Here is a 72,089-nt window from a genome sequence, read left to right on the forward strand (position 1 = left end):
AGATAAAAGGTGACAAGAAAGAAACATTCAAAATAGGAAATCTGTTAGTATGTTTAATGCTTTACTTTTCTAAAGAGATCCCCGACATATATCATAAGGATTTTGCCTATGATATTTCTGTTGGAAAATAGATAAAGGAGGCAATCACCAGTATGGGAGCTAATAGTGATGATTTGGTCAAAGGCTACTTCAAGATTTTTCAAACTAGAATGAAACAGAGAGAAAGGATTTCCCAAAGCATCGTAGACAAATATGATAAACAAATATGCTTTGTAGTAAAAAGAGATGAAATCTGGATGGAAGCAGTTAGACACAGAACAATATGGATCACTGAAATGGGATATGAGGTGGACTCTCACATCTTGGAATCACATGCAAAAATACTCCTAGATGCTCCATCAGAACCATCAGAGAAAATATTTGGTAGTGCTGAAACAATTGAAAGTGATGTAGCCATGATGAAGGAAAGAAAGAAGAGAGACATTCATGAAAGATGCTTCTAAAATGATAAAAGAAGTTACAGAAGGGTTGATGAGTCTTGGCAGTATTGCTACTGAAGTAAAAAGTCAGTCAAAGAAGACACCGGTAGCTCATGTTTCCTCGGTTGTTACTTCTTCTAAGACAGAAAGTGATAAAGCAACTGAATTTAAAAGAGTTGAAAGGAAGAAAAGAAAACCTTCACCGGCACCTGCCCCATCTCCAAAGAAGTCAAGGACACAAAGAAAGAAGTAATGGGTTGTAAGAGAGCCTAGTGGTCTGAAGAAGAAGGTAACTCCAAAGAAGAAATCAGAACCCAAGGCACCAGACACTCTTACACCGGAAGAACTAATAAATGAAATCACACAAGAAGGTAACCTTAGAAATGTAAATAAACTCTATCATTCTTTTAAGGAATCAGATAAAAACACTATTGAGGAAAGCATCATATTACACCTATACATCTACAAGAAAGTTCTCATTGAGGTTGTAGATGATCTGCCCAATGATTTGTATTTGAGGTTAGAAGCTACAAGAATGTCAGTTATGGAATTGGATAAGAAATTAAAGGTTGAAGCATTATTGGTGGTTCACCCTATCAATTCTTGGCAGGAAATTGATGAATTGATTGCAGAAGCCAACTGACCAGTTTTTGTAAGTGGTCATCGACAGGTTAGCCTTATGGCAGGCTGAAATAAGGAAATTGCAGATGAAAGAACAGACAAGTGGGACATATTCTTTGTGGAAAGAGAAAAGAAAGAAGAAAAGGATAGACAGAAAATGGATGTCTTTTACAAAGGTATATCAGAAGGATATAGGTAAAGGTAAAATTGGTAGTGTACCTAATATAACGGTCAAGGACAACCTTCCTCCACCGGCACTAGACACCCCACCAATAACTACAGAGGCACCGGTACAAAATGACAGTCAACATGAAGAGAAGGCAGAGGAAATAACAAGAGATGACACCAATCCGAAATCTAAAGTTCTTTTTACCATGAATGTGGACACACAAGACTTCAACATTGTCATGGAAAAAGAGACTGCAGGGGTAAAACAAACTGATGCTGCAAATATAGAAATCTCTGAGCCACCGGTCAACACTGTTGACTCTCAGAATATCGAGATACCAAAACAAGTTGAGAAACATGATACCATCCTAGATGCTACTCAGCCTAACAATGAGAAACTGGTAGAAGCACAAGCAAAAACAAAGCTAAAAACACAAACTGAACCTACAAATGATGACAATCAACAGAAGGTATTGAAACTAGCAAAAACATAACCTGAACAGAGTATAGTTGAACCAATAGTCAACAAGACAGAGAATAAGGATGACAGTAAGATTGAAAGAAAAATTGAAACACAAAGTGAGCAAAAAGCAAAAACAGTGAATAAAGAAGAGGCCAATGATAAGGAAGAAGTGGTTAAGGCAATTAGACAAGTATCTGAAGAAAGAAAGTTATAGCCGAGCCTAGCACTTCCACCATGGATTTCAAACCTACCAATGTGACTGATGTACTTTTGGATTCAATTAAAAGGATCATAGATTGCAACGCCTTAGCATTTAAGGCCATTGATGATACATTACCTATACTGAAAATGATTGCACCGACTTGTAAGATTGATCACATTGATGGATCTTTAGGTAAATTGGACACATTGTCCAAATTCATTGCTTCAAATATACTAACGGTAGATAAGATTAATGAGGAGACTGTTAAGGAAAGGGTGAATAAGGAGAAAAATGAATTCTTTAATAAAACTATCAAGGATTGTACTTAGCACATTGATTCCTTATTACTGGTACTTAATTCTCCACTATTCTGGAATATAAAGAATTATATAAGGAAGCATGCAAGCCTCACAACTTGACATAAGACATCGATGAGGAGATAAAGAAAACAAAAAAGAGATTGATGATATAGCAGACAATATGATAGGTTCTTCAGAACTTACATCGGTTTTTAATCAAGAAATGGTAGTTTTTTAGGAAAAGATTGAGAAACTGGAAAAAGAAAAAGCAAGGATAAGAATGAAGGCATGTGAGTTAAAAAACAAACTTGGTCCTAGATTGGACAACCTTATAACTCAACGAATTGAGTTGTCTAAAGAAAAAATTCAAGGAGAAAGATCACTGGAGCAACAAATGCATTATTTGACTGGTATGATCCAGCAGATTGAAACCATTATCTTTGGCAACACCAAATTCATGCAGAGTCTTAATCTGATTTTCATGGATATATTCAAATTGTACATAACCAAATACAGTCTATGAGGTAGAATTTTGAACTCTTTGATTCTTTTTTGATATCCTTTGTCATTGATATCAAAGGGGGAGTAGTAGTATGGAGAAAAATGTATAGAAGAAAGAATTTGCTCAGGGGGAGCACTCCTATTTTTGGACTTCATTTTTGGATAACAGTTTTTGGATTTTTCTCATGGGTGTTGCCATCAATGCAAAAGGGGGAGATTGTTGGCATTCTACACTCAGATGAGAATAGTTGATGTTGTCATTGATGGAAACCAACTGGTAATATGGTTCACAACATATACTGGCAACAAACATCATCTACTGGCACCGACAGGCACAACAAGATTATTCTCACCGGCACCCCAACCGACATGGAAATTATACTATTTTGTATTGTAATTATATTGTATAGCCGACATGATGTATTGTAAAGACTCGTATATGTATGAGATCTTATAGGTCATTTTGTAAGTATCTAGATGGAATGTAATTAGGTAATGCAAGTGGAATATGAGAGTGAATATCTGTATATGCATTTTTATGCAATAATTTGATGAGCGAATAAGAGCAGAGCCGAGCAAAGAAAGGTTTATGGCAAAGGTATTTGACATAGCTTAAACTGGTACTAAATCAAGCATTGTAGATGCTATTTTGAGCAGTACATTGTCATTGGATTTAATCATCCAATTTTGTAGCCAGTGTGACTCCTTTTTGTGATTGAGCAGTGAGCTCTAGGCTGTTGGCCTTCCTGCATGTGCAGGCCCCTATTGTATCAGTAATATTTATTCATATTGGCCAGTGAGTAAATATTGTGGGTCACAAATCCCACCGAGGTTTTTCCCCTACCGGGTTTCCTTGCTAAAATATCTTGTGTTATGGTGTGCATTAATGTTGTCTCTCTTATTTCTCTTTATTTCTTTATTGCTTGTTTGTCGGTACATTAATTTGGGTTGTAAAGTTGCAAACAAGTTTAAATATTTCATAAACTAGTTAGACACTGATTCACTCCCCCCTCTCAGTGTCTTTGGGACTAATCAAGTATCTAAAAACAACTTCATCAAATTTTCCAATCATTATTTTGTTCACTCTGGTCTTACTTCGGAACTCATTTTTAGCTAAATTAAGGATTCTAGCTATCTCCTCCTTAGATATTATGGAGCATAAATTAACTACATATTCTTTCATTCTTTCAATCTTTCATCTTCTAATCTAGTGTCTGTCTCCTCATATCAAAAACTTTGTACAGACTCTTAGGGATCACATACATTAATTCAATTAAGGCCTTTCTATATATATTTAAGTACTCTATAGTAGCCTCTTCTAATGTTATTTTACCATTACCATCAAAATTTTCATACCAATCGGAAAATGGCTTCAAATTCCCATTCTTCACAGCCTCATTCACAATTTGATCTAATGTCATGGGAAGTTGAACAATAAATTTACCTTGCTTCATCACATCATCAATTTCAGAATGATTTTGATTTCTTATTGGATTTAGCTCATTCAAATGGTTTCTCCTTTGCAACTTTGGTGACCTTAGCTACTTTTGCCTTCACCTCCTTCACAGTTTCATCTGATTCAGTTTCTTCATCATCCATAGTCACAAATCTTAATGATTTCTTGTTCTTCTCACCTCCACCGGATGGATTAACTGATAGTTTGGGATTTTTTGCCGGCTTTTGAGGACCAGAGGAGGGATTCGCACTTTTGGATTGTCTTGGTTTAAGTGTGGATGCTTTCGGTTTGGACTTCTTTTCCACCTTAATAGTTTGTTCCTCAAAGATGATGTTCCTCTCTCTTTCTTTCTGAACTTCCTCCTTTGTAATCCCCATGCTCTCTGCAAGAGCCTCAACTTCTTTTTTGATTTTGTTCTAAATCACCGGTTTCTTAAATTGTTTGATGCAACTTTAATTTGTTTTCTTTGTGTGTTCCAAATCTCTCCTCATTAGGATCCACTGATTTACTCAACAAGTGTTGTGCATAGACATCCAAAATTTTCTCTTCAACTTCATATCCCCTAGGTAGAATCCATGAAGTTCTTGGTTATATTACCTCCATCAAGCACTGATCTATGTCAACCATAAAACAAATTGTGTCCTAATATTTCTCCACTATGGACTTAGGGATCCTTTCCCTCTCATGCATTCCTTTCGTAAATTATTGAAATAGACCCATAAATTTTTATTTCGAACCTTGGAATCATCAAAGTAATATAGATATTATTTGATTTGGACTCCTACAGGTCAGTCAAATGCCCACTGCACTTTCCCAACTCCCGGAACCTCATAAAGTAGAAGAATATGCATAGAATTAGAGTACCATATTTGAATGGATGCTTCTTATTTTCCTTTATCTTCTTCAAATCCTTCATAAGATCACTCTGGAGCAACTCGTAAAGATCATACTTCTTGTTTTCTCTCACCATCTCATAAGCAACATATATTGCAATACTAGAAATAAAATTCTCTCTGCTTGAATAATAGATCTTATGTCCTATTACCATAGAAGAAAATTTGATATCATGCTTCGGGATGTCATTGATTATCATCACTCGTCTTTCAAATTTTGATTTGGTTGCATCTATCACAATATCATTCTTCACAACCTTCAATGTTGGCAACTCTTTGGATGAACATAGACCTATCACAGCCTTAATGACATTCTTCGTGATCTTGTAGGGCTTGTCTAGCCACATAAATTCATCATGCATTCATCTTAATACATACTGGACCTATTATGCTTCTTCAAACATCAAGAATCTTACATACTGCATGAAACCCTTGTCTTCCAACCCTCAAAATTTTGGTTTCAACATTGAACTATTGTCAGTCAATTGATTATTGTATAGATTCAATATGAGTGAGCTTCCCAATTCCTCAACAGGACAATGGGTGTAAACCCTAACATCTTCAATATGTAGGACACCATAGGGCATCGATGAAAATGTGCTCTTAGGATCATCTTCCATAGAAATGAATAGATGAATTTTGAAATTCGGTCGTGCACGCTCAGTGATATAAACAACAAGAGGGGTAGCAATACCAGATGCAACCGTTTTGGAAATTTAAGACTCCAAACTTAAAAAGTTCTACCAATAAATACCTTAACCACCAGATTAGGGTTTCTTGCCAAATCACCTGAGAAATCTTCTTCTACACTTTGGTCATTGACAATTCTTCTCGTAGAGCTCTCCAAACTTCTTCTCTTCAAACACAAAGTGAGAAATGAAGTGGTAAAATCACTTTTTATCCTCTGCATACCATAATTTTAGGTATGATATATGCACTTTGCCCTAATACTTCCAGATACTCTATGTCTTCAAGAATTCTTCTCTGGACCATCAAATCCACTCATAGTCTTCTGCAAATCCTTCAGATGGATTAGTCATCATCAATTTCATATTTTTCAACCTATCAATATCAAGCATAGATCTCAAGCAGGGGGTTTATAGGATTTTCATGAAAGGTTCCCCCAAGACCAAATGCCTAGGTTTAGTTATATCGGATGCAGTTCCTAGCACCGCAATCAGGTGTAGACCCACTTCCTGCATCATCATTTCTCTTTTTACTAAGTAGGTCTTCTTCATCTGATCTTTGATCTCATCAGCCTTTTCTTTTCCTTTTCATCAGCCTTCACATTCTTGTTCTTCTTTTTCGGGCCTCTCCTATTCATATTTATGCTTTTGCAACACATTTCAATGTGACCGGATTTTTTGCAAGAATAGCAAACAACATTTCCTTGCCAGAGTTTGAAGTTCATCTGATTTTCTCTTGATGTACACTTATTATAAATATTTCCAAACATACCACATGCATAGCATCTGACATTTCTCCTATTTTGAAAGTTATTCAGCACACTTTTGCATTCATTTGACTTATGATCATGTTTGTTGGAAATGAAACATTGACCGATAAAAGATGGACCATTATTGTTCATCCTTCTTCTGCATTGACTAGCCATATGACCAAATTTATTGTGGACAAAATAGTTACCATTGAACTTATGAGCATTAGGTTGCCTTACTGAAGGCCTTATTGAATTGTTCTTCTGATATGCTGACTTGGAGCTTTCACCTTTCTCAAATCCAAACCTTGTGTATCATTTAGATACTTCTAACTTGCAAGCATTTCATCTAGTTTGGCTGAACTAATATAAAACTTCTCCTTGTACTCATTAGCAACTTCAAGATCAAATTTAAGTAGAGGGATCTGCTTATTGATTTCTTCCTCTTGTTCATCGTATTCTTGTAGGTCAATCTTTAACTGTCTATTCTCATTCTCAAGGCTGCAACATTCTTCTGATTTGTCTTTCAGCGACTAAGAAAGCTTTTCCTCATTATTTTTCCTTTCTTCAATCTTCTTTGTCAGTTTCATCACTATAGATTTCATCCCATTCTTCTCGACTACATTGGCTCTAGCAAGATTCTCACATTCTTCTGTTTTATCCTTTAGGGCTTGATCATCAATGCCTTGTATTTCTTTCTCCTTGATGTGATCAACAAGTTCCTTTCTCTTTTTCTTGGACCTACTTAGCTGCTCCTGCAATGTCTAAATGAAAATTTTAGCATCCTTCATATTTAATTTGATTTGCTAGACCTCAGCTTGTGCTCAATCAAGATCTTCAAGTGCTAAAATAAGTTGCTATCTATGACTTCTAGAATCCATGGATTCACTTTCCCGGATCCTCCTCAAGCTGTTAGGATTCTTATGAGGAACTAGGCTCTAATACCAATTGTTGGAATCAAGGAACTCTGAGAGAGGGCGGTGAATCAGTGTTATGCAATTCTTGACATTCTTAATCTAATTCTTTAACCACTTAATGCAACTGAACAAAAGAAAGATGCAAACACATAAACCAAATATCCACAACACCATAACACTAGGATTTTTATGTGGAAAGTCGGTTAAGGGAAAACCACGTTGGGATTGAAACCCACAATATTAATATACCTTGTTATAAGTATAATAATATTACATAAGGGGAAAGCACATGCATTCAGGTACACTGCCTAGAGGTCACTGCCCAAATTAAAATAAGGGCTACAACCCTCGAAGTCTAACTACCTTACAAAATGATTACAGATAATAATTGGAATGTCTAAAATGATAAACAACATCTACAAATGTCAAAATATAGTTTCAGTTAAGCACAATACACTTTATCTTACTCTGCACTGCTACACTATTCTGTTATGATATTCTCCTATATACTTGAGCTCAAAACCTTCACTAGTGCACCTGAAACTGCACACAATCGCACATAAACACTTTTTTCATAACCACTGATAATGAAAATCATCATATCAATCGATCTTATATATCTGCAACATCAATTTAGGTCTTCTTCCTATCAGCTTCAAGAACATGGTACAAAAGATGAAACATGTACTCAAGTCGACTCAATCCGAATTAAAAAAACCATACGGATCAAAAAGAATTGTCCACAGACTTCCCATATGTTGGCTTAACATCCTTGAACACAAAACCAATCACCATAATGGCTCCACAAGATCCACACAATGAATATCCACACGTTACTGCTGATAAACACTAGTCTAACAAAAAATCTCTATACCAGATCCTCCAACTTACTCAAGACTTAACACCTGAGGCCACAAACCTAGAATAAGGTAGATTATATATTCACAATGTTTCTCTGAGATCCACAACACTAGATATGTAACACAAATGAATTTCCAACCAAATTACTGTAAATTATCAGATTTCATGTTATATCTCACTGGACCTCACTGGACCTTAATCAATCTTCTGGTATGAATGATTTATGATCCACATATTGAATATCTGACTCTAGTTGCTATAAATGACAACACCTAAACATAATTGTAGTGTCTCTTTCCAACAAGTACCCATGTACAACTACAATGTAAATCATTCTCTTTCAAATGGAAAAAAGGAGAAAAACCCTATGGGAGAAAACTCCTCTTCAAAAGATAACATTTAAGGACTCAAAAGCCTCCAAAATGATGTCCTAAAAGGATGAATAACATCAATAAAGAATAAAGAAGTTGTAGACAAGTGCCAAATATTGATACAATGCTATAATTGAAGATCCTCCTCTAAAAAAGATGACGATTAAGATCATGAAGATAATAATCTACATGCGTGCCCTAAATGACACTACTCAAACAATGATTAGATGGCAACAATCTCAATAACATTTGTCAATCAAAAATACAAATGACACATAAATCTACATGAGTGACCTTAAAATCACTACACAACTAATGAAATTTCCTGAGTGATCTCATCATCACTACTCAACCAATGCAAGGTGAAAATATAGGTGCAACAGTCTAAATATCCGAGATCAATAGAGGATGATTTCCTCCACAAAACATAAAGACAAGAGTGTGTCAAATCACTTCAAGGGAAACCAAGGAAGCATTGACACAAATAAAATATACCCCTATAATGCTAACTAGGGAGAAGAATGATAGTTCACTGAAATCGTGTCACCAACTAATTCAAGGTCTGTCGTGACCAAGATACTACCTACAAATGAACAAAGGGTGCACAATGAACTAAAAACATACATGTCATGAATCCTATTTATTCATCTGTTATCACCGAGCTACACTCACTTTGACAAATTTATGATTGGAAAAGAACAAAGGCTCTACACAAGCCCCATGACACTTTATAATACAGTGTGAGTACAAGAATATGGTACAATTTGTGCAAAATCTCCAAATACATGTGACAGTGCATCTCAATATGCCTACAATAATTTGCTTACAAAATAAAAGTGCACCAATGAATAATGGACGAAACTAACTTTTGACGATACTTCGTTTGCCAAAAATAGACCCCGGATGTTAAAGTTATGGCCATTAGAAGTAAAAATGTGATTATGGACTAAAGGTGAAACAAATAGCCACCCCTCTAAAGCATCCAAGGGTGAGGATTTGGTCTTTCATAGGACCAACAACTCAACAAGTTCTAAAAAATGCCCCCATGAAAAAAAGGGCACCAATGAGTAGAGTAGTGGTAGGGCCCGATGGTGGCTCTATGTGCCACCACTATACTCATAACCACTTTCATAGATAACATTTCCATGAAATTGCCACACTCAATATTTGGTGCCATTGAATATGAAGACATACAAAGTCAAACCAAGATTAAAGTGAGATCAAATCTTAATGCTCTATCATAACACATATTGCAAGCAACAACTAGTAAATGGACTAATTAGACAAATAAAAAAAATTCAAATCTTGTAGAAAATTGATGTTCATCCCTATTGGCAAGGAGAATGACTAACAAATATGAATGCCTGCCAAGACAAATGTGAAGATACTACCAGCCAAAAACACTCGAGGCTAGAAAATACCTCAAGCCACAAGCATTAAATGTAGTCCCAATGATCAAGCACGATCAAATCACATCACATAGAGCAACAAATCACATAATAAATGCACCGACAAAGGATTGAAGTCCAATATATCAACACTACTCAAACAACATGTTGCAAAAAAAAAAAAATGAATGCAAGAATTTGCAATAATGAATCCACCACTATGATGAAGATGTCATTGCAAGAAAATGACGGTATGACTCAAATTGTAAACAATAGACAAGAAAATAAAAAATGACTCAACTCTAATCATTGCAAGGATCTCCACCACGTAGGATGATAAGATCCTCATCAATAGGCCAACCACAAAGACGTGCCTTTTACAAAAAATGCACTAACCTCCAAGGAAAAGGTAAATATGCTTGACCAAGGAAAAATGCAGCCTGATAAGGAGTCTCTCCATCTAGCCATGTTTTACAGATCGATGCTAAAAAACAAGATGTCAAAAATATTTTGATGTGCCAACAAAATGACCGATATGGACCTAATGTAGCCAACTAGTCAAACATAAAATCACATAGAAAATATGGAGGCCAACCAATGAATTTGAGGACCATACAAATTGTTGTTCTAATCCTAATTATATCATTCAATCTCAACAAAGCAATGACTGGAAACAAACATAGATCCCATGTTCTTAAACAAGAGATTGATGCATGCCAAGAATCACCATGATAAAACTAGTCAGTATTCTTCCACTTATAAACTATTAACAGTTGCTCTTGAAAGAAATAACCAATACCTATTAGAAATATGTGATGTGCTACAACAGAGGCTCATGGTTGACAATTGAGGGAAGGGAAATTTGATTACCTAACCAAGACAAGCAACTAATGAATGAAATTGTATGACCATAATTAGACATGCCAAGGCTGATCCAAGGATAAGACACTTCAAAAATTGAATAACACCAATAACCATACCGATCAAGACAAAATGGGACCTTAAAACTTAAAAATGATGAAGATACTTTAAATAGGAAGGAGCTACATAATGGGAGGCTCGATACCATGTAGGTGTCTCCACCCAACCTAGGAGACAATCTATATAACCTCCTCCATAGCTAAGAGGGATTAAACACATGAGATTGTGTTGAAATGAGGTGAGTACAAATGTACAAGGAGACCTGATTAAATAGGAAAAAGAAGGTGATGAGAGTACACAAGGTTTGGAAAAGTGTCTCAATCTAAAAGAGTTAGAGTCCAAATATAAATCTACAATTATCCATCTACCTAATAAATGTTGTTACCTAAGTTAAAACTTGAGTAAATGTAAATAGTCAAAACTGTTTACTCCAACAAATCCATCATAAATCTTAAACTAAATTAACCCTTAACCCTAACACCAAATAAAAAAATTGAACCCTAATATTAAACCAAATTGAAGAATAAATCTAAACCCAAACCTAAATTGCACACTTGCACTTATAAAACCTTAACACAAATTAAACACTAGCTTTAAATTAATTTAATATTAAATTGAAATATAATGCTAAATCTCAAATCCATCATCATCTAGTTTATCTCCTCTAAGGTTTAGAGTATTTGACTTTCCAAATCTACTATCGTGTTCGATGAATTTTTAGAGTCATTGTTAGATTGAATTAAGTAAAATAAAATAAAAAATACAACCATGTTATAAATAAAATTGATAGAATATTTAGTTTTGCATATGATATGATTGAATCGTGAATTAAAATTGATTGATTATCATAATCAAATATATAATATACAATTAAAATAGTGATAAGGAAAGAGCATAGACTATAGTGATTAATGGATTAAGATTGATTAATTATTCATTTGAAAGATGTTTTATTAGATTCTATTGTTAAGTTGTAGGTTTTATTATATTCAAATTCTTGTATGTATATCTATCATATAAATAAGGCTTCAATGCCTCATTAATTTCAATCAATGCAATATGGTCCTTATATTTGTTTTAATTGTTTTTGATAAAGATAAACATTTTTTACATGGACCCGAAACCAAAAGTTTTACAAAAGCCGACCATCAGCCAAACACACATAAACCAACAACAAAATAGGGGAGCACCCCAAAATAGACACGAAAGAAAAAGATATTTGTTTTAACTATTTTAAATAGTAAATCTTGTCATTTGTTTATAATTATGAATGCTATTTAAAAAATAAATTTGAGATCTCTCCCCATCCTCTACATGAATTTTATTTATATTATATAGGTATGCTAGTTTTATAAATAGAACACATATAGTTGATAGATGTGATATTAACCAAATAGTATTTATTTTGTTTTTTACTGAATATATTTGTGTTTTTTATATAACATTTATTGGTTGTCATGTGTCAAAATATAGATCTATTTTGAAAAACGTTTGTTTCTTTTTTATTTATTTTTTACATATGAATTAATCATTGACAATATATAATATTAAAATGTTACTAAACTAAACTTTATAATCAATTAAACCTCCTATAAGAAAATAACTCTTTAAGGGGAAGTAAAGTGCATGGAAGAAGAGGATGGCGTAAGCAGCAATTAAAGCAAGAGTTGTGATGCAACATTGTTGGTGTAAATAATTATTCATCATGGATATTATTACACTATACTTAAGTTTATTTAGGTACATGCATTTAATAGTAGTTTGGGTATGAGACACTTGGGTGTTTTTGTCACATTGGGATAGTATGTATAGAAGAATTTCCACCTTTTATGGTGTTGATCTTGTTGTTACAATCCACCTTCGGTGGGTGATCCACCTCATGTGGAATATTTTATTGTTTCTCCTACCTACCACACCTATTTCCTACCTACCCTTTTTTCTTATTGATCCACATGTCATGTTTGTGTGCTCACATATCCATATAGCCTTGCCCATATAAGCAAGCTCATCTACATTGTTTGTACGGACAATCATTGAACATCTTGTAATGATCCAGTTGATCATATTTTGCATCTTAATAAAATACAGTTTATTCCTATCATCTATTTTGTCTCTCTTATTTGTGTTTTCCATTTCCTCTAGATCTTGGCAAAATCTCACATAGTATCAGAGCCATTAGAGTGCCATTGGTTTGCCAATTGAGAGAAATTTGGGGTTTTACATTTTGGAGCTTTCTATTGTAGGTTATTGTTAAAGTTTTTTGGGTCAAAACTGAGGTCACCATTGGATTGAGGAAGTTTGAGAAAGTCAGAATCGCCTTTTGTTTTGTCCAAATCCGACATCTGAGGCCAAATATAGAGTCATTTGAAGGTGGAGGGTGGTGACTTGTCCCATAACGATTTGCAATTTTGGAGCATTTTTGGTCAAATCCGTCATCGCCATTGCGCTCAGAAGGTCTAAAAACCCCAAAATCAACTGTCAATTTGCCAAAATCGGCCTTTGTTTCCCCGAGTTGAAAAAATTTCCTCTCTTGGCCTGACGTACAAACTTGTAGGTATAGGTCTGAAAATTTTTTGTATTTTTTTCTGTTTATTATTTTTTTTCGGAAAATTAAAAATTAAACTTTTGATTTATTGGGGGGTGTTTTTGTTGTTTTCATTTTGTTTTAAAAAAACAGATGAAAAATTTGGGGGTAACTCGCAGATACTGCCGGTACACCGCAGTGTACCTGCGGTCCTACAGGCACTGCGGGTAACTACAATGTACCTATGGCCCCGCAATGTACCTGCGGGTAACCGCAGTGTACCTACGAGTAACTGCAGGCACTGTGGCCCCGCAGTATACCTATGAGTAATTGCAGGCACTGTGGCCCCGCAGTGTACCTGCAGGTGTCTGCAGGCACTATGGCCCTGCAGCGTACCTACGAGTGATCACAGTACTCTGTGGGCCCCTCCCCATGTATGGGGGGTACAAACTTTTTGGTTTTTTTTAATTTTTTTTTTAAATTTAAAAAAAAAAAAAAAATTTAAATGTCTTTTAATGATAAAAATAAATAAACTTTTAAAGTTTTTTAAATCTTTAATAAATTTTTATTAAAGTTTTTTTTCATTTCCAAATTTAAAAAAAAAATAACTATCACCTTTTTTAATTTTTTCTTTATTTTTTAATAAATTTTTTTAATGGGCTTATAATAAATAGTTTTTATTTAGATTTTTAAAATCTTTTAAAAACACAAATATCATTTAATAAGTCAAATTGGGAACACAATTTTTTCTTCTCACTTCATACCTGTCTTGCAGTGCTTCCAACTGGTAGTCAAGGGGGGGGGGAGTTGATTTGCTCCTTTATATCTCTTGGCCACATCCCAATCAGAGGCGTATTTTTCTGCAGTATTCTACAGGGCTTCTTGGTGGCATCATCTTCATGTTTCCAGATTTGCACTATCATGTTGTATGCTCTTGCATGAGCAATGTTGTACTCGCACTATCATAAAGTGTCACACTTCTTTGTATCTTGTCATTGTTGACATATTTGATGTAATCCTCTTGTACACATAGATTAGGAATATCTTGTGAGACTTGGTGCATGGCTCCAGTTGAGACTTAGATTGTACACATTTGTGCATGGCTCCCATGAGACTTGGATTGTACCAGTATTTCTACCATTTACAAGTATCTAGATGATGCTCAAAGTAGATTGTCTCCATGCTTGATCTTGATTTTGTTGCAGCGAGTGATTCCTCGTCATCGACATTGGTACCTGGTTTTGTCACACTTTGACATTATTGGTGTAGCATTGGCTCTCTTTCTTCCTTATGGGGAGGTGTTTTGGTCAACATCATTGGACCATCCATGCAGGAGAATCGACATTGAGGGAGGGCTTCATGGTCTCTTCTTCTCTCGTATGGTGGGGAAATATTTTTTGTTCTTCTCATTCATCATTGAGAGCATTGTGTGCTTTCATCATCTCTCTTTTGGGGGAGGGGTTTTTCCCATTGGGTTTTTCTCTCTTTCTCTATTTATGGGAGATTGTATTTTCATTTGTACATGGGTACCTAACATGACCTAGTAGCCGAGACCCATCTTGCATTGGTTAGTTGCATTGCAGACTTTAGTGCATTCCCCTAAGTTGCACTTAAGGAGGGGTGTTGGTGTAAATAATTATTTATCATGGATATTATTACACTATACTTAATTTTACTTAAATAGATGCATTTAATAGTAGTTTGGGTATGAGACACTTGGGTGTTTGTGTCACATTGGTATAGTGTGTGTAGGAGAATTTCCCCCTTTTATGGTGTTGATCTTGTTGTTACACTCCACCTTCGGTGGGTGATCCACCTCATGTGGAATATTTTATTGTTTCTCCTACCTACCACACCTATTTCCTACCTACCCTTGTTTCTTATTGAGCCATATGTCATGTTTGTGTGCTCACATATCCATATAGCCTTGCCTATATAAGCGGGCTCATCTACATTGTTTGTACATACAATCATTGAACATCTTGTAATGATCCATTTGATCATATTTTGCATCTTGATAGAATACAATTTATACCTATCATCTATTTTGTCTCTCTTATTTGTGTTTTCTATTGCCTCTAGATCTTGGCAAAATCTCACAAGCATGAGTCCCTACCATTTGTTAAAAACTAACGGCTATTGTTTTTTGCAAGCTCTTGCTTGATATAGGAGAAGACATTTATCTTGAAAACCCAATGTAAAAAAAATATTGAGCAATAATTGACTTTTAATCAATTGTGTAAAATTAATCAAAGCATACTCTTATTTGAAGTCAATAAGTACAATTTCAAGAAGCATGGCAATAGATTGCTCGTTGCTATTTGTTAAAAATTCTTGAGGTCTTATATTGACATAAGACATTATAGACTTACTACATGAAATGAACTTTTAGAATCTTGAATCATTATATACAAATTAAATGCTAGATCAACAAATTACTAGTGCACTTAGAGTTCAAAATGAGTACAAGGAACAAAAATATAAAATAATGATTGTAAAAGTCCATTCGACATGGTAAAGCTCTTCTTATTTATATAATACAAGTTCAAAAACTAAGCATGGTATCGAATATTTTTTTGTGAAAGGTAATTAAAAAGTTATTTAGAAAATAGTATATAATAGACATTGCTTTGAACATTATAGGTATGTGAATGACATTTTAAGGTCTTGAGTAGTTGATTTTGAGATTCTGCATATGGAAACCTTCAAAATTAAAAAAATTAAGATGATTTTGAGAGAAACTAGTGGAAAAAATCAAAGCTTTAAAAAAATCTTGCAAAGTTAACAAAATTAAGATGTGCTTAAGGGAAACTAGTCCAAAAAATAAGATCAGTAGAGAACCTTGAGAAAATAAGCATTGATAAAATGCACATTTGAGTATTCAATGCAATTAAAGGGATTTCTATGTTAAGTGCAACAAAGACTTGGGAGTGAATGCAAAGGCTCATGCATTGCAAAAATTGGTGCAGAAATCAAGACTTTTAATTTGCAATCCTTTTTATTTTACTTAAGATATGGTCACAATTTGATTGTTTGGCCTATGTATAAAAAAAGAGAAGCCCTATAGAATGCAAGTTTTGGAGACTAGTGAAGTGTTGAATCTATATTTGTCCCAGGTACAGCTTATACCTTAAAGCTAGTATTTGCCTGCCCATATTGAAGAATTCACTTGAGGATTTTTTTTTGGGTGTAAATATGCATTTTAACTTGGAACTCTGAGGCTAACCTTATGAACTTGGTTGCAATGTATGTAACAAAAACTGTATATGTAATGATAAAATTAATATCAATATTCAATAAAGTATGTTGCATATTTACTATTGTAGAGGCAAAATTTGTAGTGTTCCATGATATGTTGAGTAATCAGGTATAACAGTGAACAAATAATAGTGCTGGTCCATTACATGAGTCGGGGTCTAGAAGTAAACATAAAGGCAAAAACAACAAATATAGAATTAAGTAAAACTGAAAACATAATTTTGTCTGAACCACCAAATTATCTTATTTGGAAGTGTTGGCATGGAATAATAAATATTTCAATTCAAATAAGAAAGAAGCCTCTTCTTTGTAATGGATCGCAATCATCATGTTGAAGGCTCTCAGGTTCTGCAAAACTGGAATTATTTCTACCTTTGTATTTTTGTTGTGGGAATCTATATCAAGATCAAAAGTTCACAAAAGCAATAGAAATTTTATTATTTAAAATAGATTTCTTATTCAACCTAGATCATAAAATTACTTTGAGTATTTTGACATGAAAGACCCCAACCCCCTAGTTAATCCAAACCCGGATTTAGTTTCTTTTCCACTTGTTAGCATAAAATAATAGAGAGTTTAGTCCCAAACAGCAAGTGACTCTATTTTATATAACTATAAAATTCATGAAGTGCAATTGCTATCCTTAATCAATAGATTCAAGACGAACCAGGAAATGCAACTTTGAATCTATTGATTTACATTACTCATGAACTGCAAAAATGTACAGGCTAAGTTGATCTAACCAAAAATAAACTATGAAACATAAACATATACAAGGATCCATCACATATTAACACATGGCAATTATAGCAATAAACCTGAAACACATTATTATGGAGAACAAAATTTATATTGCAACATTAAATATTTATGCAAAATGTTCTTCAGTTCTGAACCATATTAAATAAATATTATAGAGAGTTGCATCAAGCTATCAACAATTTCAGCATATATTGGAAAATACAAAATTATAATAATTCCAAAATCAGTAACAAGTTACAACAATAGATTTTAGATTTGAAGAAAAAAACTATATAACTATGGGCACATTTCCCCAAACCAATGGAATGAGAATTGTGAAACTTAGTCATTCATTAATATGATTGAAAAAATTTCACTTTATTTCAAAACATATCAAAATTGAACACAAATTTGACAAGTAAACTACATATATCCCAATCCATCAAAGCTCACGCAATACAAAACAACATAATCTTGTTACAAGAAAAAATGTTTCAAATGTTGTTAGAAAGCTTCTCTGGAAAAAGTTAGTACCAATATTTTTGGTAGAGTAGAGTGGCAATTACCAAAAGAATGTAATGGACCTACTTTGCACAATATAGACATTTGCAATCGACAATTTATCACTAAAAAGTTACAAAACATGATATACAAACTACCTTCAAGAAATATGCACTCATTGAGTATATAATTCAATCAAAAGTAGCTCAAGTTGTACATAATAAACCAAAAAATCATAAATTGGTTTTTTGTGTGTGTTTGCATGACTAATTATTATTTCTTTGTCCAGACATGTTTTACTTAAATTTCACTAATGTCTATGCCTTTGGTTTCATTTTGTCAACAAATGAAGTTTAGCAGGTGGGCATAAAGGCTCACTACAAATGTTGTTGAGAAAAAATAAAGGGACTTTTTCTTACCATGTCTACTTCGTCTCTACATTTTTTTGTTTCACATTTTTCCAGTGCAGATCGATTTTTTATGGGAGATGTTATGTTATGTTGTTCATACATGATTAATATTTGTGACCTATATGTATATTGATGTTTGCCATAACAACACTGCACAATTGGACAACATTATTATGACTAAAAGAAAATTGATGACTGGAATTTTGTATGTCTGATTGGATCAAGGAATTTTTTTTAATCTGTGTAGAAGATGCTACAAATATTGACACTGGGATTTATATTTGAAGATTTTTTGAGTCTTTTATGTTTAAGTGGGAAAACTTATATGTTTGAGACTAGTGATATGCTCTCATCAACTTCTATGATAACTTTTTATGTAACAATGTCAAATGTATTTTAGAGCTGTTATAATCCTTGTGTCTAAGCATAGTTTTGGACTTGGAATAGTAATAATACATATCCATTAGTTCATAAAATCTGACAGAAACTGCATATGTAATGATGAAATTAATGTACCTCCTGGGTCTTCATCGCCAAAGCCACCATCACCATCACTCAAGCATAAGGTTCTAGAATCCCCAACATCTGTGCATGCTCCCGCCTTCACCCATGCACTCTCACCTTCATTGTTATGTGATTTCAGATGAAAGTAGGGTATCAGGCAAGGAAGGCAGCCATGGCATCTTTACGGGGATTTGAATAGCGATGCAACCTCTATAACAAACCAAATAATGATTGTAAACCAAGCGAACAACAACTGAGAGCATATTATCGGACATCATCGATGAAACCCCTGGTGTGTATGTTGGGACGAAACCCCCAACATAAGTGTCGATTTAATCATCAGCATTGCACAGAGAAATCAGTGATATTAGCAGCATATCGGTCTCAGAAAATCGCAATCAGAACACCTTGTTATTATTGATTCAAGTTGGCAAAGGGATGAATTTTTGTGGATGCACGGTCGAAGATTATAGGGCTTGTGAGAAAACATTCCAGAGCTATGAAAACCTCCAGTAAACAGCTTCAGGCGCAGTCCAGATTGACACCCCAATTGCAGCGATGTTAAATTTTAGGATGCAATAATTCTGAGTGTTGGTGACCAAAAGAGGTCGATCAGATCTAAGAAAAACCAAATATACCCAGCAAGCACCCGATCCACAGACAACAGAGAAGTTGTAGAGGTTGATCAGATCTAAGCAAAACCAAATATGCCCAGCAAGCACCCGATCCACAGCATTTGCAAACAGCCTTGCCTATCCGGTGATTGATCTACAACTGATTAGTGAAGACGCTATCATTTGGTTTGGAGATCGGCATTTGGGAGGAGGTTTTCAAACTGTTAGTAGCAGATAACTTTGTCATACTCAGACTTGTTTGTGACAGCAGCAAAGGACGACACCTGCCAATCATCTTGAGGTTCATTGTTAGTAAAAGTTTGCTTGCATTGTCATCGCTACAGTTGGGGTAACATCAAATCAGCATAATACAGTGATCGGATAATACAGTGATCGGACATGGCTGATAGAGGACATTTGGGTTCATGGGTGGATGTGGGTTGGGAAGACCCGCCTCATGTTCCGTAGTGGGTCTACACGAAAGGCAGATGGAAGGACATGGAGATACAGGTAAACCAGAGCGGAAATAACAAGGTTTTTCAGCCAGCTTCAAAATACTTTCAAGGCTTCTTTGGGAACAAACGCAGTGTAGCATGGAGGCAGAATAACAATGGAAGGAGATTCACTCAAGGGCGTTTTAATAATGGTGTGAATCATGGGAATTCTAAGAAGCAATTCAAGGGATTTTCGAGGAAATGGTCTTTGGATCTGAGCAATCAGCGCACGCTTGCTAGGGTTGTTGACTTGGCAAATAAGGAGACTGCAGCTAGGGTTTCTGTTTCTTCACAGCAGATGGGAAATAAGGTGAATGTGAACCTCAAGGAAGCTAGTCTGGAAAAGGTAAGTAAGATTCCATCTGTTCCTATTCTGCCCGAGGTTTCTTCATCGCAGGTTTGGGCTCCTATCCCTTGTATCGATCTTTTAGGTTCTTATGTCGATAAGAAAGCGAATTGTTTGCATATGAATGCTATTTCTAGGGAAATTTGGGGTGATCAAATTAGTTTGTTAAAGCTTTATCATAAATTGCAGAAAAGATGGGGGGATATGAATTATTTTCAATTATTGTCTGCGAATGCTTTTATTATTGTCTTTGATTCTCCTTCTTTCAGAGATGAGGTATTAAGAACTTTGCATCATTGGTTTGGAAAACATTTAATTTCAATTGCGGCTTGGAAACCTTTTTTTGTTCCTTCTTGGTCTAGTTCGAAACTTATTCCATTCTGGTTTGGTTTATCTAAAATTCCTTTTGAATTTATGGATCCAGATGTTCTTGTAAAATTGGAAATACTATTGGAAGTTTTTTAACATCTAAAATGGACTTTGTGGAGGGGGAGGTTTTGGTAAAAATTTGTGTTCTTATTAACCCTAACAATGTTTGCCCCCGTACTTGTAATATCAAGTCTCATGATGGTATTTGGCACTAGTCAATTGAGAAATTAGATACGGAGCTTCTTAACTCTCCTTTACTTTTGGATGCTCCTTTACTTATGGATTTTAAGAAAAACCAGCAGGTTGTTGACTCTATCCCTAAATCCTTTAATAAAGATAGTTTGTCGGTGGGACCTTCGATTGAAGGATGTGGAAATGTCTCTTCACATAAATTGGTAGAAACAGATCACATTAATCTTGAAAATAATCCATTGTGTCGTAGTTCTGGGAAACCAAATGATCACACTTTGGGTTCGGTCTCACTTTCGTCTTTACTGAAGACATTTTCTAATAACGGGGGTATAGTGGATGGTAATCCCCCGATGAATGGATTAGATCACCCATTGATGATAGATTGCCCTAAGATGCCAAATAATCACACAAAGGGTAAGGATGACAATTTGTCTTCATGCACTCAAAAGGAGGTTTTGGATTCTTCAAAGAATGTGAATTTAGATAAAAATGCAGTGGTTGATATGGAAACTATTAAACAGGTACCTACCATAGGTTTTCCTAATGATGCTTCTTTAGTTCAGGAAATTAAGAATTTGGTGTCTAATAATTCCCCTCTGAATGTTGAAATTAATATGGCTAATGAATCTTCCTTAGGGAATAGTAATCCGTTAGAGGTTGTCCCTGTTATTATGCCAGATGAGAATTTGGTTCAGCAAGTACATGATATTTTTAACAATCATGCACATCAAATGGATGAGGGTATTACTGATAGAGTTGTTTGTTCAATTGAGAATGATTTGGGGGCTATAAACTCGACCCTTCCAATTTTTGCATCTGCTAATCCTTTTGCAGTTTTGGCTACAATAGAGTTTGGTTTTGAAGATAATCCATTTATCCTGGCTTCTCCAAAGTCATGCAAGAGTTTACCAATTGTCCAAACAACTCCAGTTTTTTCATCATCGGTGGTTTCTCCTAGGAGAGGTAGGCCTCCAAATAATCTTAAGACTCAAATGGAAATTGATGTTGGAATTCAAAAGACTTTGTCCCTTTCTCCTGCTGGTGGGCAAGGGGAGGCATTCGGTCTCTCTTGGTAGGCCTAAGAAAACATGCCCAACTCTTGTAAGTGTAAAAAGAAAGAGTAAAAGATTCGTGACTAGTCCACCTGTGACAAGATCAAGGGCTGTGAAACGTAATTTGCAAGGTTGCTTTGGGGAAAGCAAAAATTCTCCGATTATTGGGAAGAGGAGAGCTTCAGCCTCCCCTCAAGGATAATGAGAATTATTTCTTGGAATGTTAGGGGCTTAAATGCCCCTAACAAGAGATGCTTAATTAAGTCCCAAATGGACTTAATTAAGTGTGATATTTTTATGTTGCAAGAAAAAAAGTTGTCAAAGGAGTTTGCTGATTTGGTTTTTTCATCTTGGAGAAAGTGGAATTTTCTTTCTTCTCCGGCTTGTGGTGCTTCAGGAGGTTTGGCACTACTTTGGAATAATTATAATATTGAGGTACAATTAGTGGCATTTGCTACAAATTGGATGTTGGCTTTAGTTATAAGCAAGATTTCGAAGGTTAAATTCTGGCTTTTTAACATTTATGCTCCGTCAAGAATTCAAGGGAAGAGTAAGTTATGGGGTGAATTAAAGAGGATTTATTCTCCCTTAAAACATGGTTCCTTTATTATCTTCGGGGGTGATTTTAATGCTATCACTAATTTAGATGAGAAAAAAGGAGGTGTTTTCCCTAATAAAAGGGTTATGGATGACTTTGGGGATTTCATTTATGATATGAGCCTTTTTTATTGTAAGTCTCATAATGGGGTTTTCACATGGACAAACATGAGAAGGGATTTTTCTCAAATTGCTGAGAGATTAGATCGGTTTTTGTTATCTAAGAATTGGATTGATTTAGATTTTGAATTTTTTTCCTCTATTCTACCGGTCTCAGGTTCTGATCATTTTCCAATTTCCCTTTCAGTTATTGAGGATAGGGCTTCTTTTAAGTGTCCATTTAAATTTGAGCCCGTGTGGTTTAGGGATTCTTCCTTTTTACCTCTGCTTATGAAATGGTGGAATTCTGCTCCTTTTTGTTCTGGGTCCCGTATGTTTTAGATTGCTAAGAAGTTAAGTTATTTAAAATTGAATATTAGGGAATGGAATATCTCACATTTTAAGAACATTTTTCAAGAGAAACAAAGGATTCAAGATATGATTGAGTGTTTTAATACTCATGTGCCTCAACATGGTATGGTGCCACAAGTTTTTGATGAATTGAAGTCACTAAAATTACAACTTGAGGAGGTGTTAGCTAGAGAGGAAATCTATTGGAGATAGAAATCTAGAGAGTTATGGCTTTCAGATGGTGATAAGAACACAAAAAAAATTCATTCTTCAACTAAGATTAAAAGATGTAAGAATAGGATATCTTGTATTCAGTGTCAGAATGGGAATTTATTGACAAAGCTAGAGGACATTGCTTCAGAGGCAGTTAGGTTTTTTAAGTCATTATTATCTTTGGAAAATGGAAATCTCAACAATGATATTATATCTAATATTCCTCCTTTAGTATCTTTGGAAGACAATAAGATGTTGATGTCTCCCTTTTCCTTAGAAGAAGTTAAGAGTGTTGTCTTTGCCATGAATCCGGATAAAGCCCCGAGACCAGATGGTTTTACTCCTTTATTTTTTCAGAAATGTTGGAATTTTGTGGGAAATGATGTTTTATTGGCTCTTGAGGAATCTAGGAGAAATAGGTCCATTTTAAAAGAACTTAATACTACAATGATTGCAATTATTCCTAAAAAATAGGATACTAAGACTTTTGCTGACTTCCGCCCCATTGCTTTATGCAACACTTTGTATAGGATATTTACGAAGGCAATTTCCCTTAGGTTGGCAAAAATTCTACCTAAGATCATTTCATTGGAGCACATGAGGTGATGCATTCTATTTCCACCCAAAGAACCCCAACCATGATACTTAAACTAGACATGATGAAGGCTTATGATAGAGTAGAGTGGGGGGCTTTATGTGTTGTTCTTAAGAAGTTAGGTTTTTCCAAGGCCTAGGTCAAATGGATTCGTGCATGTATTTCTTCTGCAAGATTTTCGATTTTAATTAATGTTTCTCCTTGTGGTTTTTTCACTTCCTCTAGGGGTTTGAGACAAGGAGATCCCCTTTCTCCCTTTTTGTTTATTCTCCTAGCTGAAACCTTTAGTTGGGCTATTAGGGCTGCTAAAGTGGGGGGGCTTTGGAAAGGTATAAGGATTCAGAATATTCCACAAAGTATTTCTCATTGTCTCTTTGCAGATGATACTCTATTATTTGGACATGCTTCGTTAGTTGAGGCAAAAGAGATTAAAGGAATAATACAAAATTATACATCGTTTTCTAGTCAGAAAGTGAATGGTGATAAATCAAAGATTTTTTTCCTTAATACATCACAACTGGTTCAGCATAGGTCGCAATCCTTTTGGAAATTTGAGACTGGAAATCTTCCATGTACTTACCTTGGGATTCCTTTCTTTGTTAAACAGGATAAGATTGGTTTTTGGGAAAAGATTATTTCGGTCATTTCTAAAAGAATTCTCTCATGGAATCATAGATGGTTAACTTTGGCAGGTGTTACCCCCTTTTATTTTATCGCTTATAGCCCATCAAAAATAAGGGTCATCATTTTCGTAAAGCTTAAGTCTTCATCAATCGAGTTTCATACTCATCTGTTGAACCTTTAAATATAAAGTTCAAAATTCAGGTTCAAAGGAAATGTGATCCATTAAGTTCTAAGTCTTCATCAGCATAGTCGTTGAACTTGAACTTTGAACTTTTCCGGTTCAAGGTTCAAGGTTCAATTGGTCTTTTGTCTTGTGTTTTGCGGTTGTCTCTTTAGTACTAGTCTTGTGGTCACTTTGAACTTGAACCATTGAACCTTTTTTTGAAACGGTTCAAGGTTCAAGGTTCATTCCCGTGTCATTGAATGTTCCTTTTGTCTCTTTCTGCCTATTCGCAAATGTTGATCTTTTGTCATTGAACTTTGAACCAATGAACTTCTTTTAAAATAGTTCAAGGTTCAAAACGGTGTTTTCAAATCATCCCGATGGTGTTTAGGAAGAAAAGGCAGCGCGATCGAAACAGAATTTTCCTTGGTTTTCGTGTTTTCAAATTGCAATTATGGAAACAATCATGAGAAGGCATGTCGACCGTGTGGAGTTGATTTCTAATTAATAAGCATGTCAGAACTATATCAAATCACAAGTGATTTTACACGGATGAATAAGCTGGGACGAAGCGTGTGTTGGTTCTTTTCAGTATTTTCCGTCCTTAAATATGATGCTTCTTAGGTAAGACAATTATTGTTGCCGTTAGCAAAGAGTGGAGACGCGGAAGGTAATTTAGCTCAGTTTTTCCGAGGGTTTCACAATTTGATGTTGAAGACAAGTGAGTTCAATTGCTTATTTTCCCCTGCTCTGTTTTAGTTATGAAATTGGAAAAGTGTAATTCTTTGCCTCGGAGTTGAATGTTATCTGATTGACGCAATTTTAAGATAAAATGAGACCGATTCTTCAAAAATTGGGTCGAACATCATGCTTGATTAGTACCCTCCCAGAGTTAGATGATACAGCCTTCATTCAAGATGAGTTAGATAATTTTCTAGAGAGGGCTAAGAACCCAACAGCCAATTCCATGATGGGAAAGATAGTTCACAGTGGTCTTGTTCAGGCCGCCGCATTCCCAATTGCTGCTCCTTGCCCAGAATTAGTATATGCATGCATTAAAAGATATGATGCTAGTAATAGGTGTATTAGAGCCAATAATGGAGACATGCTAGTGTGGATTGACAGAGAAACAGTAATGGCCGCAATTGGAATTCCTCACAAAGAGCCATATGAAGATTGGTCCATAGGAACCTCATATGCATTTTTCTCTGAGAAGAAAAGTGTTTATCGGAGCGTCATTGCTAGAAACTGGCTCCTTAAAATACAGAAGAGAGGTTCTAGGTTGCCTAAACCCTTGACAACAGAGCATTTCATTACAGAAGTTAGGGATATCGTGATTCTTTTGAATAGGCTTAAGGGGAATTCGCATGCCTTCTATTGGGAGGACTGGATGTATTTTTACATTTAGGTATTATTAGTTGGTGAAAAATACATTGACTGGGCGCAAGTAATTGCTGAAAGATTGCACGAAGGTTTTAGTAATTTTGTTGGGACAGCTAATTTTCATATGAGTTCATACCTGTTTTATATTTTAGCCTGTATCAGAGAATGGCCAGGATTATATCAAGAACCTTGGGTTAATGGAATGAAGGTCTATGAGTGCTATCTACATTTGTAGATACAGAGGTACACAGAAAACTTCTTGAGATGGAATGATGTCTTTGTGGGAAGATTAACTTTTGAACTACAGGGAAATTTGAATAATAGAATGTCACCTGAGGCATTAAAGTTGGTCAGCACATATGGGAGTTGTTTTATTCAATTTCCTAGATTTACTTATATTAGAATTGGTGGCTTTGAAGATGAACCTTTCAAATTGCCCAGATATGCTCTTGATAGTTATGTACTTTTAGAAGTTTGTAGATAGTTAGCTCATGTTGATAAGAAATTAGGGATGAAAAGTGAGTCTGAAGCAATTTTCCCAGTTGAACTCGGATATTATAGTTGTAAAAGTGTTTCTGATGCATTGAACTTAGAATTGGAGCTCAAGAAGATGAACTTGCCACCATATGTTGCTCGGCAGGGATTTGACAGCAAAGAATATGCAATGAAGCACCTGAATGTTGATGTGAACTTTTCACATATACCCCAGTTAGAAGACTACTGGGAGGATTGTTGTGATGAATTTGAAGTCCGAAGAAGATTATGGTCAAGGTTCACTTTACGGCAAATCATTACTTTTAAATTGCCAATGAACAAAGCAGAAATACAAGAAGAGGAAGGTGAAGATGTATTGGACCCAAAGTTCAATGAAAGAGTTCATGAGCAACCTATTCCTGAAATTGACTGGGATAGGAGAGAAGAAGAAAATATTCAATCAAAAACCTTTAATGTTATAAGGAGAACAGAAAAATGGTTAAGAGACCATAAATCTGGAATAAGATTGACCACTACCTCAGTCGAGAAATCAGTTGAGAAATCTCATGCTGCTGTACCAATTTCTTCTTCTAACATCATTGTTGATATTGCAGGTGTCACTGATACACAAGGTGAGAAGGTTCAAACTAGAAGATTTAAAGAACCACTATTTGGCCCCTCAACAGTTCGAGTCACCTGTTCCATAAGTAAGAGGAAAGGTGCAGAAATTTCAGGAAAAGAAACTATCATAGTTCTTGATAGTGAAGAGGTGCAAGTGATTATGGGTGAACTGGAAGCAAACATCGCTGCAGCTCAAGATGCAGGTAAAGAAAAGGAGCAACCTGAGGAAAGCCCCAGTCAAGTGACTACTTTGGCTACCATGGATTCATCTGAATATCAGACACCGCCAGCAAAAGAATCTCTAAATGTTTCAAGATGGTTGGGAGCATCAATTAGTAAGAAACGTAATGTAGTCCCTATCAGTTTACCCATGGACTATATGGTGAGTAAATGCCTCGGGAAAACACCTAAGTCTAAAAAGCTAAAAGCAGAAGCTATGCTGGAAGTGGATGAGAATACAGGGCATTGGGTAGCTGAAATGGCTAGGCCGATTTCAGACAAAGACCCAGAGAATGCTACTGAGCAGGATTTTGCTATTGAAAAGATTGATTTAGGAACTTCTTCAAGGGCTGCTGATGCAAAACACCTAGAGTCCTCCGCTAAAAGAATGTTGTCCAGAACATGGAAGGATGAGAAGGACAAACGGGAGTTGAAACAGACTGTTAAGCAGATGGCAGAGTACATCAATGCCATACATCATCCCTGTCCACAGCCCCTGTCACAGGTTTCTCAGAGTTTTGATCCTAAATCACCCATGAACCAAAATTTGTTGGATAAGGTTCAGAGAAATCATGTGTTGGCGGAAACCTTCGAGGAGTGGCTTGAATCCATCATTCAACAAGGAATAGAGTATATCACCAATCTGATCAGAGTCTATGAGGATGCTGTTACTGTAACTCAAGAGCTTGAAACAGAAGTGTCAGCGTGGGAAAAGGAAAGGAAAAAATGGGCTGCAGTACTGATTCAGATAAAAGATGTGCAAAAATATGGTGTCATGAACTTCCTCATAGAAAAGGCAGTAAATGATTTGGATGACAAGGTACTGCATGTGGCCAAGGAAAACATTGAATGGAGAAATTCAATCATAAAGCAAGGTCACGAAGAGTCCATTAAGCTGTTGAAAGAATTGAAAGAACTCATTGTTGTGATGCAGAAAGACTTAAAGTGCATTGATGTACAACTTCTTAAGGAAGATGGACAGACTATCGAGCAAGCAGTAGATATGGTGCAGAGTTTCAAAGGAAAAATAAACTCGGTTAAAGAATCAAAGTCTTTTATCAGAGATGACTTCACCAGGGTAGCTCGAATTGAATCTATGTTAGTTGTTTGTTCAGATCGCTTGGAACTGCACAAAATTAAAGTTACGCAAGTGGGTATGGACAAAGAAGTTTGGAAGCACCGCATCCTGCACATTGGGCTCCCACATTACCAGGTTGTTCATAACTTCTCCGCGGTTCATATGGAGTGGCGAAATATACGTGGCACCACGCATACCCCAGAGACAATTTAAGCCGTTTTCTGTTCTTATCGTTATAGCTCTATTTACGGCTTGTGGTCATTTAGTTAATTTCAATTACGGACAATTGTTTCTTGAATTTTTGTTTCATTTGTTAAAAAAGAAAATTTAGCCTGGCGGCTATATATATTAGTAATGGATGTTTTGGCGCGATATATAAAAAATTTTGTAAAAATTTGGAGGAACAGACTTGTCTTACTTGTAATTTCAGTGAAATACCCATCTTTGAATGGAATGGAATATATGATACAGCTTTAGAAAACCTGTGTGTTTTGAATGTGTAAAAATTTCTGTTGGAATGATTATGTGTTCATGTATCTGATTCCTTTCTCTGATTTCTCATTTGAAGTCTGTGAATCAATTTGATAAATGAAATTAGCTAAAAGCACTTGAATATTCTAATTCCCCTTGTCATGTGAGTCATGAGTGAGTATCAATCAAAGTTCAAATATTTTTGATTATCCTGTGCGTTAATCTTCATTTGAAACCTAATGTTTTACTACGAACTTCATTATCTATCATTAAGCATTCACGTTGTGTTGACAAGTGAATGTTGAAGCCTTTTGTTTGCTTTCTGGTTAAAAGTGAATTACATGATACAATTTATTCAAAATTCATTGAATATCATATAGGGAGTTGTACCTTTATACAGAGGGTAACATAATAATTATTTACCCAACTATTGGTTCTCATTGGTTTTCTATTTGGGCAACAGGAGTGTTTATTTATAAATTTTGAGAAATCCAATCCATTAACCAACAGATTTTTGGCGACTCTGCTGGGGAGTCGAATAATAAGATTAGTTTTACAGCCATAAGATATTTTGAATTGTTTTGTAGTTCATTTTGAAGTCTGTAGGGTGTGAGCACACTCGAGACCAGAAGATATACTAGATCCCAAAGGCTAGAAGGATTAGTTGATACAGTTTTTGAAGAATTGCAAAATCTAAATTCCTTCCCTTCCTTTACACCTCAAAGAAGGGCAAGAAGTAGGCCCCCAAGATCTCCTTCTGTTCCTTCCCAATCTTCTATTTGCCATTCCTTGACTTTACATGGTGTTGTCTTTCCCTCTGTGATTAATCCTACCCCTCTGAATATTATCCTTCCCATGGCTACAAATAATCCCTGGGGTCTAACAGTAGGACCACTTACCCTTGGAGAAAATTTGAATCCCTTACCTAAAGGTTCTAGAGAACATTTACCTAAGTTTAATGGTGATAGGAAAATTACAATTGATGAGCATTTTAATGCTTTTAATGTTGCATGTGGCGTGTTGGTGGTTCAGCATGAAGATGTAGCAATAAGGTTGTTTATTCAGACATTGACTGGAATAGCAGCTGATTGGTTCTACCATTTGCCAAATAGTGTAATAACAAATTGGCAGGACTTGAAAACTAGGTTTGAGGATAGGTTTAAAGTGGCAAAAGATGACCATTCTCTTTTAACCCAGTTAGCTCAACTGAAAAAGGAAATACCTGAATCCATGAGAGACTTTGTGGCAAGGCTTGACAAGATTGTTCATAAGATTCCGGTTAATCGGAGAACTTCTGATGATAATTTGAAATGTTTCTTCATTAATGCAATGCCTGCAAAAATAAGTTTATTTATTCGTAGGCAAAGAGTCCAGGATTTAGCCACTGCCAAAACCACTGCAGTAGAATTAGAAGATGATTTGATCAATGCAGGCAAATGGAGAAGAGAAGTTCAAGCTGCTAACTCACGACCATCAACTTCCACAACTTCCTCTAATCCCATAATCCAAAGATTGGTTAATGATATGATCTCTCTCAAGAGACAACTCCCCAAGGCTAATACATCATACCCTCAACCTTATCAAGATATTCCAAGATGGCCTAATAATCAACCTACCGGAACAAGAAATAAAGCTCTACAATTGCCCCCAACTCAGCAAAGACTAGCCATTGAAGCACCCCCTCCCAGGAGAAATATGTGCATCTTTCACTTAATAGATGACCATGATGGTAACTCTTGTCTAGAAATGGTGAGACATGCACAGATGCTTAGTACAGGAGAAGTTCTAAATGAGCCTGGCTCAATAGAGAAAATTCATGGACAGCCTGGCGACTCTGGAATACACTTCCTTGAATATGAATCTGAATCGGATAGAGGAGGTGATATATTTGTAACCCTTGAAGATCCCTCTTGTGTTGTTTTCACTAGAAACTAGCATCAATTAAAAAATACAAGCACTCCATCATCCTATGAAAATTCAACCAAGGGTAAGGAACTTGTGAGCCAAAATTTAGAAGCAGGTTCAAAGGTTCAAGAGGTTCAAATATTGAAGTGACCTGAGTCTGATATCCCTTTTGATATTGTTGAGTTTTGTAAAACATCAAAAATTCAAATCTCTCCTGCTAAATACCTCAAGCTGAATCCCAAAGAGCTGGAAAAGTTGATTAAATATGTGCGGAGGGAAAACTCTCAGTTGCAGCCCTCTGATTTATTGACAAACTTTGAGTCTTTACCATTCAATACTGAAGCTCAGTTAACAGAACAAACGAATACTTTTACATCAAAAGTATCAGTTAGTGAACCTGTAGGACCATCACATATGCTTGACCAAAAACTTGAGCCTTTCTATGTCTCCTTATTTATCAATGGTTATAAACTTAATAACTGTATTATTGATTCAGGAGCTTCAGATAATATAATGCCTTCCACAGTGGCCAAAGCATTAGGTCTCACACTTACTAAAACTTTTGGCAAATGCTTCTCAATGGATTCTAAACAAATTCCTTTACTTGGTCATATTAAAGATGCTCAAGTTGCTTTAGCAATTCATCCCAATAAAAGAATAAAGCTTACAATATTGGTTGCTGATATTCCAGCAAGTTATGGAATGTTGTTGAGTAGGACTTTTTGTAAAGACCTAGGCAGTAAGATTAAAATGGATTGGTCTGAGGCAACAATTCCTATAGGAAGGTAGAAGATTACTCTCATACCAAAACCAAAATCCAAATTTACAGTGTTTCCTTCAGAGCATCCAAAATCACAAATATTGTACCAGGAATGTGAATTTGATAACTATTTGCTTTTCTCTGATGACATTAAAAATATGTCAGAAGATGTGGTTGATCATACTGCAGGGTTGTGGATAATGGAATTTGATGGAAGTTGTGCATCTGCTGGATCTGACGCTGGAGTGGTACTTATTTCTCCACAGGGTGAGAATTTTCCTTTTTCATTTAAGTTGGAGTTTAAAAATACAAATAATACCGCAGAATACGAAGCACTATTGCTAGGAATTGAACAAGCCAAGAAAAAAGGGATTAAATTGTTGTGTACTAAAGGTAATGTAGAATTGATTGCTAATCAAGTACGCAATCATTATTCTATGAAAAATGAGAGGCTCAAGCATTATAGAAATAGAATTTGGGATGAAATTGAGTATTTTGATGTATTTTCAATAGAAGTTATTCCCAGAAGTCAAAATTCTTGCGCAGATTCTCTAGCGGTATCAACATCATTACTACTTCCACATCCAGATTTTGGTACTGATGTTTACAGAATTAAAGTAATTTATTGCCCAAACATCCCTGATAATTCAGATTTCTGGCAAGTGTTTGAAGATGATAAACATATTGATAAGTTCTTACAAAATGCTGCTATGTTTGCTTCTTATTTTGAAGGTTCAGAAAACCAATGTAATGAATTTTGTCCAGATGAGAAGGGAAGCTTCAAAGAGGGAGTAGTTCAGCTTAAAGGAAATCGAATTCCAAAAGGATTGGTAACTTTAGAGAGCCTGTTCGATCACAATGACAAGTCTGTACGAAGAACTAATTCCCACAATGCTTATACATCTGGTGAATATGAGAGAATTAATATTGGTGATGAAAATAATCCAAAAATGGTTAATTTGGGTAAATGTTGCACTCCGAAAGAAAGGCATTTGTTTATTGAACTATTGAGAAGGTTTCTTGATGTTTTTGCCTGGTCCTATGAAGATTTGAAAGATTTTAGAGATGGTCAATTTCAACATCATATTCCCCTAAAACCAGGAGCGGCTCCTTTCAGGCAAAAATTAAGGAATCATAACCCAAATGTTGCAGATGCAATTTTCAGAGAAATAGATAAAATGTTTTAGGCAAGGATAATCTATCCAATTCATCACTCTACATGAGTGGCTAACATTGTTCCGATTCACAAGAAAAATAGAGAGATAAGAATTTGTGTTGATTTCCGGAATCTGAATCAGGCTAGCTTAAAAGACAATTATCCTTTACCAGCAATGGATCACATTCTCCAAAATGTTGCTAGATCTGAAATGATGTCTATGCTTGATGGTTTCTCTGGATATAATCAGGTAAGCATGGCAAAAGAAGACCAACATAAAATCGCCTTTACAACACCATGGGGAACTTTTGCTTATAACCGCATGCCTTTCGGTCTAATAAACGCTGGAGCTACTTTCCAAAGAGCAATGAACCTTTCTTTTGGTCATTTGATTGGTAAGACCATTGTTGTGTATCTAGATGATTTGATAATTTTCTCCAAGAAAAGGGAAGATCATTTCAAGGATTTAGAAACTATGTTGCAAAGATGCCGAGATCATGGTATTTCTCTTAATCCAAAGAAATCAGTTTTTTGTGTTACTAAAGGAAAACTTTTAGGACATATAGTTTCGCAAGATGGTATCAAGTTTGATCCTGATTGTGTTAAAGCTATTCAGCAATTAAGTTTGCCATCAGACAGGAGTGGTGTCAAATCATTCTTTGGTCAGGTAAGCTTTCTTAGGAGATTTGTGCTAGATTTTGCTGAAATCACTAAGCATATTGTAGGAATGATGAGTGAAAAACAGATCTTTAAATAGAAAGAGGAAGCAAAGAAATCTTTTGAAGAGGTTAAAAAGGCCATCGCTCATGCTCCAACATTAATTAATCCTGATTTCAAGAAAAGCTTTATCATTTACTATAATGTTTCAGAACACACAATGTCCGGTATTCTCCTGCGGAAGAATGAACTTGGTGAAGAGTTCCCCATTGCGTTTATGAGCATTCCGCTTAAAAAGCATGAATTAAACTATTCATTGAATGAGAAGCAGGCTTTCGCAGTTGTAAAAGTTGTTAAGCATTTCAGGAATTACATATTGCATTCTCATTCAATTGTTTTTGTGCCTAATTATGTTGTTAAAAGTATCTTGACTCAGCAAGAGGTGGGAATGAATAATAGAGCAACTTGGGTTTCAAAGGTTCAAGAATTTGACTTAGATATCAAGCCAATGAAGTTAGTTCATGGACAGGGATTATGTCGCCTAATGGCAGAAAATAAAGAAGAAGAAGAAAGTTTGTCTTTAGCTCTTTTTGTTAGCCTGCAGGATGAATGGTTCACCGATGTAGCCTTTTTCCTGACATATGGAGAATCTCCTACACATTTGTCCCCCAGAGAAAAGAGAAACCTGAAATTAAAAGCAGCTAAATATGTTATTTTTTATAACATATTATATAAGAAAGGTCTAGATGGAACCTCCCTGAGGTGTGTGGATAAAGCACAGCATGAGGCCTTGCTGAAGTCATTTCATGATGATGCTTGTGGCGGTCATTTCTCTTCTACAGTCACCGCATACAAAATATTAAGAAATTGCTATTATTGGCCCGGTATGTTTAAAGATGCTTATGTTTGGGTTGCAAAGTGTGATAAATGTAAATTCTTTACAGGGAAACCACAACTAGCCGCTTTACCTCTCAGGCCAGTGGTTGTGGAAGAACCTTTCAAGCAATGGGGACTAGATTTCATTGGTCCACTGACACCTTCTTCCAGCGCTGGACATACACATATTCTCACGGCTACAGATTATTTTACTAAGTGGGTAGAAGTAGTGCCTGTTAGGAGAACAACCTTAGAAGTAATATGTGAGTTCTTAAAGGAAAATATTCTGGTTCGTTTTGGGGTACCATTGAAGATAGTGACTAACAATGCTGCAAGTTTTTCTTCTACAAAAATATCCATGTTTTGTTATGATCACAGAATTTCCTTGGCGCATTCCTCTGACTATTATCCACAAGGCAATGGTCAGGCAGAATCCAGTAACAAAAATTTGATAAATATCATGAAGAAATTGGTCAATGAAAATGGTAAAGATTGGCATAAAAGGTTGTATGAAGCCTTGTGGGCAGACAGGACATCACCAAAACAAGCAATTGGTATGTCACCTTTCGAACTTGTGTATGGTGTTGGGGCTCAGCTCTCACTTCCTCTTGAATTGGTAGCTTCCAAATTACAGACAGTTATTGAAGATTCACATTTTCAAAATGCACTGGAAAGGAGGATTATGCATCTAGCTAGAATAGAAGAAGAAAGGGAAAAATTGGTTGACCACATTACGGAACATCAGCAGCGGGTTAAACAGATTTTTTATCGTAAAGCCAGGCCGAGGAAATTTATGCAGGGAGATCAGGTTCTACTCTGGGACAAAAGAAGGGAGCCAAGGGGAGCACATGGAAAATTTGAGTCCTTATGGAAAGGTCCATTTCTGATTCATGAAGTGAAGGGATCGAATTCTTTCAAGCTCGCATATATGGATGGTATTGTTCTTCCCTTGTCTTATAATGAACAGGACCTTAAGCTCTACAAATTGTAATCAGGTATTCCCTGCATTCTCTGTACATAGCTCTGTTTTGTTTTCTCAATTTTGTTGTGTCGATTTTGTTGTGTCAAGTTGTACATGTTTTGCATCCTTGTCTTTGTTTTAGTGTGAAACCAGAGACTATAAGTTCCTACCTAGTCCTTCACAGTCCTATTCCCCAGTCAAAGCCAATTGTTACCCCCTTTTATTTTTCCGCTTATAGCCCATCAAAAATAAGGGTCATCATTTTCGTAGAGTTTAAGTCTTCATCAATCAAGTTTCGTACTCATCTGTTGAAACTTTTATAAAGTTCAAAATTCGGGTTCAAAGGAAATGCGATCCATTAAGTTCTAAGTCCTCATCAGCATAGTCGTTGAACTTGAACTTTGAACCTTTCCGGTTCAAGGTTCAAGGTTCAATCGGTCTTTTGTCTTGTGTTTTGCGTCTGTCTCTTTAGTACTAGTCTTGTGGTCACTTTGAACTTGAACCATTGAACCTTTTTTTGAAACGGTTCAAGGTTCAAGGTTCATTCCCGTGTCATTGAATGTTCCTTTTGTCACTTTCTACCTGTTCGCAAATGTTGATCTTTTGTCATTGAACTTTGAACCAATGAACTTCTTTTAAAATAGTTCAAGGTTCAAAGTGGTGTTTTCAAATCAGCCCGATGGTGTTTAGGAAGAAAAGGCGACGCGATCGAAACAGAATTTTCCTTGGTTTTCGTGTTTTCAAATTGCAATTATGGAAACAATCATGAGAAGGCATGTCGACTGTGTGGAGTTGATTTCTAATTAATAAGCATGTCAGAACTATATCAAATCACAAGTGATTTTACATAGATGAATAAGCTGGGATGAAGCGTGTGTTGGTTCTTTTCAATATTTTCCGTCCTTAAATATGATGCTTCTCAGGTAAGACAATTATTGTTGCCGTTAGCAAAGAGTGGAGACGCAGAAGGTAATTTAGCTCAGTTTTTCCGAGGGTTTCACAATTTGATGTTGAAGACAAGTGAGTTCAATTGCTTATTTTCCCCTGCTCTGTTTTAGTTATGAAATTGGAAAAGTGTAATTCTTTGCCTCGGAGTTGAATGTTATCTGATTGACGCAATTTTAAGATAAAATGAGACCGATTCTTCCAAAATTGGGTCGAACATCATGCTTGATTAGTACCCTCCCAGAGTTAGATGATACAGCCTTCATTCAAGATGAGTTAGATAATTTTCTAGAGAGGGCTAAGAACCCAACAACCAATTCCATGATGGGAAAGATAGTTCACAGTGGTCTTGTTCAGGCCGCCGCATTCCCAATTGCTACTCCTTGCCCAGAATTAGTATATGCATGCATTAAAAGATATGATGCTAGTAATAGGTGTATTAGAGCCAATAATGGAGACATGCTAGTGTGGATTGACAGAGAAACAGTAATGGCCGCAATTGGAATTCCTCACAAAGAGCCGTATGAAGATTGGTCCATAGGAACCTCATATGCATTTTTCTCTGAGAAGAAAAGTGTGTATCGGAGCGTCATTGCTAGAAACTGGCTCCTTAAAATACAGAAGGGAGGTTCTAGGTTGCCTAAACCCTTGACAACAGAGCATTTCATTACAGAAGTTAGGGATATCGTGATTCTTTTGAATAGGCTTAAGGGGAATTCGCATGCCTTCTATTGGGAGGACTGGATGTATTTTTACATTTAGGTATTATTAGCTGGTGAAAAATACATTGACTGGGCGCAAGTAATTGCTGAAAGATTGCACGAAGGTTTTAGTAATTTTGTTGGAACAGCTAATTTTCATATGAGTTCATACCTGTTTTATATTTTAGCCTGTATCAGAGAATGGCCAGGATTATATCAAGAACCTTGGGTTAATGGAATGAAGGTCTATGAGTGCTATCCACATTTGTAGATACAGAGGTACACAGAAAACTTCTTGAGATGGAATGATGTCTTTGTGGGAAGATTAACTTTTGAACTATAGGGAAATTTGAATAATAGAATGTCACCTGAGGCATTAAAGTTGGTCAGCACATATGGGAGTTGTTTTATTCAATTTCCTAGATTTACTTATATTATAATTGGTGGCTTTGAAGATGAACCTTTCAAATTGCCCAGATATGCTCTTGATAGTTATGTACTTTTAGAAGTTTGCAGACAGTTAGCTCATGTTGATAAGAAATTAGGGATAAAAAGTGAGTCTGAAGCAATTTTCCCAGTTGAACTCGGATATTATAGTTGTAAAACTGTTTCTGATGCATTGAACATAGAATTGGAGATCAAGAAGATGAACTTGCCACCATATGTTGCTCGGCAGGGATTTGACAGCAAAGAATATGCAATGAAGCACCTGAATGTTGATGTGAACTTTTCACATATACCCCAGTTAGAAGACTACTGGGAGGATTGTTGTGATGAATTTGAAGTCCGAAGAAGATTATGGTCAAGGTTCACTTTACGGCAAATCATTACTTTTAAATTGCCAATGAACAAAGCAGAAATACAAGAAGAGGAAGGTGAAGATGTATTGGACCCAAAGTTCAATGAAAGAGTTCATGAGCAACCTATTCTTGAAATTGACTGGGATAGGAGAGAAGAAGAAAATATTCAATCAAAAACCTTTAATGTTATAAGGAGAACAGAAAAATGGTTAAGAGACCATAAATCTGGAATAAGATTGACCACTACCTCAGTCGAGAAATCAGTTGAGAAATCTCATGCTGTTGTACCAATTTCTTCTTCTAACATCATTGTTGATATTGCAGGTGTCACTGATACACAAGGTGAGAAGGTTCAAACTAGAAGATTTAAAGAACCACTATTTGGCCCCTCAACAGTTCGAGTCACCTGTTCCATAAGTAAGAGGAAAGGTGCAGAAATTTCAGGAAAAGAAACTATCATAGTTCTTGATAGTGAAGAGGTGCAAGTGATTATGGGTGAACTGGAAGCAAACATCACTGCAGCTCAAGATGCAGGTAAAGAAAAGGAGCAACCTGAGGAAAGCCCCAGTCAAGTGACTACTTTGGCTACCATGGATTCATCTGAATATCAGACACCGCCAGCAAAAGAATCTCTAAATGTTTCAAGATGGTTGGGAGCATCAATTAGTAAGAAACGTAATGTAGTCCCTATCAGTTTACCCATGGACTATATGGTGAGTAAATGCCTCGGGAAAACACCTAAGTCTAAAAAGCTAAAAGCAAAAGCTATGCTGGAAGTGGATGAGAATACAAGGCATTGGGTAGCTGAAGTGGCTAGGTTGATTTCAGACAAAGACCTAGAGAATGCTACTGAGCAGGATTTTGCTATTGAAAAGATTGATTTAGGAACTACTTCAAGGGCTGCTGATGCAAAACACCTAGAGTCCTCCGCTAAAAGAATGTTGTCCAGAACATGGAAGGATGAGAAGGACAAACGGGAGTTGAAACAGACTGTTAAGCAGATGGCAAAGTACATCAATGCCATACATCATCCCAGTCCACAGCCCCTGTCACAGGTTTCTCAGAGTTTTGATCCTAAATCACCCATGAACCAAAATTTGTTGGATAAGGTTCAGAGAAATCATGTGTTGGCGGAAACCTTTGAGGAGTGGCTTGAATCCATCATTCAGCAAGTAATAGAGTATATCGCCAATCTGATCAGAGTGTATGAGGATGTTGTTACTGTAACTCAAGAGCTTGAAACACAAGTGTCGGCGTGGGAAAAGGAAGGGAAAAAATGGGCTGCAGTACTGATTCAGATGAAAGATGTGCAAAAATATGGTGTCATGAACTTCCTCATAGAAAAGGCAGTAAATGATTTGGATAACAAGGTACTGCATGTGGCCAAGGAAAACATTGAATGGAGAAATTCAATCATAAAGCAAGGTCACGAAGAGTCCATTAAGCTGTTGAAAGAATTGAAAGAAATCATTGTCGTGATGCAGAAAGACTTAAAGTGCATTGATGTACAACTTCTTAAGGAAGATGGACAGACTATCAAGCAGGCAGTAGATATGGTGCAGAGTTTCAAAGGAAAAATAAACTTGATTAAAGAATGAAAGTCTTTTACCGGAGATGACTTCACTAGGGTAGCTCGAATTGAATCTATGTTAGTTGTCTGTTCAGATCACTTAGAAGTGCACAAAATTAATGTTACGCAAGTGGGTATGTACAAAGAAGTTTGGAAGCAACGCATCCTGCACATTGGGCTCCCACATTACCAGGTTGTTCATAACTTCTCCGCGGCTCATATGGAGTGGCGGAATATACATGGCACCACGCACACCCCAGAGACAATTTAAGCCATTTTTTGTTCTTATCATTATAGCTCTATTTATGGCTTGTGGCCGTTTAGTTAATTTCAGTTACGGATGGTTGTTTCTTGAATTTTAGTTTCATTTGTTAAAAAAGACAATTTAGCCTGGCGGCTATATATATTAGTAATGGATGTTTTGGCACGATATATAAAAAAATTTGTAAAAATTTGGAGGAATAGACTTGTCTTACTTGTAATTTCAGTGAAATACCCATCTTTGAATGGAATGGAATATATGATACAACTTTAGAAAACCTGTGTGTTTTGAATGTGTAAAAATTTCTGTTGGAATGATTATGTTCATGTATCTGATTCATTTCTCTGATTTCTCATTTGAAGTCTGTGAATCGATTTGATAAATGAAATTAGCTGAAAGTATTTTAATATTCTGATTCCCCTTGTCCTGTGAGTCATGAGTGAGTATCAATCAGAGTTCAAATATTTTTTATCATTCTGTGAGTTAATCTTCATTCGAAACCTAATGTTTTACTACGAACTTCATTATCTATCATTAAGCATTCACGTTGTGTTGACAAGTGAATGTTGAAGCTTTTTGTTTGCTTTCTGGTTAAAAGTGAATTACATGATACAATTTATTCAAAATTCATTGAATATCATATAGGGAGTTGTACCTTTATACAAAGGGTAACATAATAATTATTTACCCAACTGTTGGTTCTCATTGGTTTTCTATTTGGGCTACAGGAGTATTTATTTATAAATTTTGAGAAATCCAATCCGTTAACCAACAACGGGTAAAATTTTTCTCATCAACACTGCTTTGAATGTTGTTCCCATATATCTCATGTCTGTTTTGAAGTCTCCAAAAGCAGCCATTGTTAGTTTACAGGATACTCTTAGAGATTTTCTTTGGAACAATAATAAAGATGGCAAGAAGAAACTCCCTTTAGTTGCATGGGATAAGGTATGTTTGCCTAAGGAACTTGGGGGAACAGGAATTTAGAGTCTAGAGAATCAGAATTTAGCCTTAGGTGCTAAGTTGGTTTGGAAATTATATGACAAGCCTAGCTCCTTATGGGCACAGATTATGTTTGCCAAATATTTAAATAATGGACCGAGAGAGTACATTTTTAAAGTCTCAAATTTGCGTTCGGGTTCTGCTATTTGGAATTTCCTTTGTAAATGTAGATCAGTTATTTTGCCTCATCTCTCATGGATTGTTCATAATGGTAGAAAGGTCAAATTCTGGGATGAAGTATGGAATGGACACACACCTTTGGTGAATATTAGGGATTGGTCTCCTCTAATCACTATTCTTTCCTCCCTTTGGGGTATTTTTGTAGCAGATTATTTTGAAATTGTGACTAGTGGACCCCTTAAGCTAGCTAGATGGAAGTCGATTGATTTCTTAGATGTTGATCAAAGCATGAAATTAGATTTTGAAAATATTTTGGGGGATAGAATTGTATTTCTTTCTGATTCTGAGGATGAACTTATTTGGACAAAGAATATTTCTGGTAAGTACACTGTTAAAGATGGTTACAACTCTCTTTTGGTTGCTAAAGATTTATCTTCTTGGCCTTATAAGTTGTTTTGGCATTCGGGTTGTCTTCCCAAAGCTGGAGCCTTTGCTTGGTTGGCAGTTCAGGATAAAGTCCTTACAGGTATGAGACTAGACAGGCTTGGTATTACTGATGTTTTCCCTTGTGTCCTTTGTAACAAAAATTTGGAATCTTCTTCACACCTGTTCCTACATTGTGATTATGCTTATGAATGTTGGCAGTGGTTGTTTGAGAAGTTAAATATATCCTTTGTTATTGGTAAGGATCTCATTTCCCATTTTAGATCTTGGCCCTTTATGTTTGCCTCATCTTTTTATGCATGCCTTTGGATCATATCTCCATCTATTGTGATTTGGAATGCTTGGCTAGAGAGAAACAACAAGATATTTAAAAAAACAAGGTCTCCTATGTCTGAGGTTCTATTAAAAATTGAGTCTTCAATCTCTGAGGTTGCTTTGTCATTTATTTATAAGAATTTGGAAAATCTTATTTCTTTTTCACACTAGCATAGTAGAATTACTAGAGTTTGGAAGCTGCTGTCAATTTTACCCTCTCATGGTTCAATTTTTAAAAAGAATGATGCAATAGGTAAGAGATGCTCTGCTAGATGGAAACCTCCTCCGCAGGGGCACTTTAAACTGAATTTTGATGGGGCCTCTCGTGGTAACCCTGGGCCGGCTGGGGTAGGCATGGTAATTTATGATCATAATGCAAATTTTATTCGAGCTAAGTGTCATGCTATTGGTTTTAAAACTAACAATTATGCGGAATTTCATGCTTTGTCTTTTGGATTGGATATGGAAATCTCTTTGGGAATTAAGGACTTAATAATTGAAGGTGATTCTATGGTGATTATTCAATGTGTTATGAAAAAGAAATCAAATTGTTAGAATTTGCAGTATATACTTGATCCCATTTTACAAAAATTAGAATTGTTTGAATCTTTCTTGGTATCCCATTGTTACAGAGAAGTTAATAAGATTGCAGATTATTTGGCAAATTTAGCCATTGATAGCAATGCTAATCAGTGAGAGGTGGGTTTTGAGGAAATTCCTTCTAGGGTATGGGAAGGTTTGCAGCAATAGTCATATGATTTTTTTGAGTAATGTCGATGTAAAATTTTATGATGATAATTATTCACGCTTTCCCCTTTCATTTCAAGTATTCATGTTCATTGTCTAGAGAAGAGTTCGAGGTCATGGTATTTGATATAATAGTGTTTTTCCAAAGGTTTTTTGATACTTTCTTTTTTGGCAGGAAGGTTTTTGGCTCATGGGATTCGACACAGGGCTTTGGAAAAATTTGTCTTCTTCTATTTATAGCAGCTATGGAGTCTACATTTGAAAATCATCTGATGGGTTTTTTGGGCAAATTGTCATATGGGCTCTATGCAAAACTGATATTATATGTGTTGTGTCCGCATTTTGTATGTGATTTTGGGCGGGGTGTATAAATTGATCCATTAGATACTATAGGTTTATTTTATGAGTTGTGACCGGAGGTTTTCTTCCCAGGGTTCTTTCCTCTGGTATGCTCTGTGAATCTTGTGTAAAAAATAAAAAATATTAATAGAAAAAGTTTAGTGGAGAAATCCACTTTTATTGAAAAAAAAAAATGATGAAATTAATGTTAGTATGTTGGAATACCTTATGAACTTTGTTGGAATTTATGTAACAGAAACTGTATATGTAATGATGAAATTAATATTAGTATTCAATAAAGTATGTTGTCTATTTACTACTGTAGAGGCAAAAAGCGAATAACAAATCTAAATAAGAATTTGGAACTTACGATCAACAAAGTTGCATCAAGAATTGCCAATTTATTCTCATAGCACTAGCAATCATATTAATAAAAAATCCATGGTTTCCTTAACAAATCACAACAATAACAATTAAGACATTTCCTAAGTTTGACTCTCTTTTCCTTCTGTCATGGGTTTCCCTTTGTTCTTATTTATCTCTGGTTTAAATGATTGAACATGACAGTTGTGTGATGGAAAGATGCTCTTTCCTTCCCAAGGGTTTCCCTTTGGTCGTCTTTATCACTGGTTATGAATAGTAGAATATCACAACTATGATAGTTGTGTGATTGAAATATGTTATTTTCTATAGGGGTTTTCCCTTTGGTCATCTTTTCTACTGGTCGTGAATAGTAGATCATGACAACTGTGTGATTGAAAAGGATTATTTCCTCAAAGCATCCCTTTGGATTTAATTTTTCTCTATCATGAAACGTGTTGAACTTCTGAACATGCTTTCATATATTTTTGAGTTAAGTGACCCACAAATCTTCACAAAATAGCTTAAATTTGATATAGTGAGGTTGAGGGCAATTCTTTGAATTCCATTGTCTGCTAGCAAAGTTTGAAGTTGAGTTAAGAATGATGCATTCAAGAACTTCAACTGATAATAAATATTAGGGACTCTAAGCAAACGACTCTGCTCAGTATATCACTGTTTATTAACAATTGTGCATAACAATTGCTTTTTCTTTGCGATGGGTTTTCCTTTGGATCTTCTATAACTCAAGGATTTCAGTGTATCTTCTTTATCACTGTTTATTAAAAATTGTGCAGAACTATTTGATAGGCAATCTTTTACTTAAACCAAATGCCAATTTGGTGTAGGGGAATATTTGCAACCCTAGATTTTAGGCCAACCCTTAACTTAAACCAGATGCCAATTTGGTGTAGGGGAATATTTGCATGCCTAGATTTTAGGCCAACGCTTAACTTAAACTAGATGCCAACTTGGGGGATGTGACTTCAATCTATAGTATGTAAATATGTACGAGAGATTTCCATCTCAGGACAGAAGTAAGGTTTAGTGGGTTTTTTCCTATTTACTTAAAAAAAAGTTATGACCAAATTGGGAAGTATATGGTTTCTTGCCAATTCACCTAAATGAGTAGAAATGTTACTTGCAGACAACGATGGGTAGTTCAGGAGATTTGAAACCAACTGTCATGCAACTACACATCTCCACCTTTTACAATTGTGCAACCCCATGGGATACTTATTAGAAGTAACTGAAGGTAAATATTACTGAATTATCAAGGAGGAAGATCCATTAAAAAAAAATTCATCAGAAAATAAATCCAATTTTCATCAATCAAACATTCATCAGACATTATGGAGGAAGATATATTAAATCAAAATTTTAGAAGAACCTTAAATCCAACTTCATCAAACGTTTTAGAGGAAGATCTGTCAAATCCAATTTCATGAGATGTTTTGGAGGAAGATCCATTGAATCCAATTTCATCAGAAGATCCATTAAAACCAATTCCATTGCATGTTTTGGAGGAAGGTCCATTAAATCCAATTTTACCATACTTTCTGGAGGAAAACCCCAATTAAATCTAATTTCATCGTATGATTTCAAAGAATTCTATCAATCCAATTTCATAATAAGATCCATTAAATCCAATTTCAGCCGACATTTCGGAGGAAGTTCGCTTTAACGGGTACGCTACCCCTACCATTTCCAGTTAAAAAACAATTGGCCAATGTCCGAGCAGATTAAATTTTATAAATCTATTTTTAGTACTATAGAAAGCTGTTTGTTTGGATGGTGATGGATTTTGAGGGAGTTGTTAATACGATTTGATTATGTAATATTGAAATAAATGGGTTATATAGAAATTGGAATAAAATTATAATATGCATGAAATTTCCTTCAATTAAATTGTTATAAATGTAAAAAATTTATTCAATCAAATCACCCAAAAATATATAGACCTCTACTGTCCGCCATTAAACAACAGCCGCCAAATGTCCATGTTGCTGAGTGCAGGTTATGAGCAATTGAGGTTGTCTATTTCCTCATTGAAAGAGCAGTGCCCTAGGTAGGAATTGGCAAAAACCCATCTCTCCTATCACCACTATCTCAAGAAAAATCATGCACGAAACGACAATTTTGGAAAAATCCCTCGTGCTCTACTCATGAAAGTGTCCCTTGACATGAGCACACAAAAGCAAAGTTACTGCGTAGGTAAGAAAAGGGTTGACAAACATTTCTTTTATGCTCAAGAAACTATTCTCTTGCTTAAGGCAAAACCATGACGCTTTTAGAAAACCATGGCTGATTTAGTTTGATTTCGTGATAGATATAGCTAGATGTAAGCTTGTGACAAGTAAATATTTCTATACCAATATCTTTGGAAATTAAAAATGAAAATATCTATCCTCAATGCTCATGAGCTTGTGCCACAGAGTCACCAGGTTTTTGGAAAAAGAAAATATCTACTCCTGTCAATGTATGCCAAAAATTCAAATACTAAAAATGGGTGCTTGCCCCCAAAAACAGAAGTCTGGCATGTGCAAATGCTAATTTTTTATGCATTTTCTTTGTGGGTTGATCTAAAATAGCAGGAAAATTACTCGCATCTCCAAGAATGTTGCAAATGAAGCTGTAGCAATGATTTCAGACAAACAATGAAAGAAACTAGCCGAAATCTAAACTCTAACGTGTGTTAAGGGTTTTAATAGACCATAAATGACACAACACTGAATTGGGAAAAACAATCACCTTTCCTGGGTTTGAGAGAAAATACCTCTAGCCTTTAAAAGAGTTTAAAAGGATGTACGTACAGTAACTATTTCACTTATGTTCGAGCTGGAAGCATAGGGAAAAAAACAAGGGCTCTTTCAAGGCTCTACAAAATTCAACACAAAATTTGCAGACAGTTAGGTCACAGGTTCATATTTCTAACCTCAAATTATGATAAAAGTCACCTGGAAAAGAATGATGAAGCACCGCGAAGTAGCCCCTGGTATTACATTTTCTGAGCTGAAAGAAAAATCAAGAAACTTAATTTAAAACCATGAGAAAATTATTGAACCCTACAAAAAGGGAATGCACAAAAATTGATAAGGCAAGCCAAAAAATTACCCAACATAGAGTGCGTGAGAGGTGCTATTTTCCCCTGCAATTCTTTATCAGTGTGCAAAAGTGGTTGTTTCGAAGAGGACAAGACATGTTTTCTGTCCACCAATAGAGACAACATGCACCTAAGCAATACATCGACATTCAAGTGGCCTTCAATTACATGTGCCATGTCCATTTACTCCATGTCCTATGCAATGTCATGCTATTCCAATGTCACGTGTTTGGCAATGAATGAGTACTACTAACTAGCTTATATATATTAATATTATATATATAAAATATATTGAGAAATATTCTTTTCGAGGTGTCTATTTGATTTTAAGATATAAAATTGATTAAAAATAGGCACTTCGAGAAGGATATCTCTCGAGGTATTTTATATATATAATATTAATATATATAAGCTAGTAGCAATTGTGGCACAACATGGAAAACATTAAATAAGTTAATATGTGATTATAGTATTGTATTGTTAAATATAATTATATTAATATATAATATTACTAATATATTTATAACTATTATAATTATATCCCTAACCATAATTTTAGTTAGGGTTTAGGATTAAGGTTAGTGTTAGAGATAGGTTTTGGGCTATGGTTAGATTTAATTTTTAGGGTTAGCGTTAGGGTTATGGTTACGGTTAGGGCTAAAGATTATTTTTAAGGTAAGGGTTAATTTTAACATCATGTTGTTGGCATATGCACACTCCAATGAGACATTGTATGTGATTGAAGGTTTTGTCATTGATGACAACCTTGCAATCTTATGGCACCAGCAAAGGCATTATACCGACATCAGTAGATCACACTCTACACTGGCACTCAAGACATCGACACCAGCACAGAAGAAAGGAAGTATACCAGCACAGAGGCCGACGGGATTTTGTTATATTATATTTTGTTTATTATTGTAAAAATGTGTAAGCCGACTTGGCAAATTGTAAAATGACTCTTATATATAAGAGAGATCATTGTAGACATTAGATATAGGATATATAAGCAAAAAGGAAAATATTAGGCAGACCTATTGTGCGAAATATAGGTTGAGGGGTATATGTAAAGAACAGAGCAGGAACCGGTACTGAATCTGGCATTGAAGATGCTATTGTAAAGCAATACAAGATATTGGATTTTTATAATCCTTATTGTAAGTCGATGAGACTTCCCATTGAGCAGTGAGCTCTAGGCAGTTGGCCTTCCTGAATGTGTAGGCCCCTATTGTAAGTAATATTCTCTTATTGGCCAGTGAGTGAATATTGTGGGTCACAAATCCCACTGAGGTTTTTCCCACACCGGGTTTCCTCATTAAAATCTTGTGTTATGGTGTGTTTTTCATGTGGATGTTCTTGATTCTGTTTATTGCATTATTTCTTGCATACTGGTACACTGTTATATTACGTTCTGCATGTTTTAAGTTAAGAAATTTCATTCACTAGTCAGATAATGATTCACCCCCCCCCCCCCTCTCAGTATATGTGGGATCCCTAACAATTGGTATCAGAGCTTGGACCTCTATTTTCAAAAGCCTAATAGCTTGAGGAAGATCTTGACACCGGTAAAGATGGAAAATCTGATGAAGCAACTAGAAGGAGCTCTTACAGACTATGATGCAGAAAAATTGAAAAATATTAAACTAGAAGATGATTTAAGGGTAGCTCAGGACATCATTCAAGCACTTCAAGAAAATTTTATTGTTGCAAGAAATAAGAGAAGAGAACTTTGTGATAAATTGCAAAATGAGAATGATGAAAAGGAATCACTTAATGATATGATAAGCAAGTTGAAACAAGAGATCATGACAACAAAGAATGAAATGCAGGATATGACTATGAGATTTTGCAAAGAGATTGAGGATAGGAAGAAGAATGAAGAAGAATTGACCAGAAGACTAAGTGATGCAACAAATGAGAACACAAGACTTAGCTATGAAATTGACATGTTGAAGATAGATCTGATGCATACTCAGAATGACTCAAATGAACCGATGAGACAAAAAGAAGTCTTAGAAAGAGAACTAGAAACTACAAATCAACATAAAGAAAAATTTAAGAAAATCTCAGAGGAACTTGGCACCTTGCTAAAGAATCAAAAACCTAAAGGTGACACTTCTGGAATTGGCTTTGAAGTTGGTGAAAGCTCTGGTACTGCAAATACTTAAGATCACAGCAAACCAGTAAGACAACCTAATGCTTATAAATTCAATGGAAAATGTTTTAACTGTAATAAGTATGGTCATAGAGCAAATGAATGTAGATCTATAAATTATCAGAATATCAACACACCCACTGGTCAATATTCTAAATGCAACAAAGTAGGTCACAATTTTGAAAACTAAAGAATGAATGTGAGATGTTATATTTGTGGAAGATTTGGACATTTATCTAATCAATGCAGAACACAAACTGGCATAGGTTATGGGAAAGTTATTCAGAAAAATAATGTAACTTGTTATGCATGTAACAAGATTGGGCATATTGCTAAATTCTGTAGAAGTAAAGGAACACCGGTAGAAAACAAAAGTTCTAGCTTGAAAGGTAAAGAAAAGGTTGAAAAGGTTAAGCAAGAATTCTCAAAACAATGGATTAGAAAAGCTGATCTAGATATTGGGAATACTCCTCCACTGGTAGAACCAACCAATGCTTCACCGGTAGAACAGAGTGATGCTTCACCGGAAGGACAGAGCAGTGCTCCATCGGCAGGAAGTTCTTCATCTAATTGAAGAAAATTTCCTTGAGGGTTTGGCAATCTATTGATACATGTGCTATTATTCCCTCGGTTAGAGATAAGAAGTTGGAAATTACTTATTACCGGCAAACAATGCTAAGTGAATACTTAACTGACATGCAATTAATGTGGTAGATAGCAAATAGACACTATATAATCAAGGTTTTGGCCCCATTTCATTTCACCAAGATTTCAAATTTACGAAGAGTGCGAAGACTCTGAGCTAAGGCATTTCGAGCAAGAAGCAAGAACACTCCAAACAATCATCCATCCTAAGGCAGTAAAAGGTATTTAATCATGGCATCCACCTCTGTAATTGAATATATAGCAAACCCTACTATTGTTGAAGTAATAAAAAGACCTAGGCCCGTATTTCAGTTAGTTCCCGAGGTAGCAAAGAAAGATGATACCTTAGGTGCTTTTTCTCAAATTCCTAAGGGATTTGTTTATGCTGAAGACCCCAGAATGTACATCCACTGCAAAATTGAAGAGTTAGGAGATGAAGAAATTAAAACCATGTTTAAAACTATGATATGTGATAAAACTGGCAATGTAAAAGATGAACACAAGATCATTGAGACACTAGGATTTACAAAGATCCTTAGCATTCCTGAATTTCCCAAGGATGTGATTAGGATAGTCTTAAGCAGGGTACATGGTGAGTTTTTCTATTTGGATACAGTCCACAAGATCACCAAGGAAGCTGTGAAAGTTGTCACAAGGTTACCGACCACTGGTAAAAGACCAGATAAAACCAAGAAGGTTTCCAATGACCTAGTTATAAACCTAACTGGTGCAACATTCAACAAGAGATCTCTAAGAGTTAATGATGTAACAGATATCAATGTGAAATTCATCAGCATGATATTAGGATATAAAGCTACTCATGCAAATAGACTTAATTCAGTTTCAAGTTTATGCATTAAGAGTGCTTATGACATGGTCACAGACAATGCAAAAATTGACATATGGGAGTGGTTTAAAGATGAATTAATTGACAACCTTGGAAAGATCAAGAAGGACAAGAAAGGAACTTTCAAGTTTGGAAATCTGTTAGTATGTCTGATGCTACACATAACAAAACAGGTTCCTAGTATAGGTTACAAACAACTTGGATATGATATACCGGTAGGCAAACAATTAACAGAACTATTCAATAACATGGGTGAGAACAAGGAAAACAATATTCATGACTTTTTTCAAGCATTAAAGGCCAAAATGAAGAAAATAATAAGGTTATCACAGAAGATTGTAGACAAATACAAAGATGAAATATGCTTTGTCATCAAGAAAAGATGAAATATGGATGGAAGCAGTCATCCCAAGGACAGTTTGGGTAACTGAGATGGGCTATGAAACAGATGATCACATAGTTGAAACATATGCTAAAGCACTTTTGGAAGCCCCCAGAGAACCTAAGGAAGAAGTATTTGGTAGTGCAAAAACCATTGAAAGCCAAATACAATCAAAGAAAAGAGTGAAAAAGGTTGAGGCAATTGTAAGGAAAGGTTCTAGACAAGCAAAAGCCATCAAAGAAGATGTACTGAAGAAAATCGGTATAATAGAAGATGAGTTAGTAGCTCCACAACCTGAAACTCACCTATCACCGGTAGGTACTTCTTCAAGGAGTGACATGCCTGTAACTTTCAAAAGAGTTGTAAGAAAAAGAGATCCCTCACTAGCAACCACACCCTCACCCAGGAGGACAAGGCAAAAGCAACAAGCAGTGAGATCTCCGGTAAGAAAGGCCACACCAAAAAAGAAACTGACACCCAAGAAGAAGAAAAGGACAAACAAAGACTTGGCCCCTCTTGATATACTACTGAATGAAATCACAGAGGAAGGAAAATTGAAGAACATAGAGAAAATATATGACACTCTAACAGCTGATGAAAAAGAGCAAGTTGAAAATAGTGTTATATTACATATGGATATGTACAAGAAATTTTTGATGGAAGTAGTCAATGAAATTCCTGATGAACTATTCAAAAGACTAGAAGTAAGAAGACAAACAGTGATAGAACTGGATAAGAAAATAAAGATTGAAAAGCTACTTGTTGTATATCTGGTAAACTCTCCCCAAGAAATTGATGACCTAATTGCTCAAGCCAACTAGACAGTATTTTCTACTACAAACCGGCACGTTGCTTTAATGGTAGGAAGAGTTATTGAGGTAACAGAGGAGACAGAAAATGGATGGGATATATTCCTAGTTGAGAAAGAAAAACAAGAAGAGTACAGGAACCCCAAACCCATAAAAGTTTATCAGAAAGATAGAGACAAGGGGAAAGGAAAAGTTGGTGGACCACCTAGTATCAAGGTTAGAGACAACTTACCCCCACCTCCTTTAATTACTCCACCGGTAAAAACAACAACTACTGAAGATCAACCAGCAGCTAAGAGTATGGATGTAGAGGATGATAATTCTAATCCTGAAGTTTTATATACTGTGGATGTTGATAGTCAAAAGATCAACATAGTGGTAGACAAAGATACAACAGATAAGACAGATATGGCTAGTGAGCCTTCGGTAGCTGAGGAAACTGATAACTCACAGGAGAAACCGGTAGAAGATAAAGGACAAAAGGTAGAGACTCAAACACAGACTGAGGCAATGGAACAAACAGAGAAAAAGGCTCCAGAATAGGAATAGGTACATAAGGAAACAGTACCACTGACAACTAGTGAGAAACCATTGCTTAAAGAAATACAGACACAAACAGACCTACCAGAGGTCAATACAAGCTTGGTTACTTCCACCGGTACTCAAATTGTTGATTCATCATCAAGCTTCATATCAACTAATGTGACTGAGGTACTACTTGATTCTATCAAGAAAATAACCGACTGCAGCTCACAAGCTTACAAAGCAATTGATGATACCATACCAATTTTGAAGGTAATTGCTCCCAACTATGATATAGACAACAAATATTCTTTAGAACAATTGGATACACTGTGTAAATATATCTCAGAAAACATTGAGAAAATAAAAGAAGAGTCAGTGAAGGATAAAGTAGAAGTTGAAAAACAGAAATTCTTTGATGAGCAAATAAAGAAGTGTAATAGAGATTTTGACACACTTCTACCGGAATTATGTAATTTGTTGAAAGAGTACAAAAATCTATACAAAGATACTTGTAAAACAAACTTTTTGACTGTAGATATAGATAAGAAAATGAACAAGGTACAGGATGAGATAAATAAACTTGCAGATAGTTTTGTCAACTCACCTGATACACTATCAGTTTTTGAGGAGAAGATAACAAATTTTGAGGAAGAACTACTCAAATTGGAAAGAGAGAAAGAAAGAATAGTGAATAAGGCAAAACATTTGAGATCAAAACTAAGTCCAAGATTGGACTATCTAGCATCTCTACGGAAGGAAGTATCTGAGGCACTAATACAAGGAAGCAAAACACCGACAGAGCATTTGCAGCATCTCACTGGTACAGTGAAGAGAACAGAGACAGCAATAAAGGATAGCAAAAAGTTTATGGACAGAATAAACTTGATTTTGGGAGATCTTTTTCAAATTGTAACTACCCAGTTACAAGGTTGAAACTACAAACTCTATTGACATCTTGACAACCTTTGTCATTGATGCCAAAGGGGGAGTAGTGGGATGAGAAAATTCAAATCACAGGACAGGAATCATATGCTCAGGGGGAGCACACACATTTTTGGTAACATTTTTGGACTTCACATTTTTTGATCATTTTTTTTGAAATTTCTCATGAGTGTTGCCATCAATGCCAAAGGGGGAGATTGTTGGCATATGCACACTCCAATGAGACATTGTATGTGATTGAAGGTTTTGTCATTGATGGCAACCTTGCAATCTTATGGCACTGGCAAAGGCATTATACTGGCATCAGTAGATCACACTCTACACCGGCATAGAAGAAAGGAAGTATGCCGACACAGAGGCCGACAGGATTTTGTTATATTATATTTTGTTTATTATTGTAAAAATGTGTAAGCCGACTTGGCAAATTGTAAAACGACTCTTATATATAAGAGAGTTCATTGTAGACATTAGATATAGGAGATATAAGCAAAAAGGAAAATATTAGGCAGACCTACTGTGTGAAATATAGGTTAAGAGGTATATGTAAATAATAGAGCAGGAACCCGTACTGAATCTGGCATTGAAGATGCTATTGTAAAGCAGTACAAGATATTGGATTTGTATAATCCTTATTGTAAGTCAGTGAGACTTCCCATTGATCAGTGAGCTCTAGGCAGTTGGCCTTCCTGCATGTACAGGCCCCTATTGTAAGTAATATTCTCTTATTGGCCAGTGAGTGAATATTGTGGGTCACAAATCCCACTGAGGTTTTTCCCACACCAGGTTTCCTTGTTAAAATCTTGTGTTATGGTGTGCTTTTCATGTGGATGTTCTTGATTATGTTTATTAGATTATTTCTTGCATATCGGTACACTGTTATATTATGTTTTGCATGTTTTAAATTAAGAAATTCCATTCACCAGTCAGATACTGATTCACCCCCCCCCTCTCAGTATTTGTGGGATCCCTAACACATGCTTAGGGTTAGGTTGAGGTTTTTGGTAATGGGTATGGTTAAGGTTTAATGCTAGGATTTAGGGTTAGGATAAGGATTTTAGTTAGGGTTATTATCAAGATTAGGTTTTTGATTGGAGATATAGTTTGGTTTAGGGTCATTATTAGGTTAGGCTTAGGGTTGGGTTTAAGATTGTAGTTAGAAATAGTATTAGAGATAGAATAATGGTAAGGATAGATTTTAACTTAGGATTAGAGTTAGGGTTAGTGTAAGGGTTGAAATGATAATTATGGTTATAGTTAAGATTAGGATTATTATTAGGGTTAGTGTTAAGATTATTGGCTAGGGTTAGGGTTTATATCATGGTTATGGTTAGCTTACACCATCTTCGCTACCTTACCTCATCTGGGTTAAGCATGATTTATAGTATTATTTCTTTTAGTTAAATCTCTTCCATTCATCCCTTGAATTTAGTCTCTCGTCAACTGCATATCCATAAAAGTTACAAATCCAAAACCTGCAATACATACACACTCAATAACAAATGTTTGATTGTTGATTGTTGACAACCTGCAATATGTACACACATAATAACCAATGAATCATATAGATTACAAATAGAAACAAAGAATAGTCTGTATAGAAAAAACTTCAAAACCTAGAAAGACATATGAGACTGCTCTGATCAATTTACTATATTCAGTAGTAATACTATTTTGTAAGTTGAAAATAAGTGTCGGGACATAGTTGCAATCTTAGACAAACGCAGTGATAGCATCTAGATGCTTTCCTCTGACTGCTTTCTTGTTTGGCAATGGGTATCCACGACTTATTTAGATTAGGATTTGTGTGAGGAGAAGAAATTAAGCACTACAGCAGAAGATGGAGCAACAAATGATAAATACGAGAGCTTCAGCTTAAAACGATATGTACTCTCTTGTTTCCACAAGGGTTGAGATGAAACAGTGAAATGGAATAGATGGGAGGATATATATTAAATGAAAGAAGCTCAAGCACCCCACCACTTACAAAAGTTCAAATCAAACGCTTTACCATGTCTTGCGACCCATTACGCTTAACCCCAACATTTCAATTATAATTGGAATGCCGAGCAGTTCTGTAACTGTTCGAAATTTGAGCCATTTCTTTTTTGTTTCACGAATGTGCTAGCATTGTATAGAACGCCTCTCGGTGTAATGATAACAACATATTAAAGCTATGCAAAGAAGTGTCATTCTTTTGTTTTTTTTTTTCCAAAAATTCTTTAAAAACCCTAGCAAATGTTCATAGCCAATGACAAATTAGAAAATTTATTTAAATTTTTTTTTGATAAAACATTAACACCAAACTATAGTCTAGTTTACAACAAACAAATTAATTGTAATTGTTGTTGACAATGAAAACATTAGTCTCGTGCCTTATAAGGCAGGGACTAATAATGATTACAGAAAATGAGGTAAAATAATGCTTCTCTACCTTTGGCTTATACAAGTTACATGATGGCTGAACCTTCACGCAATGAAAACACGTACGGATGTCAAGGGTCTTTTTCCATTCTTCTTACCACGCGTACGGGAAGCCCATTCTCCATTTTGGCCGTGATCATTGCAACGTACTTCGGATTCCACTCGTGATCTACCTTCACACTGAATTCTTCGATAATACTCGCAGCGATGCTCTTCATCTGAATAAACGCCATCTCTTTCCCCAAGCAAACTCTTGGCCCCGCCTGGAACACTGGATACTTGAATGCATTGTGTGCCACAAATACTACCGAACCGTTCTCCGTCTTGCTGAGCCATCTCTCTGGCTTGAATTCCAAACAGTCGGAGCCCCACACGCTCTCCATCCTTCCCATCGCATAAGGGTGGTATATCACCCGCATCCCCTTCCTTACCACTGTCCCGTCCGGCAGCACATCGTCTTCCAATGCCTGTTTCGTGTCAGACGGAACGGGCGGGTACAACCTCATCGATTCACACAGAGCGGCCTGCAGGTATTGCATCTTCTTCAATTCCTCGTAAGGGAAACACAAACTGCTCTCTTCTCTGGCAGCAATAATGCGTGTAATTTCTGCATAAATGTTCTTTTCGACTCGTGGATGAGAGGAGAGGAGCCAGAAGAACCAGGTGAGCGCGGAAGAAGTTGTGTCCCTGCCGGCTAAGATAAAACTTATTACAATATCTCTCACGGAAACATCATAAGAAGCCTTTCCTGCAGCAGCACTCTCGTGAGTGAAAAGAAATCTAGACAAGAGATCTTGACGTCGTGACCCGTGAGAGTGAAATATTTCTTTCTTCCTCGCGTCGATAACTTCTTGTGCGAAGCTATGAATGGTGTGGATTGCCTGCCGTAAGCGCTTCTCGGAGCCGAAGTTGAACATCCGCTTGACCATCCACATGAACGGCAGGGGATCCGTGAATCTTTTCAGGCTTAAATTGGTGGCGACTTCAAAAGCCTCTGCGAATTCTGAAAGCGACAGAGAAATGTCAAGGCAACCGGGGTCCATGCCAAATGCAACCTTACAAATGTTGTCGAAGGCAAATCGCTTGAAGACGTCCTGCATATCCAGTCGACTCTCCCCCTGATGGTTGGTGGCAGCAGCTTTTCTGAGTAGCGGAAGGAGGCGATGGGTGACCTCGTCCTGCACGCTCTCTGCAATGAAATCGCGCAAAGAGTTGGTGCTGAACTCGTAACTAGCGACTTTTCTCTGCAATTTCCAGGCCTCCCCGTCAGCGTTGAAAATTCCGGTTCCGAGCAGGTCGTGCAAGAGAAGCCTGAAATAGTTGCCCTTGGGATAATTCTCAAAACGGGTCTTGAGCAGGTGTTCCACATTGCCTGGATCGGCCGTGATAACCACCTTTATTCCGGGGCGATGAAAAGTGATAGTGTTAGAGGGAGCGTGTTTCAGAAGCTCCGTCAACCATTCTGAGAGCCTGCTTCGGTTCTTCAAGAAAGCAAACAATGAACCCACAATTGGATAAGATGTAGGCACAGTGCTATCGTCTCTCTCGCTTATGAGTCGGTAGATTATATAAGCAGCAATCAAGGCAAGGGCAGGAAGGCTTAAGACACTGAGCACGCCAAGAAATAATGGAGAAACGCTCTTCATCTTTTGAGTTTGGTGAATGTTAATTCTGCCTGCGTTTACTTATAGTTTAAAGTTGTAGCCCACACAACAACCCTTCAAGGTGTTAAGGGCAATTGATAATATCAATTTGTCATGATCCCTTCCGAGGAAGGACTAAGTATCGACTAGCATATCCGTGGATATACCGCATATCGACTCGCATATCCGTGGATATACCGCATGTCTTGAGCCTATCGCTCTTAACTAGAAAATAATACTGAATATGTGTCTCTCAAGTTTCTGCACCTAGATAAGGATCAATTTTAGTGTTGTCTCTTTTCAATTAATCTAAATAAAGTAGAATTAGTCTAGCATATTTATATTTAAAAAAAATTATGTAAAATATATTGACAAATTTCAAATTTGGAAGTATATAATATTGATAAATAATAATAAAGATTTTTGTTGTAATAAATTTGGAACAAAATTTGTAACAATCAAAATGAGATAATATCTTAATCTAAGAATATTGACATTTCGCTTGTCAACAACATACACATAATAATCAAATTTGAATTTGAAAACCATTCTTCTTGTCTCTTGTAGGTGTAGCGCAACATTAAAGGCGTCATCTTATAACTATGTCATTTGAATTTTCTACAGCCCCAAAATTTGATGAATAATTTTGTCATTAGAGTTTTATTTTAGGGAAAGCAAAGCTAGTAATGGGATTTTGAATTGTTCAGCAAACAAAAACATACAATCCTCTTTTGCCTCTTCCAGAGTGTTACTATTGATATTTTTAACCATCCTCGTTGATTTATTTATGTGGTCTTGTAGCATTTATTGAACTTTAATTCAGGGATAAGCAAGCAAAAACATAAGGAAATTTTGCCTTAAAAAAAATGGAAATCACTCTAAGAATTATGATCAAATAAAATGTTTCATCAAGATCATCTACTAATTCACAATCACCCAAATGAAGATCACAATAATAGAACATTCTTGAGCCACCTAAATTACATGTTGAACCCATATCAAACTTAGATTAGACGATACAACAATAACAAAAACAATAGTCCTTTCCTACCGAGGTTTCAGATGGAACGACGAGGCGAGAGAGGTGGCGTTAGGGTTTCTTTCGAAGAAGGGTACTCTGAATTTGAAGATGATGGAGATGATGATGCTTCTACCTTTGTTATGCAGACGTTTTCGCTGTTGGCTCTTAGTGGGGGTTTTGTGTTCCTTTTTGGGCTTTTTTTAGCTATTTCGGCTTGGCCTTTCCACCCTTGGTTTCGACCTCTTCTTTTCTTTTTTTTTGGCTTTTTCTTTGCCTCTATATACTTTATTGTGTTTTTTTTCTCGTGGGTTTAGAGGTGTTGTTTTGTGGATCAACATTTTTGTGGGTTGTTGGATTAATGTATTTCCCCACTTTGGCCCATATTTTTCTGTGTTTTTTCTTATTAAGGGAAAACAGGTTTTGAAGGGCCCCTAAAACCCTTTACAACATTAGATTAAAAGATAGTTATTAAAGCACAACGAAAAAGCAAGAGATAGAAAACAAACCGCTATTTTTCAATGTTTCTCTGGCTTTGTGTTGCGCATTTTTGGAGGCTCTCTTATTCTTTTCCCTTTTGGGTTGGGTGTGATTTTCTCTTTGGGTTCCTCTGCTATTCTTAGATTTTTTGTTGGTAGAGGCTCGACTTTGGTTTTGTTTCTGGTGGCCTTTTTCTTGGTGTTTTCTACTTGGGATCCCCGTTTGGAGAAAGGTTGGTCTCGGGCTAAGATTGGTTCTTTTTGTATGATGCAACCTAATTCTCTTTTCTCTATCTCCAATCATATGGTTATTGGCTTGAATCTCTTGCCTATGTTGGTTTTTTTTACCGATACTCTTTCCCTAAGCCCTGACCTTGGCTTCAAGTGTGTTCCTGCATTGGGGGATTTTGGCTTGGATGGCCTCTCTTAGCTATGCCTTTTTCTTTCTTCAAGGCTTTTTGTTGATCTTGTCTTTTCTCTAAGTCATTGTCTTGTTTTTGCCATTACCTCTTTCTCCTTATATTGGGATCTTTAGAGCTACTAGCTTGCCCCTTTGTTGTTTTCTTGTAGATCCTCTAAGTTGGGGTGTTTTGGGTTTATTCTCAATCCCAAGCTTCTTGTCCTTAAGATTTTAGGGGTTGTATTTAAGATCCTTTGGTGTCATTGGCTTTGGGTATCTCTTTTCATTGATGGAAAAAATTCTTACTTTGGTTGATGCAAAATGGGATCGTTGTCCATATTTTGTGGTATCTCAGTTGGACAATCTTAATGTGGAGGAGATGGCCTAGTTGGGTTGGTTTCTTTTTTAGATTCAACATCTTCAATTTTCTCCAGATCTTCCTATTGAGGTGGTGCCATCTTCTATCGACTTGGAGATAGATTTCTCTAGAAAAGAAGAGAGGTGTTGATTGGGGACTATTGGTGCTTTGTCTCTCTATAGTGTGGAAGTTATTGATGCCCTTTTCTCTTACCTCTTTCCCTTTTCTCCTATTGAGGTGGTGATTTTAAAGGGTACTACCCTTTCTATAGAGGTGGTTAAGGTGGTGTTGGAATTAGATCTTGCAAGAGAAGTGTTTTGTGGTTTGGGGGTTGTTGCTACCTTCTGTCCTTGCAGTGCCTTCGATTTTGTTCTTGTTTCTCCTTCTGAGGTGGAGCTTGGGGATATTGGATGATTTGTGCTCCTGCTTTGAAGAAAAGTGGAGATTAAAAGGTTATTCTTCTTTATGCTTTTATTGGGTATCAAAGGCTATGGGTACCTTGTAGAACCCACATTTCAAGTTATGGGAGACTAGAAAAAGCCTTTGTCTTTGTACTTCTGAGGTATCTTACTTAATAGCTTAGGCCTTGCGGATGTTTCAACTAGTTCTTTGACGACTAGTTGTTGTTAGGTGGTTGTTGGTTGGTTGCTATTAGTCTTTGTAATATCGTTTGTAGCATTTGATTTTGAGATCCTGGATTCCTGCTAATTCCATAAGGTTTCGAGCCCTTTCAAAACCAGTTGTATGGGGTTTTGAGTTCCCTCAAAACCTTTTTTACCTTAATAAAAAATTTAGATTAGAATATCACTACAACTACATTATCACTGAAGAAATAGAACTATTAATGCAAGGCAAAAAGCACAACCTTCCAACCACCATAAATCCATACATAAAAAATCATTGTGGTTAGAAGAAGATGAATAAAAAAAAAAACTCATAGTATTCAACTTTCTAAGATTCTATTCATAACACACTTGATGAATTTATTCAGATTGTTAAAACCTCCTTCTCCCACTAGTCAAACTCTTCTAGATTAGGAATAGATGTATTGCCATGGTTTCTTTCTATGCTAAATTTAAATAGAGTTTTACCCATTGAGTCTTTGGTAGTATTTTTATTTTTTATTAAAAACATAGTGTTTATACAAATATTTGTTTTTAGAACAAAAAACAACATTAGGTTTATGATGAGTTTTTGTTGCACAGTTGATAGATTTTCTATTTTTGTTTTTAAAACAAAAAAACATTAGCTTCATAAAATGTAATAGAATTTCTACTTTTTTGCTTTTAAAATAAAAAGCATTTCTTTTATGAAATTAATATAAAAAATAACATCTATTTTGTTTTAGTTTTTCTTTTTGTTATTTAAAAATAGATTCTTTAAGAAATATAATAGAAATTCTATTTTCCTCTTTTTAAAATAAAAAAATATTGCTTTTATAAAATTAATAAAAAATATTTTTTCATCCATCTGTAACAATACTACACCTCTTGATGTAAATATTAAATATGTATTTTTAATTAATTTTTTATTAAGTTGAAAAGATGATAGTATTAAGTTTTTTTTTAATATAGTTAGGAAATGATATCTACATTGACCTTTTTATCAACCTTCAATCTATTTAAATAGTGGTCTCTAATCTTTTTGTGTCAAAATTGTCTTTTGATTAAAGTGTCATGGATTCATCTCTCTCTCTTTTTTTAACATGCATTAGAGTTAAAATATACTTTATTAATCGAGCTATCAAACATTTTATCTTATAACTAGTATTAAAAATGAGATTTGGGCTTGTTATTCAAGTAAGGAGACTCTTCATACTATTATTGATCTTGCTTTTATTTACTTAAGAGTTATTTTAACTTATTTATATATAAAAGTTATATTATAGTTGTTTTTTTTCCGAATATATGTCATTTTAAATAAAAATTAATAAGACCATGTGACATGACAATTTATGATGTCACTATAGAATACCTTTTAAATTAATATATATATCTAATAAAATATCAATTAATCTAGATAATAGAGTTGAGATTGAGTATTCATATTTTTTATAATTAAATGTAAAAAAACATGAAAATCTAAATATATGAGTACTTAGTAATTTCAATTTAGATGTTTCTATTTAGATGTCAAAAAACTTATTCACCAATATTTTGAAATTTTACATTGTGTTATTGATTTGTAAGCTTGACTATGCATCATCTAGGTCCACTTCCATGAGCATATAAGTTATCTAAGGCACAAAAGTGATCCAAGAAATCATAGACCTAATATGGTTGATTCTTAATGTCTCAGACTTGTTCCCCTTGATATTTTGATATCTAAACTTGTGTAGAGAAATGTGATTTTTACAAAGACATTTGTGAATCAACTAATAATGTCTAGTTTAAGAGTTAGGAAGATAAAAAATTTAAAATTTATATTTAAAATGTTTTGGTTTATATTTGCAACTATGAAATTGACCTTGTTTAAGTATGTACCCATACATTTAATCTAGGGTGATGATAAGTATTTTTCAGGATTAGTGATAGTAAGACTAAGATATATGGTATCATAGGCCAAATTTGCACACAAACATGTCACTTCTAAGTTAATTTTCCTTTTCAGGACTATCTAATCAAAGTACGTGCAAAACATAAGGAATGAATGTATGGTATACAATTTTCACCATTCAATTTTTCCCACTATAATGTGCATCCAAACTCTCCTTGAATCTATATTTACCTCTCTAGATTTCCATCCTTATCACATTACCCACCTCTCTCTCCCCAGGCTCGAGGTCTCTCCCCTCTCTAGTTATATACCTCCCTCTCCATCTCTCTCCCTATCTCCTTACCCCTCTTTCTCTTTGTGTGAACTCCACACTCTACCTCATCTCTCTACATCTCCCCTCTCTAGGTATCCCCCACCCTCTCTCCTTATATACCTTTTCTTCCCTCCTCACCCTCATCTCTATTCATGTCTCCCTTCCTCTCTCTTCCCACTCTTTCTCTCTCACACCATCCTTATGTCTCTCCTTCCCTCCATTTATACCTCTCTCTAACTCTCCCTCACTATATCATTACCCACCTATCTCCTTCTCTCTCTCTCTCTCTCTCTCTCTCTCTCTCTCTCTCTCTCTCTCTCTCTCTCTCTCTCTCTCTCTCTCTCTCTCTCTCTCTCCATTTGCTCTAGGTCTGTCACCTCTAGATAGAGGGAGATCAAGTGAGAGATATGGAGGGAAAGATAGGGAGAGTTCAGGGAGAGATGGAGGGAGGAAGGGACATATTAATGGAAAGAAGAGAGAGAGAGAGAGAAGAGGGAGAGAGAGTCCAAAGGTGTGTGTGTGTGTGTGTGTGTGTGTGTGTGTGTGTGTGTGTGTGTGTGTGTGTGTGAGAGAGAGAGAGAGAGAGAGAGAGAGAGAGAGAGAGAGAGAGAGAGAGAGAGAGAGAGCAAAAGTGAAAGAGAGGGAGGAAGGAAGGGAAGACTTGAGGTAGAGAGATTCCATGTGAGAGTGATGGAGGGAGGAAGATAGGTTTTGAGGGAAAGAGCAAGAGAGACTTGAGAGAGAGAGGGGGGGGTGGAAAGAGAGAAATAGACTAGATAAAGACCAAGTGCTAAATATAATTATTTTCACATTTTGATTATGTTAATGTCTTCATCTCTAATCTCTTTTGCTAGTGTATCCATTTTAATTATGTTAGTATTTTAGGCATAGATTTTTACTCGTTCATCTAAGCTTGAAAAAAATTACATTATTAGAAACTAGACTCCATTTTACACAAAAAAATAAAATGTAAATAAATAAAAGAAAAAAAAAAAAATTATTAGTTTTCACAAATTTTAGGGGGGAGCATGTTCAAATTTCTATTTTGTAGGATGTGTCCACTTCAAAAATTAGTAAAAAATCATATATTCATTAAAAAATAATAAAAAATCTAGCATAAACTACATGGTGTTAGCTAAATTCCTCACTAGAGAAATTTTAGAAATTCCAAAAAAAAAGTAAAAATTTTAGAGGGAGCACACTAAGTGTTATCCTATGTTTTTCTTTTTAAAAAAGGGACCACTTTGTGTGCTCCCCCTTTTTCAAATCCTTAATCTAAACCATTTTAAAAACAAATTAGTTTTTTATAAAGTAGTTATGGAGCACTACAAATCTTGTTCTTGTTGCATCTTTATATTTTGAGTGTAACTATCTTGATTTTCTCATCGAAGGTTAGATTTTTCTTATTTGTAAAAAGAAAAGTGGCATCTTAAGTATAGTTTTTTGTCGCCCATCTTTGTCAACTTACCCACTATATTGGTTTTGGACTTGTAATTGATATTTTTTTTATGGTAAGGCTCTCTGATGGAGTTCTCATCTAGGTGGCGCATAGTTCAATCATGCTATCTGAGATTGATTAACCATGTAGAATTGTTTGCAAAATAATTTGAGAGATGATCATTTATGATAGTGGATCGTGGGGGCACCTTGTTGTTGACTCCATGGTTTCCACTGATCTAATTAGAATACTTGGCCATCCTCATCCTTTCCTACCTTTAATTCTATTCATTCATATATGTCTTCAATTCTTGCCACCTATTTGCACTTGTAGTCTCATTTATTCTAGCAATAATGTGAGCAATATTCTATTAGGGATACTTCTATGTCCTCTTATTTCTTTCTAGCATTCAAGGTATCCACTTGGATTTTTATGTGCTTGACTATTCCCTTATTCATGTCCTTTAATAGGCTACTAAGTTCCATTCATGATACTTACAACTGTTTTGGTAGTCATTCCTCTAAAACTATGTATCTTCTTCATCATGGCATGTGAATACTTTCTACACTATTGCAAACATCCTCCCATAGAACTTGATCATGTCTCATAATCCTATTAATTCTAGAGCATCCAATTATTCCTCATTAACTCCTTGTAATAAATTTAAATTCAAGAAATCTCAAGTGAGCCAATTTTGTTTGGATAATTTCTAGAGATAGAACAAGAATATTTCCACATAGAGTTCTAGTGGTTCATATTCTTTTTGAGGGATTCTAAAGCTATCATCTCCCCTCATGTCCCCTCCCGTTCATTAATCCTTATAGTTGTTTCTAAAAATGTTTTCATAGTATCTCAATCATTTATTTCATTTCTTCCAAGTCCTGTGAACCATATCAAGGTAGAGTCCTTCAATGTGGCTAGAAATAATTTTAGTATATCTACATTTGTAGTGCAGTCATAACTTCTACAAAGGACATAAAATTTAAATAGGAATGTGTAGTGTTGTAAATTGTAACCACTTATAATTTCACACTCCTTTTGAGCCCTTTCTTTAGTGTGGATCCTTTTAGGTCATTTTCAACCTATTTTCACCTTATCACATACAAATTATCATCATATGCTCATGAGGTGACCTGATGTCAGCCTATGTATTCTGCAACAACCTTTATTTTTTACTTTCTACCTAGACTATGGTGCCTAGCACCTTAGTCTCTCCCAAAGAGGGCCAAATTTAGACATGTCAAAATGTTAGTTTCTACTGTTGGCAATTGACACTCATTGGATTCATATGTTGTCATTGATGGCAACATGGCAACCTGGTAACTTGGCAACAAGATTCATAAGGAAGCATACATGAGCATACACTAGCACTAGGAGGCATTCACCGACAGACACCGGCATTAGAGTATCTAGGGTTACACCAGCACCGGCATCTAGCACTTCAATGAAGCCGACATTAGTCTTGGACCCGAAGGAAGTTTTATTTGTAAAAATGATTTTGTAATTATTAAGGCTGACATTGTATATCTTTTGTAATGCATTGTAAGCCGACATAAGGCATATTTTTTGTGAAGGGTATATAGGTCAATCTGCTAGGTCATTTTGAAAATAGTGACATATGAGAATAATAGCTAAACTGTATGATGTGAAGTATATGTATGTAGATCATTTGTATGTGAATTTTATATCATGCAATGATCTGTAGATAGCTTGGAAAGCACTCTTAGAGGAGAGAAGATACCAGTAGAAGTGTTCAAGGTTTAAGAATCGGTATAGAGAAGAACTATAACCGGAACTCTTTTTGGCATAGTAGATGCATTTTGTGAGTTCAATATTACTGTTTTATTTCAGCAAAAGCTTGTAGTCAATGAGACTCTTTTTGTGATGAGTAGTGTGCTCTAGGCAGTGTGTCTTCCTGCATGTGTTGGCCCCCATTTTATATAATATCCTTTCATATGGCTAGTGAACTGATATTGTGGGTCACAAATCCCATCATGATTTTTCCACTTTGAGGTTTTCCACATATAAATTATGTGTGTTATGGTGTTCATTTATGTGGATGGTTTATTTTCTTCAGGCTATATGTTTCTTCATTTACCGGTTTATACGTGTATGTTATAAAAAGGTAAAATCATATCTTACCGGTAGAACACTGATTCACCCCCCCTCTCAGTGTTCTTGGATCCAAACAATTGGTATCAGAGCCTAGTTCCTCGGAATAAGTTTAACAGCTTGAGGAAGATCCTGAAACTGGAATCATTGAACATGGCTATGGAGAAGCAACTTGAGATGGCTCTTGAGGATTATGATACTGAAAGGATGAAGAATTTAAAATTGTAAGATGAATTGAATTATGCTAATGAATTCATTCTTGTCCTGCAAGAAAGGTTATCATCAACTCAAGCCAAGAGAAAGGAACTTTAGAAAAACCAGGATGATGAAGAGAAAAATGCACTAAAGGAACAATGTCAGAAACTGAGTCAAGCAAACATGCTCATGAAGAATGAAATGCAAGACCTGACTATGAGGTTATCAAAAGATATTGAGGATAGAAAGAAGAAGGAAGAAAAACTTTTTATATCTCTGAAGAACAAATTTGATGAATGTGGCAGATTGACTCATGAGAATAATCTGTTGAGAACTGATTTGGCACACTCCCACAACAATGAACAAGAACTTGAAAGACAAATAACTACTCTAAGAGATGGTCTAACTACTGCAAGTGAGTATAAAGAAAAATTTAGGATTAGTGTTGCATAGTTGGATGACTTATTGAAAATACAAAGGCAGAATGGTGATTCTAGAGTACTTGGATTTGTACAAGGTGAAAGCTTCGGTACTGAAAATGAAGATCAAACAACCGGTATGCAAAACTCATCAGACTAGAGGAAACTGGTAAGGCAATCTAATGATTATAAATTCAATGGTAGATGCTTTGTTTGTAATAAATTTGGGCATATGGCTAAACAATGTAGAAATGGAGCAAATGAAAACTACAATTTTGTTCCTAGTCAATTCACAAATTTCAAGAAATATGGTCATAAATCATAAGATTGCATAATGAATGTCAAATTTCATGCATTTGGAAAGTTTGGTCATTTGGCTAATCAATGTAGGTCAAGGAATGACACCGGATATGTTAAATAAATTCAAAAGATTAATGTTACATGTTATATATGCAATAAAATAGGTCATATTGCTAAGTACTGTAGAAGCAAGACTCAACTGATTGGAAATGATAAAGAAAATGAGAAAGGAAAGTAGAAGGTATATGAAATACAACAATATCACACCAAGAGATGGGTTAGAAAGTCTGAAGAACCAAGTGGAGATGGATCTACACCAGTAACTCCACCAGTAGAACAGAGCATTCCTGCACCGACAGGAAATTCCACAGGTAACTAAGGCATATGCCCTAGGGATTGGAAAATCTATTGCAAATCTTGCATATTCCCAGGAGGAGATCTGAAGGAGATCTGGAAGATATTTGGAGAGTTATATTAATCATTGATGAAGGTTTTACCTAGCATAAGTCTGTGAAACCAGCATCTGGTAGGGTACATCGCGAAGCATTTATGAAAGTGAAGGATTAGGGTTTACTCACTTATAAAAAGGGGAAAGTGAGTTCATTTTCACTCACCCAACATTCAAGAAATCCAAAGCGAAGAAGAGGTGAATTTCAGGTGATTAAGAGAAAGAAAAGGCATTCTAAAAGGATTTCCAGTAATCATCGGAGAAGCAATCAAATATTCACACCGGCGATCATTTTCAGGATTTCTTTGAAATGGAATCTGGATCATCTACTCCTACATTCATTGCAAATCCCACCATTGTTGAAGTTAAGGATAGGCTGAGACCCATTTTCAAGGAAGTTCCCCAGATAGCTAAGAAAGAAGGCTGTGTGAGCGCATTCTCTAGGTTTCCCGACGGCGTGATGTATGTTGAAGATGTAAGGGCATATATTCATTGCACCTTGGAGGATCTAAGTATAGAAGAGATAAAGGACATCTATCAATCTGTGATGCTAGGAAGCTCTAGAAAATTCAAGCCGGAATATAAGATCATCAAGGATCTAGGGTTAACTAGTATCCTATACATATAGGAATTTAAAGATGAGGTGATCAGATATGTTATGAGCAGGGTTCATAATGAGTTCATCTGGCTGGACTGGCCCTACATGATCACTAAGGAATCAATTCAAGCAGTCACCAACTTACCCAAAATCGGACAAGAACCTAACAAGAATATTTCAATCACTGCGGTTGAGAAGCTCACCGACGCAACCCATGATGGAAGATCTATAAGGGTCAGCACCATCAAAGACACTGGAGTGAAATTTGTCAGCATGATAATCGGCTATAAGGTAACTCAATCTAGTCGACTGAACTCTATTGCAAGTTCCTGCATCCATGTTGCTTATCAGATGTTAAAGAATAATGAGAAGTATGATTTGTATGAATGGCTAAGCAGTGAGTTAATGATAAATCTTGGAAAGATTAAGAGTGTTAAGAAAGGAACCTTTAGGTTTGGAAATCTCATTGTTTGTTTAATTCTTTACTTCATGAATGAGCTACCCGGTTTAGGGAAGAAGCGTTGGGCACATGACATATCGGTATGTATGAAAATGAAGGAAGCAATCACCGGTCTTGGTACCAGCAGGGATGAAAATCTTTGGGGCTATTTCAAAACATTTCAGGAAAATATGAGACTGAGGGAAAGAATATCAAAACATATTATGGAGAAGTACTCCACTGAAATCTGTTTTATGGTGAATACTGATGAAACTGTTATGGAGGCAGTAGAACCTAGGACCATATGGGTCACTGAGCTTGGTTACGAAGTGGATGATAGCATTTTTGAACTTTATGCAAAAATGTTTCTTGAAGCTCCCTTGGATGATAAGGCAGAACACTTTGGTACTATTGAGGAAAAGGCTCTTGAAGTCAAGATTGGCTTCGACAAGAAAAGAAGAGAGAAGAAAATTGATAAGATGGTTGCATATATAAAGAATGTAATCCATAAGATGACACTCAACTTGGTTCTGGATCCAAACCGGAAAAGGAACCAGCAATGGTTAGTGCTTCTGAGGCAAAGAGGCCTGAAACTTTCATTTCTTTTGTCACTTCTAACTCTAATCCTCTAGCATTCAGAAGAGTACAAAGGAAGAAAGTTGACCAGCCTCTAGTAGAGGAAAAGAAGGTGAAGCCAAGGAGGAAGCTTGTGAGAAAAGTGACAAAACCTACTACACCCCCACCTTCAGCAAGGAAACCAGTCACAGCCACTCTGGTAACCCACAGCAAGAAGAAGAAGAGTGATGATGCTTCTGAATCTAGAAAGGCTACAATGACCTGTGTTGAATTGATTGATGAAATAACCAAGGATGGAATTTTGAAGAATGTATCCATTTATTATGAAGATTTAGAGGATAATGAGCAAAATGAGATTGAAGAGGAAATTTTGTTACACATAAATATATACAAGAAAGCCTTAGTATAAATTTTGAAGGAAATTCCTCTATCACTGTACAATAAATTAGATGCTAGAAGACTTGATGCAGTCAAGAGAGAGAGAGAGAGAGAAATTAAGGAAGTAGAACTTTTGGGTATGTGTGGTTCAATAAACAATGAGGAAATGAAATGAAGCATTGATGGTGTAAACAAAACAGTTTTTATAGCAAATCCTGACAAATAAGCCTAATGATGGGCAAGGTAAATGAGGTATTAAATGAGACCAAATATGATTGGACCAAACTCTTCCAAAAGAATCCTAATTTTCTCACCTCCCAAGAAGAATTTGTAAAAGCAACAACTTCCACCATCCCAGACAGATCTAAAGGGAAAGGTATTTTGGGTAGTCCAGCTCCAATTTTGAATAAATCGATAGTAACTATAAGTATACAGACACCACTGATAGTAAAGGAGAGTCTACAGTCAATACTGGCAGATACAAGTTTTGAACAAGGCAATGTACATGGTACTAACAATATTGTGGATAATACTCCATCGACAGTAATAGATACTGCACCAAGTGATGAAGCCACTAGTGCTAAGGAGGATGAGGTAAAGGAAACTGAGACTATACCAACAATTAATATTGATTCCTCAACAAAGGTTTTGGCAATTGACACTTCTCAAGTTGAGAAGAAATCAATCACTGAGATGAGTCCCACTCAGTTAATGATGATGGCTACTCAGAAACTAATAAAGGAGGGATCGACAGATAAAGGAATAATAGATTACTCAATCACAGTTTTGCACAGACTAATTCTTGATTGTAAGATTGAAAATGAAGCAAGCCATTTCGGCAAGATTAAGGCATTAACTAAGCATATATCTAACAATTTTCAATCTTTGCAACACATTGCAGACCGACAGACACTTGAGAGATTTACTGTGGCTAAGAGAGCCACTTTTGATCAGATTGTTGAAACAGAGATGAAGAAAATTGAAGGTAAATTGATACTTATTGAGAATTGTTTGAAATGGTGTACAAATATCTATAGGGTCTGTTGTAACATAGAAACTCTATTTCTACAACAAATGTAGATAGAAAATTAGAGTTACATCATAAGGTTGCCAATATTGAAAATTCTTTTGATGGATTAACCTCACTAACAACATCTGTTGATGGACAAATTTTGTCTTTGAAGAACCAATTTTTTGCTTTTGAGAAGGAAAGAGACAAGATCATTCGAAGAGCAAGGAGTCTTAGAGGATTGGTGAGGCCAAGATTGGATTCACTTGGTGTACATAAGAGGGAATGTATGGATATGATTGCTAAGCCCACACTGACAGAAGTCAAGGAGAAGGAAACATTTGCACAATTACTGAGTGGACTTGTATCCATATCTGATACCTTCAAAACTGACTAGGATACATATTTACAGTTGCTAGACAAGGCTTACCCAAAAATTTTGAAATTGGTCAAGCTCCGGTAAAGTATCTGTAATAATTCCTTCAATTTTTTCACCGGTCTTTGGCATTGATTCCAAAAGGGGAGTGTACATAATGTGAAAAATATCAGACAGAAAATATGGGAAGGATATCAGAAAGTAGTTTATTTCTCAGTGAGAGCATACTTCAAGTTGAACCGGCAGGGAATCCATTTTTCACATGAGTGTTGCCATCAATGCCAAAGGGGGAGATTGTTATCAATTGACACTCATTGGATTCATATGTTGTCATTGATGGCAACATGGCAAATTGGAAACAAGATTCATAAGGAAGCATACACCGGCATACACTGGCACTAGGAGGCATTCACCAACAGACACGGGCATTGAAGTATCCAGGGTTACACCGGCACCGGCATCTAGCACTTCAATGAAGCCGACATCAGTCTTGGACCCAAAGGAAGTTTTATTTGTAAAAATCATTTTGTAATTATTAAGGCCAACATTCCATATCTTTTGTAATGCATTGTAAGCCGACATAAGGCATATTTTTTGTGAAGGGTATATAGGTTAGTCTGCTAGGTCATTTTGAAAATAGTGACATAGGAGAATAATAGCAGAACTGTATGATGTGAAGTATATGTATGTAGATCATTTGTATGCAAATTTTATATCATGCAATGATCTGTAGATAGCTTGGAAAGAACTCGTGGAGGAGAGAAGATACCGGTAAAAGTGTTCAGGGTTTAAGAACAGGTACAGAGCATAATCATAACCAAAATTCTTTTTGGCATAGCAGATGCATTTTGTGAGTTCATTATTACTGTTTTATTTCAGCAGAAGCTTGCAGTCAGTGAGACTCTTTTTGTGATGAGCAATATGCTCTAGACAGTGTGCCTTCCTACATGTGCAGGCCCCCATTTTATGTAATATCCTTTAATATGGCCAATGAACTGATATTGTGGATCACAAATCCCACTGTGGTTTTTCCTCTTTGAGTTTTTCCACGTATAAATTTTGTGTGTTATGGTGTTCATTTATGTGGATGGTTTATTTTCTTCAAGTTATATGTTTCTTCATTTACCGGTTTATATGTGTATGTTATAAAAGGGTAAAATCATATCTTATTGGCAGAACACTGATTCACCCCCCCCCCCCCCCCCTCTCAGTGTTCTTGGAGGCAACATTTATAATTAATTTTTATCTAAGCACACATCTAGTAATTTCACTCTAATTCCTAATTCCTCCATTCAAGATTAGATCTAAGTACAAGGAGTATCAAGTTGTAACAAGTTATCTTCAAGTATGTTTTCATGGCTGATTTTGTTACGATTTATCTTGTTATTATATCAACACTTGGAGGACTTGTCTAAATAGCATTGCATCACCACCATTATCGATCCTAAGGTATAATATGTTTTAATATAGATTTATCATTTACCCTACACTAGGAGTATGCTCTCTTTATCATCATCATAATTGTTGAGGAGGTTGAAACACTAGTGCAGGGTTTGAATTAGGAAATCCCTTATATATCACAACTAACTTACCCTCTTCTTTATGTATAGGTTACAAATCTAATAGCAGAAGGTTGAAAACTTGCAAAGAGAAGAGTGAGACATATTATTCTAGGATTTGAATTCGTGAAAACCTCTGGTCCATGTCGATTCGAAAATGTGATCGACACTTTTTGGGTGAATTTTAGAGGGAAAAATCTATAGAGAATTCTCATCCAAAACTCCAAGTTTTAGCCAACGAAAGCACCTCCACGTCTAAGGCCCCCAACACACTCGACTGGCAATTTTAGGTTTGGATTGAACTTGATAGGTTCCTTTCTACCTCTCATTTATAGATCTACATTTTTGTGTTTCTTTTTTATTTTATTTTTCTATCTAATTATGCTAAATATTATCAATTTCATAGCATTTTACTAGCCATTACACAGTCAAATAAAATAAAATCAAACATAAAAAGAAGAAATAATAAGACAAATTATCCAGCTCTTCTTTGGGACTAAAGTTAGATCTTGTTGCCTATGTCTTTTAATGAACAAAATTGATTTAGGATCTTATTTTATATCTCTAGGTTAGGATCTCATTTCCATCAATTTTTAATGTGTCTAGGTCATCTATAATAAGGCCACGAATGTTGGGAAGGGCAGAGGCATGAATGTGTTTCATAGTAGTATTTCTCTCTTGATGAGAAATAGGAAATTTAGAGGCAGCAATTTCAAGATCCTCTTGTCCATCCCTGCCACCAATATCCCCATCGTTGAATTAAAATTAAGGTTTGAAGGGGAAGATGAAAATATCAAAATAGAACTAGAATCAAGGGTTGAGGGAGGAGATTTTTTATGTGGATAAGCTTGAGGTGACCAACTCATTTATCCTACTATTTATACCACCATTGTTGTTTTATTTCTAGAAAAAATATGG

General features: G+C 35.7%; 1 protein-coding gene and 1 long non-coding RNA gene across 2 annotated transcripts; both read right to left on the reverse strand.

The window, feature by feature from the left end:
• Positions 1–16,785: 16,785 nt before the first annotated feature.
• Positions 16,786–46,100, reverse strand: LOC131050971 (uncharacterized). The gene is made up of 4 exons (XR_009107060.1): positions 45,903–46,100; positions 45,746–45,800; positions 45,565–45,666; positions 16,786–17,152 (listed from the first exon to the last, which is right to left on the reverse strand). It is a non-coding gene; the product is annotated as an uncharacterized LOC131050971 (long non-coding RNA).
• Positions 46,101–54,537: 8,437 nt separating this feature from the next.
• Positions 54,538–56,263, reverse strand: LOC131051034 (cytochrome P450 94A1). The gene has a single exon (XM_057985379.2). The coding sequence runs from the start codon at positions 56,261–56,263 to the stop codon at positions 54,689–54,691; it is 1,575 nt and encodes a 524-aa protein (XP_057841362.1). The 3' UTR covers positions 54,538–54,688.
• Positions 56,264–72,089: the final 15,826 nt, after the last annotated feature.

This window comes from Cryptomeria japonica, chromosome 6, assembly GCF_030272615.1.
Source record: "Cryptomeria japonica chromosome 6, Sugi_1.0, whole genome shotgun sequence".
Classification (NCBI taxonomy): domain Eukaryota; kingdom Viridiplantae; phylum Streptophyta; class Pinopsida; order Cupressales; family Cupressaceae; genus Cryptomeria; species Cryptomeria japonica.

Excerpts from the sequence above, each read along its gene's own strand:
- LOC131051034 (XM_057985379.2), bottom strand. The coding sequence starts at position 56,263 with ATGAAGAGCGTTTCTCCATTATTTCTTGGCGTGCTCAGTGTCTTAAGC.